This window comes from Tachypleus tridentatus, chromosome 4, assembly GCF_004210375.1.
Source record: "Tachypleus tridentatus isolate NWPU-2018 chromosome 4, ASM421037v1, whole genome shotgun sequence".
NCBI classification, from domain to species: Eukaryota; Metazoa; Arthropoda; class Merostomata; order Xiphosura; family Limulidae; genus Tachypleus; species Tachypleus tridentatus.
In genome coordinates, this window is record NC_134828.1 from 2,619,172 (window position 1) to 2,691,260 (window position 72,089).

Consider the following 72,089-nt stretch of genomic DNA (forward strand, 5'->3'; position numbering starts at 1 on the left):
TAGTGTAGATGACACAATTGTAGTAATAACTACTTGATGTTTTTAGCGTAGACGTCACTATTGTAGTAATAACTACTTGATGTTTTTAGTGTAGATGACACAATTGTAGTAATAACTACTTAATGTTTTTTAGCGTAGACGTCACCATTGTAGTAATAACTACTTGATGTTTTAGTGTAGATGACACAATTGTAGTAATAACTAGTTGATGTTTTAGTGTAGATGACACAATTGTAGTAATAACTACTTGATGTTTTTAGCGTAGACGTCACTATTGTAGTAATAACTACTTGATGTTTTTAGTGTAGATGACACAATTGTAGTAATAACTACTTTATGTTTTAGCGTAGACGACACTATTGTAGTAATAACTACTTGATGTTTTAGTGTAGATGACAGCATTGTAGTAATAACTACTTGATGTTTTAGTGTAGATGACAGTATTGTAGTAATAACTACTTGATGTTTTAGTGTAGACGACACTATTGTAGTAATAACTACCAGATGTTTTTAGTGTAGACGACACTATTGTAGTAATAACTACCAGATGTTTTTAGTGTAGACGACACTATTGTAGTAATAACTACTTGTTGTTTTTAGTGTAGACGACACTATTGTAGTAATAACTACCAGATGTTTTTAGTGTAGACGACACTATTGTAGTAATAACTACTTGATGTTTTAGTGTGGATGACACAAATTGTAGTAATAACTACTTGATGTTTTTAGCGTAGACGTCACTATTGTAGTAATAACTACTTGATGTTTTTAGTGTAGATGACAGAATTGTAGTAATAACTGCTTGATGTTTTTAGTGTAGATGACACAATTGTGGTAATAACTACTTGATGTTTTTAGTGTAGACGACACTATTGTAGTAATAACTACCAGATGTTTTAGTGTAGACGACACTATTGTAGTAATAACTACTTGATGTTTTTAGTGTAGACGACACTATTGTAGTAATAACTACTTGTTGTTTTTAGTGTAGACGACACTATTGTAGTAATAACTACCAGATGTTTTTAGTGTAGACGACACTATTGTAGTAATAACTACTTGATGTTTTTAGTGTAGATGACACAATTGTAGTAATAACTACTTGATGTTTTTAGCGTAGACGTCACTATTGTAGTAATAACTACTTGATGTTTTTAGTGTAGATGACACAATTGTAGTAATAACTACTTAATGTTTTTAGCGTAGACGTCACTATTGTAGTAATAACTACTTGATGTTTTTAGTGTAGATGACACAATTGTAGTAATAACTAGTTGATGTTTTAGTGTAGATGACACAATTGTAGTAATAACTACTTGATGTTTTTAGCGTAGACGTCACTATTGTAGTAATAACTACTTGATGTTTTTAGTGTAGATGACACAATTGTAGTAATAACTACTTTATGTTTTTAGCGTAGACGTCACTATTGTAGTAATAACTACTTTATGTTTTTAGTGTAGATGACAGTATTGTAGTAATAACTACTTGATGTTTTTAGTGTAGATGACAGTATTGTAGTAATAACTACTTGATGTTTTTAGTGTAGACGACACTATTGTAGTAATAACTACCAGATGTTTTTAGTGTAGACGACACTATTGTAGTAATAACTACTTGATGTTTTTAGTGTAGACGACACTATTGTAGTAATAACTACCAGATGTTTTTAGTGTAGACGACACTATTGTAGTAATAACTACTTGATGTTTTTAGTGTAGATGACACAATTGTAGTAATAACTACTTGATGTTTTTAGCGTAGACGTCACTATTGTAGTAATAACTACTTGATGTTTTTAGTGTAGATGACAGAATTGTAGTAATAACTACTTGATGTTTTTAGTGTAGATGACACAATTGTAGTAATAACTACTTGATGTTTTAGTGTAGATGACACTATTGTAGTAATAACTACTTGATGTTTTCAAGTATGTGATTACCACATTATTACGTTCGTGTTCTTTGAGATACAAGTAAAGTAGCTGTTTAATCAAGGGACTTTCTTTACAAACCACTCAAATATTCGATAATTCAGTCGTTCAAGTAATTTTCAGGTTTATTTATAGCTTATTTGAACACATGAACTTTAAAGTAAGATCAAACTTTATGTCAGTGTTTTATTTGTTTCTGAATTTTCCCATCTACCACGAGGCTGTTCCGGCATGACCAGGTGGTTTGGGGGCTCGACTCGCAATCTGAGGATTTCGGATTTGAATCCCTGTCGCCCAAAACATCCTCGCCCTTTGAGACATGGTGGCGTTATAACATAACGGTGAATCCCACCATACATTGGTAAAAGAGTAGCTCAAGAGCTGGTAGTAGGTAGTTATGACTAGCTGCCTGGCTTGCAGTAGGTAGTTATTACTAGCTGCCTAGCTGGCAGTAGGTAGTTATGACTTGCTGGCAGTAGGTAGTTATGACTAGCTGCCTAGCTGGTAGTAGGTAGTTATGACTAGCTGGCAGTAGGTAGTTATGCCTGGCTGGCAGTAGGTAGTTACGACTAGCTGCCTTCCTTCTTGTCTTCCACTGATAAATTATTTATGTTTAACACAGACAGCCTTCGTGTAACTTAGTACATAATTCAGAACAAACCAAAAACACATTTAACATACTGTAGTACCTTATTAAAGTTTTCATTTCTGTATTTAATGTGCATGGAATATTTTCTTATTTTATGATGTTTTATATGTAAAATATGTCAGTTCTAGACCAAAAACACAAAGTAAAAACTTAAAAAGAAAAATATATTTTTTTCCTAATATACCCTTAAATCTTGATAAAGAGAATGCCATTTATATACATTTAGCTTTCTGTATCGTAAAATGAAGTGAAACAATAGATAGATTTGTTTTATTAACAATTATGTTGAGAGACGTGCAGAATACATTCTTCATCAAATAAGTTAGGCTTAAAGTACATAGATTTCGTTATTTCTTAAAATCTTCAAAGGTGGGATGAATACATGTTATTTGTTTCGTAAATCGAAGTTTTGTTAATAAATATTTCACTGTATGTGATACTGGTCGTTCTGTGATTTTACTTACATATGTTGATGACATTATATTAAACTATGATTACACACCAATTTTAAGCAATAGAGGGATAATGTAAAAGACAAAATATCTAATGTGTGAAGTTCAAACACTATGGAAACAGATAAATTAGTTATTTGTAATTTGTAGGGTTTCTAAATAAATAAATTTTATTTGATCGTATTAGCTCGGAGTATGTCTTTTGTAGTGATTTGTTATATGTGACTAATACAAGAGTATACTACAAACTATTACATTGGACAGAAGGTTAGTATTTTATAAACTAAGATGATTATAGTTTTTATAAATAGTATATTAATGTATCTATATCTTGAAATTTTGTTAATAAATGTTTCAGTATATGTGATACTTACTACATCTATGATTTTCTTACATATATTGAGGTTTTCTGTTTAAATCATTTTGGACAATGATGAAACATGAGTTTTATATAAGAAAATTTAAATGGAGACTTGTATTAGATGTTCAAACATATTTGTTAAAGCTGATATTCATGGGTGTCATTTATCATTAAAGACTAGGCAAGATACATTTGGCCTTTAGCCTGAACATTGTTTGTTGTTGTTGTCGTTTGTTGTTTTGAATTAAGCACAAAGCTACACAAAGGGTTATCTGTGCTCTACCCACCACGGGTATCGAAACACGGTATTTTAGCGTTGTAAGTCCGCAGACATACCGCTGAGCCACTGGGGGGCTCCTGTTCATAGTATTTTAGATTTAAATTATTTTTGAAAGTGAATTATACAGACTTCCGAATTTAAACTTCACAAAAATTATTTTTGTTTTAATAACAATTTTCTATAATTCATCTTCACAGATTTCAAAAATAATATTCCTTTTTTTCTTTCACGTAAGGAGTTTTGCAAATCGGAAAGAAAAAACCTTTACTTAGATTAAATTATTATTTGGTTACATTTGTTATGTTTTGGTTCTAGAATGTTCAATAAGGCTCTCACACGGCGATTGGTCTAGAGAAATCTACAACCAGTGATTGTTAACATTTTAAGCATAACAAAAGCTGACTTGATTTACATAAAAATGATTCACTTATGTAAAAGCACATATGACATTTTGTGAAAAATTTGTACGTGGAGAACAATGAATATCATTCAGTTTACAGGAATTACTGTAAAATTTTTCTATACAATAAAAACCATCGCAGGCCTGTGTTATCAACCAAAGATAAGCATGAACCATATTTTTCGAATATTTGTAGACTAACCCTGTCTGAACTTTTCATCATTGGTGATGTCTGACAGAGGCTAACCTCACTGACCAGTGAGCATAAAGTGCATTGAACTCAGTGAAGTACGTTTATCGTATATTAGCTTTTCGCTCATAAAATTTTACTGAACTGAAATGAACAAACCGTATTATGAGTATAAGGTAGGAATGTACAGAATTTTCATTTCAACAAGACGTTTCAGCATTTTATAAACTAAGATGTTTGTAGTTTTCTTGAACAGTATATTTAATTATTACAGTTTTGTCAATAAATGTTTTAGCATGTGTGATAGTTGTTAAGTTTCTTATTTTACTTGCATGTATGATACCTGTTTCAAGCATATTGAGCTATGACGAAACTCTATTTTTATATTAAGAAACATAAATGTGTTAACAATTACTCATCATTTCATGAATTGCAAGTCTCTTAACATCTACAACAGATATTTAAAAATAATAACATCTGGAAAGTTGAGATGTAAATTCTAACATAAGTAACTTCACTTTCATTAAAACGTGTGACCATCAGATAAGGATATATGAGATGTACCACATTCCTCCTAAATCCAGACGTCTCTTTAAGAAATATACTGATACTTTTTGTTTCTAAATAAACCAGAAAGTTTATATTATAATAATAAACATTGCACAGTAAAATTGTTGAATTTATAAAATATGGAAGATGAAATATGGATTTATTGAAGGTCATATAGTGTGATAAATAGTAAACATAACAAAACTGGGATATTTTGTTAAGTTTTTTTTATTGGTAGCATCAACTACTTATATATTATTGTTTAACCTACCATGGCAGGATATATTATGATTGTTAACTCTATATAGCAAAAATTAAGACAGTATTTATTTGGTAGTTAACTCTCCAAAATACAAGAATCAGACACAGACGTTTTTGGTTTTAAGTTATATTACTTTGCGTTATGTGAAAAACCTATATGATGCTTTATTTACACTAATATGTGTAAGTGTTGTAATTCCTGAATGTTCATAAAGTTTTTAAACTTTAACAAAGGTATGAAAATAGAATTTATAAATTGTCAAGAAGTATTTAAACAAATATATGTTTCAAATATTTTAAAGTTTATTACTAATAAAATAAATTATAATCTACTGTTTTAAAGGTATGTAGAATTTGAACAATTTACATTCAAATTGTTTCAGTATAATGTATAAATACTTTGTAATTTAATTACCTTGTTCACAGTATAATGTGTAAATACTTCGTAAATACCTTGTTCACAGTATAGTATATAGATACTCTGTAATTACCTTGTTCACAGTATAATGTATAAATACTCTGTAATTACCTTGTTCACATTATAATGTATAAATACTCTGTAATTACCTTGTTCACAGTATAATGTGTAAATACTCTGTAATTACCTTGTTCACAGTATAATGTGTAAATACTTCGTAAATACCTTGTTCACAGTATACTATATAGATACTCTGTAATTACCTTGTTCACAGTATAATGTATAAATACTCTGTAATTACCTTGTTCACAGTATAATGTAGAAATACTCTGTAATTACCTTGTTCACAGTATAATGTGTAAATACTCTGTAATTACCTTGTTCACAGTATAATGTGTAAATACTTCGTAAATACCTTGTTCATAGTATAGTATATAGATACTCTGTAATTACCTTGTTCACAGTATAATGTATAAATACTCTGTAATTACCTTGTTCACAGTATAATGTGTAAATACTTCGTAAATACCTTGTTCACAGTATAATGTATAAATACTCTGTAATTACCTTGTTCACAGTATAATGTATAAACTCTGTAATTACCTTGTTCACAGTATAATGTGTAAATACTCTGTAATTACCTTGTTCACAGTATCATGTGTAAATACTTCGTAAATACCTTGTTCACAGTATACTATATAGATACTCTGTAATTACCTTGTTCACAGTATAATGTGTAAATACACTGTAATTACCTTGTTCACAGTATAGTATATAGATACTCTGTAATTACCTTGTTCACAGTATAATGTATAAATACTCTGTAATTAGCTTGTTCACAGTATAATGTATAAATACTCTGTAATTAGCTTGTTCACAGTATAATGTATAAATACTCTGTAATTACCTTGTTCACAGTATAATGTGTAAATACTCTGTAATTACCTTGTTCACAGTATAATGTGTAAATACTTCGTAAATACCTTGTTCACAGTAGAGTATATAGATACTCTGTAATTACCTTGTTCACAGTATAATGTGTAAATACTCTGTAATTACCTTGTTCACAGTATAATGTATAAATACTCTGTAATTACCTTGTTCACAGTATAATGTATAAATACTCTGTAATTACCTTGTTCACAGTATAATGTATAAATACTCTGTAATTACCTTGTTCACAGTATAATGTGTAAATACTCTGTAATTACCTTGTTCACAGTATAATGTATAAATACTCTGTAATTACCTTGTTCACAGTATAATGTATAAATACTTTGTAATTTAATTAGCTTGTTCACAGTATAATGTATAAATACTCTGTAATTACCTTGTTCACAGTATAATGTATAAATACTCTGTAATTACCTTGTTCACAGTATAATGTGTAAATACTCTGTAATTACCTTGTTCACAGTATAATGTATAAATACTCTGTAATTACCTTGTTCACAGTATAATGTATAAATACTCTGTAATTATCTTGTTCACAGTATAATGTATAAATACTATGTAATTACCTTGTTCACAGTATAGTGTATAAATACTCTGTAATTACCTTGTTCACAGTATAATGTATAAATACTCTGTAATTACCTTGTTCACAGTATAATGTGTAAATACTCTGTAATTACCTTGTTCACAGTATAATGTATAAATACTCTGTAATTAGCTTGTTCACAGTATAATGTATAAATACTCTGTAATTACCTTGTTCACAGTATAATGTATAAATACTCTGTAATTAGCTTGTTCACAGTATAATGTGTAAATACTCTGTAATTACCTTGTTCACAGTATAATGTGTAAATACTTCGTAAATACCTTGTTCACAGTATAGTATATAGATACTCTGTAATTACCTTGTTCACAGTATAATGTGTAAATGTAAATACTCTGTAATTACCTTGTTCACAGTATAATGTATAAATACTCTGTAATTACCTTGTTCACAGTATAATGTATAAATACTCTGTAATTACCTTGTTCACAGTATAATGTGTAAATACTCTGTAATTACCTTGTTCACAGTATAATGTATAAATACTCTGTAATTACCTTGTTCACAGTATAATGTATAAATACTCTGTAATTACCTTGTTCACAGTATAATGTATAAATACTCTGTAATTACCTTGTTCACAGTATAATGTATAAATACTCTGTAATTACCTTGTTCACAGTATAATGTATAAATACTTTGTAATTTAATTAGCTTGTTCACAGTATAATGTATAAATACTCTGTAATTACCTTGTTCACAGTATAATGTATAAATACTCTGTAATTACCTTGTTCACAGTATAATGTATAAATACTCTGTAATTACCTTGTTCACAGTATAATGTGTAAATACTCTGTAATTACCTTGTTCACAGTATAATGTGTAAATACTTCGTAAATACCTTGTTCACAGTATAGTATATAGATACTCTGTAATTACCTTGTTCACAGTATAATGTATAAATACTCTGTAATTACCTTGTTCACAGTATAATGTATAAATACTCTGTAATTACCTTGTTCACTGTATAATGTGTACATACTCTGTAATTACCTTGTTCACAGTATAATGTGTACATACTCTGTAATTACCTTGTTCACAGTATAGTATATAGATACTCTGTAATTACCTTGTTCACAGTATAATGTGTAAATACTCTGTAATTACCTTGTTCACAGTATAATGTGTAAATACACTGTAATTACCTTGTTCACAGTATAGTATATAGATACTCTGTAATTACCTTGTTCACAGTATAATGTATAAATACTCTGTAATTAGCTTGTTCACAGTATAATGTGTAAATACTCTGTAATTAGCTTGTTCACAGTATAATGTATAAATACTCTGTAATTACCTTGTTCACAGTATAATGTATAAATACTTTGTAATTTAATTAGCTTGTTCACAGTATAATGTATAAATACTCTGTAATTACCTTGTTCACAGTATAATGTATAAATACTCTGTAATTACCTTGTTCACAGTATAATGTATAAATACTCTGTAATTACCTTGTTCACAGTATAATGTATAAATACTCTGTAATTACCTTGTTCACAGTATAATGTGTAAATACTCTGTAATTACCTTGTTCACAGTATAATGTATAAATACTCTGTAATTACCTTGTTCACAGTATAATGTATAAATACTCTGTAATTATCTTGTTCACAATATAATGTATAAATACTCTGTAATTACCTTGTTCACAGTATAGTGTATAAATACTCTGTAATTACCTTGTTCACAGTATAATGTATAAATACTCTGTAATTACCTTGTTCACAGTATAATGTGTAAATACTCTGTAATTACCTTGTTCACAGTATAATGTATAAATACTCTGTAATTAGCTTGTTCACAGTATAATGTATAAATACTCTGTAATTACCTTGTTCACAGTATAGTATATAGATACTCTGTAATTAGCTTGTTCACAGTATAATGTCTAAATACTCTGTAATTAGCTTGTTCACAGTATAATGTGTAAATACTCTGTAATTACCTTGTTCACAGTATAATGTGTAAATACTTCGTAAATACCTTGTTCACAGTATAGTATATAGATACTTTGTAATTAACTTGTTCACAGTATAATGTGTAAATACTCTGTAATTACCTTGTTCACAGTATAATGTATAAATACTCTGTAATTACCTTGTTCACAGTATAATGTGTAAATACTCTGTAATTACCTTGTTCACAGTATAATGTATAAATACTCTGTAATTACCTTGTTCACAGTATAATGTATAAATACTTTGTAATTTAATTAGCTTGTTCACAGTATAATGTATAAATACTCTGTAATTAGCTTGTTCACAGTATGATGTATAAATACTCTGTAATTACCTTGTTCACAGTATAATGTATAAATACTCTGTAATTACCTTGTTCACAGTATAATGTGTAAATACTCTGTAATTACCTTGTTCACAGTATAATGTATAAATACTCTGTAATTACCTTGTTCACAGTATAATGTATAAATACTTTGTAATTTAATTAGCTTGTTCACAGTATAATGTATAAATACTCTGTAATTAGCTTGTTCACAGTATAATGTATAAATACTCTGTAATTACCTTGTTCACAGTATAATGTGTAAATACTCTGTAATTACCTTGTTCACAGTATAATGTATAAATACTCTGTAATTAGCTTGTTCACAGTATAATGTATAAATACTCTGTAATTATCTTCTTCACAGTATAATGTATAAATACTCTGTAATTACCTTGTTCACAGTATAGTGTATAAATACTCTGTAATTACCTTGTTCACAATATAATGTATAAATACTCTGTAATTAGCTTGTTCACAGTATAATGTGTAAATACTCTGTAATTACCTTGTTCACAGTATAATGTGTAAATACTTCGTAAATACCTTGTTCACAGTATAGTATATAGATACTCTGTAATTACCTTGTTCACAGTATAATGTGTAAATACTCTGTAATTACCTTGTTCACAGTATAATGTATAAATACTCTGTAATTACCTTGTTCACAGTATAATGTATAAATACTCTGTAATTACCTTGTTCACAGTATAATGTATAAATACTCTGTAATTACCTTGTTCACAGTATAATGTGTAAATACTTTGTAATTAGCTTGTTCACAGTATAATGTATAAATACTCTGTAATTATCTTGTTCACAGTATAATGTGTAAATACTCTGTAATTACCTTGTTCACAGTATAATGTATAAATACTCTGTAATTACCTTGTTCACAGTATAATGTATAAATACTTTGTAATTTAATTAGCTTGTTCACAGTATAATGTATAAATAATCTGTAATTAGCTTGTTCACAGTATAATGTATAAATACTCTGTAATTACCTTGTTCACAGTATAATGTATAAATACTCTGTAATTACCTTGTTCACAGTATAATGTGTAAATACTCTGTAATTACCTTGTTCACAGTATAATGTATAAATACTCTGTAATTACCTTGTTCACAGTATAATGTATAAATACTTTGTAATTTAATTAGCTTGTTCACAGTATAATGTATAAATACTCTGTAATTAGCTTGTTCACAGTATAATGTATAAATACTCTGTAATTACCTTGTTCACAGTATAATGTGTAAATACTCTGTAATTACCTTGTTCACAGTATAATGTATAAATACTCTGTAATTAGCTTGTTCACAGTATAATGTATAAATACTCTGTAATTATCTTCTTCACAGTATAATGTATAAATACTCTGTAATTACCTTGTTCACAGTATAGTGTATAAATACTCTGTAATTACCTTGTTCACAGTATAATGTATAAATACTCTGTAATTACCTTGTTCACAGTATAATGTGTAAATACTCTGTAATTACCTTGTTCACAGTATAATGTGTAAATACTTCTGTAATTACCTTGTTCACAGTATAGTATATAGATACTCTGTAATTACCTTGTTCACAGTATAATGTGTAAATACTCTGTAATTAGCTTGTTCACAGTATAATGTATAAATACTCTGTAATTACCTTGTTCACAGTATAATGTGTAAATACTCTGTAATTACCTTGTTCACAGTATAATGTATAAATACTCTGTAATTAGCTTGTTCACAGTATAATGTATAAATACTCTGTAATTACCTTGTTCACAGTATAATGTATAAATACTCTGTAATTACCTTGTTCACAGTATAGTGTATAAATACTCTGTAATTACCTTGTTCACAGTATAATGTATAAATACTCTGTAATTAGCTTGTTCACAGTATAATGTGTAAATACTCTGTAATTACCTTGTTCACAGTATAATGTGTAAATACTTCGTAAATACCTTGTTCACAGTATAGTATATAGATACTCTGTAATTACCTTGTTCACAGTATAATGTGTAAATACTCTGTAATTACCTTGTTCACAGTATAATGTATAAATACTCTGTAATTACCTTGTTCACAGTATAATGTATAAATACTCTGTAATTACCTTGTTCACAGTATAATGTGTAAATACTTTGTAATTAGCTTGTTCACAGTATAATGTATAAATACTCTGTAATTATCTTGTTCACAGTATAATGTATAAATACTCTGTAATTACCTTGTTCACAGTATAATGTATAAATATTCTGTAATTACCTTGTTCACAGTATAATGTATAATACTCTGTAATTACCTTGTTCACAGTATAATGTATAAATACTTTGTAATTTAATTAGCTTGTTCACAGTATAATGTATAAATACTCTGTAATTTAATTAGCTTGTTCACAGTATAATGTATAAATACTCTGTAATTACCTTGTTGAACTTCCGTAATGTACTTTAATCATTTGGACATTTATCTTTGTAAGCGATTAACATGGTATCAGCTGTCAACTGTAGATCGTTAGTACCTTGAAATTCGAAAAGTAACATTGATTGGGGTTTAACCTTAAGCCAAAGAATATGTCCCATATTTTTACACGTCAGTTTTGTAAACATGCTATAAGTTGTGATCCGTCGTGGCGCATCCCCGTCCCGCCAAACATGCTCGCCCTTTCAGCCGTGGGGGCGTTATAATGTTACGGTCAATCCCACTATTTTTTGGTAAAAGAGTAGCCCAAAAGTTGGCGGTGGGTGGTGATGACTAGCTGCCTTCCCTCTAGTCTTACACTGCTAAATTAGGGACGGCTAGCGCAGATAGCCCTCGAGTAGCTTTGCGCGAAATTCAAAAACAAACGTGATCCGCCATGGGGTTTAGAGTCCATAGTGTTTGAAATTTATATGTATAATCTTTCTATAGAATAGTTTCAATATTAATCTCAGATGAAAGCTGAAATGCTATTTTTTCTGTAAAGATCTGTATGCCTAAAAATTTGTGAAAATATTTATAGAAAGGTAAGTCTGCGTGTATTTTTATTATACCAAAGTCACATTAGGCAATTTGCTGTGTCCACTTAAGGGAATCGAAACCTTGATTTTGGCATTGTAAATCCAAAGAGTTATTGCTGTCATACCTGGAAACAGAAAGATAAAAATATTAGTTTTAATTTCTGTAACAGTCATGGTTAAACATGACTGTTTATGAAGGTTAAACATGACTGTTTATGAAGGTTAAGCATGACTGTTTATGAAGGTTAAACATGACTGTTTATGAAGGTTAAACATGACTGTTTATGAAGGTTAAGCATGACTGTTTATGAAGGTTAAACATAACTGTTTATGAAGGTTAAACATGACTTTTAAAATCAAACTTTAGGAAAGTAATAATATAGATTAACTTATAAAGCTAAACATAAAGTTGTTTTATAAGTTATGTAGCGAGTCAAAATAAACGTGTTTTTTAGAACAAATAGATATCGAAATATGTTGTACAATATATATCAATTATCTACAGAACAAATAAAATAACAATATATATAAGTGCTTTATTCATAAAGCGTAGATCAAAGCAAAACGTATTTCATGGAGATTAAATACAGAAGCAAAAACTACAACCATATATTACAGTACATTAATCGTGTGTACTAACTCGATTTTTAAATTGTAAAAAAACACAATCGACTATGAAATAATAAAGCAACTGTCTCGTTCAAGTAATATTTCTTATTTATAAAAACGAAACATGCGATATGATAAATATTAAAAACTTTTAAGGAAGGCTAAGTGTCAGGGCGATTTGGGCTCACAGTCTGAGGGTTGTGGATTTCAATCCCTACTTCATCAAACATATCCTATTGTATGTCCATGTAACTACTTAGCAGGGTGTGGAAGGATCTTCACCCAAACTGGTATGAAGATTCATTAGATCCATTCTGGAGTACATAAAGTTTTCAGTTTGGTGTTTTTATTGATTTTTTTGTGTTTTTATTGGTATTTTTTTTGTGTTTGTCATCACATTACTTCTCTTTCTATTGATGGATCTTCATCAAATTTTATCGTGAAGGTTTGTAAAGCCCATGCGTAGATACATGCAAATTTACGGTTTTATATTTTGTATTTTGCAGTATTTATGGGCGTTTTGCGTTTTATGCAATTACATATGAGGGAAACAACTTTTCATGAATAATGAACTTATATAACTCCCGTTCAGGGACGAATACTCCAGTTAGTTTTAAATACAGCTGTCATAAAGTAAGTTTTAGTTTAGATTTCATCCTACGGTAATGCAATTCTTGATAACACCATACGCCCTTAGCAATATGCTCTCTGGTGTCGAACTGTGCTGTCACCCTCCCCTAACAAAGCGCCCTCTGTTGAGTAATATTATGACGTGAATCCTCCTCTAGGGCGCCCGCTGGTGCCACTTTGTGGAAATATGGCGTAATTTATTACGTAATAGCTGTGTAATACTTCGTGCTCTCTCCTCCAATTACTGCTGTTTACTGTGCCCACAGCAAAGAATCAAACCACGGATCTTAGCGTTGTAAGCCCTTAAAGTTATCCTGTCCCATCTATGAAAAATATATAATGAAAAAACAAGCATTATAATATATATCCTTGGATTTCTTGTGATTTGATAAAAAGTACCCAACATTTTAAGTTAAATTAAAACAATTTGTGATTGTCATATGAATCTTCGTGATTTTAGCAGTGGTAGTTTGAAGCTCATTGTGTAAGTCCTGGCCTGGAGTTTCTGGAAATGATGTGAATTTAACATGAACCAGACAATAGTACAGATAAAGAATGAAAAAAATAAAACAACAACAAAAATAAACATTATATTGCTTTCATTATTTTCAGATAACTTCAGTAAAGAAAAATATTTTATTACTCAATGATTCACCTCACTACTACGTCAGAAACTTTTCATTACAAATTTTGAAGCATGTAAAATATTGATTATAATTTAACACAGTGCACGTGATAATAACTTAACGGAATATTAACCATGACTGTATTGTGTTATTATGTAATACGTTGTTAAACTAAGAAAACGTTCTGTTAAACAACGTTGTATATAAAATCAAGATATTTTTAAGTATGAACACAGATAAAAACATTTACCATTTAAACTTTTGCTTCTGTGTTTCCTTAAAGTTCAGTCTTTGCTTCTATTGAAGTGAGACATCTTTTCTACTAAAATTCATTATTTGATTTGCTGGTCTAAGTAATTGCATCCCTTTGCCAAACATTTTACTTTAAATAATGGATATTTCGTTTTTGGCACGAAAAGCGTCTTTAGTACAGTGTTCTGCTGTTGTAGTTCCTTCATTTAAATTCTAAATGACTTTTAGATGTTAAAATGTTTCAGAAACACGCACATAGGCGAAATGGGTAGATCACTACACGACACGAATACATAAAAAAGACATTTAACAGTAAATGATGAATTGTTTGTCGTAATGAATAATGTTTCCATCTGCGCCATTGTAAATAAACGTTTCAGCACAAAATTGACTATTATTATTTGACTTCAGTATTTAACATTGATATTTAATATTCCACTAGAAAAATATAAAGTACCTTTGTTTTACACTCGCTTGCTCTAGTACGCAATTTCTAGAACGCGCCTTAATGCAAAAACTGCGTGAAATATATTTAAAGTCCCAGTAAAAGCGTACTTCGTTTCAAAAGATAAATTTTCTAGGCAAAGAATAAAAAAAATATATTTTAGGCCGCGGTACTCAATCTGTGGTGCGTAGACCCCTATAGGTCCATAAAGGGGAGTCCATGACAGTTATGGTCCGACACGGCCAGGTGGTTAAGACACTCGACTCGTAATCTGAAGGTCGCAGATTCGAATCTCCGTCGCAAACAAACATGCTTGCCCTTTCAGCCATGGGGGCGTTATAATGTGACAGTCAATCCCACTATTCGTTGGTAAAAGAGTAGCCCAAGAGTTGGCGGTGACTGACGATAAATAGCTAGCTGCCTTCCCTCTCGTCTTACACTGTTAAATTAGGGACGGCTAGCGCAGATAGCCCTCATGTAGCTTTGTGCGAAAATCCAAAACAAACAAATCATGACAGTTAATATCGAGTCTATATACAACAGTTTTTGAAAAAAATTAAACCAAAATTATGCTCGATTAAATGTAACTAACATTTATTTTGAAAATTTCATTCACTTACTAACTTATTTATGCTAGTTCTGCTTTCATACACTTTTACAGATAAACCTGTGTTAGTGTATACGCTCGTATTGTTTTCGGCTCGCCAAAGGGTATATTAAATATGAACAAGTAATTAAGTGTTGATTGCCACCATAGCGAGGTTCTAAATATTTGGTTGTAGTTCTTGATTGTCTCCCTCCACAAAAATATATACTTTCATTACAGGTACTAATACAATGAAAACAAGACATAAATATTTTATTCTTGTTGTTGTTGTGGGGAGTAAGGAGTAAAAACAAATCAGCAAACGAACAATTTTTATCAGAAAACTTTTGCTAATATTAGAAAAAAAAAAAAGCGCATGAATATAACCTAGCGGCAGTAAACAAAAGCTCGTGTAGATCTAGCTGCACGTATAGAGCAGATAATTGACAGTTCTTAAACGAGAACGAATTTTAGTACGTTTAGTTTTGTCACAGAAGTAAGTAATTAACCTTTTTCGCTTTCTGATAGTTTTAATAAAAATGTAAAGGCATAAAAGTAAGATATAATTACGTAGAAGTTTTATTTATTTATATTATCTGAAGTTTGAATCGGGATGTTTCAAAAGCATTTTAAAAGTTAGAACATACAGGTTTCAAATTCAAGCATGTTTAATTTAGTGTCTCTCCCTTACTTAGTTAAAGTAAGAATTATGAACTATCCGTAGTTACTGTTTATTGTATCTAAAAATAAAAATATCAAGCTCACCGTAATTTAAATAACTTTATTTACATCTGACTTAACAGTATATTAATTTAATCATATGCGATGAAAGACCGAAAGAGTTAGGACTAGTTAGTCCTATTACAAGCAAGTTAAATTTTAAATTTAGTTAATGGTTTCACGTAACAAGGCATAGCCAAGTGGCTAGGGTACTCGAAAATTTAGCAACTACACAAATTTGAGCGGTAAAAATAAACTGGAATGTACGTGCAACAGGTATATTTAATTAAACACATTTATTAATGCTTATAAAATCTGGATATCGTGGACAAGTATTAAAAACTCAACAAGTTAACGGTACTCGTACTGTAAGTGTCTACAAACAAACGAAGAAATTACCATACACAGAAGGTTGGATGGGTGGGCTCAAGCCTTTGCTTTCTTATCCTTGTTCCCCCAGAATGAATTGTCAACAACTACCAAAAGGCGTCTGATTTCACACCTTGCTTGTTGGAAGATATTAGGGGATAAAAACAGCTTTAGTATGCATGTAACACAGGATTTGTAGATCTTTATAGTAAACAATTGTGAGATGCTATTTAGCGTTAGTGCGCAAAGTTTCACCGTCTAAATCTTAGGTTTTGAAAGTGTTTATAAGATCAGATAATAATGAATAAAAGTAGATCTGTTTGCTTCTTATAGCTTTTCAACAAAGTGAAAAGTAAACAAGAGGGTTACGACTATATATGTAACAGTTATAAATATTTTACTGGCGTGAAAAATTGCATAATACATTTTGTCATTTGAACAGGTGATCCAAACAATACTTCATTTTATATCTTTTTTTCGGTTGCCAGCAAATTATGTACAAATGCTTAGGCTGAAAGTTTTACTTGAATTGTTGTCTTAGCAACCAGTGTTTTCCTCTCGTATAACCTACCAATCAGCATTAGTTTATCACTGGCCAGGAATGTTACGTTTTCAGAAAACAACTGTAAAAGGTGACTCAAACGTGTAGGAACTTCCACCAAACGAAATAACTTCACTGGGCAGTGTTTATTATTTGCAACAAGAGCAAACACGAACCATCAGAATTTCCGATCTGAGAGGAACATAGACCAGTGTAGAGATAAAGGTAACTTTTGGTTCAAGTTTTTTTATCTCTCAAGTTAACTCTTGCAAATCTTTCACTAGCATTAACAAAAACTAGTGTCCACCTTCTTTCGTTCTTTGTCTGCCATTCTAAGATTCAATTTTCTGTAAAATTTGACACGTGTGTAAAGACTGAAAACCTAAAAATTAAACGATTTATAAAAATTTTTGAATATTACAAATAGGCTTGGTATGACTTGATACAGATGGTGGAACAAATTTGAATGCTTGGGGGCACTTTATTTTTGACGTGTACTTTCACAGTTGAATCCATAGTTGAAGTAATGATTATTCCTGATAAATTATACACAATCGCCTATTTCGCATTCAAGGAGAACTTCGATAACAGCTCAACTTGGGGACACGTGTCCCCGGTTTCTACGTGTCAGTCCTGCCGCCTATGCCAGATGAAACGGATTAGAAAAAATCACTGTATAGTTCAAAGAGCACTATAAAAATACGTCATTTGTGTGGCTCTTTTAGGATTTACTCTATTTTAAATTTGTTTGCAAATTAAATTTCAATACTGGCCTTTTCACACAATATTTCTAGTATATTATGTAAATTTGCTTCAATTATTAAATATATATTTCAACATAAATTTTATAAATTGGAAGATTAAAACCAATAAATGGTATTAATAGAGAAAAGTACGAGCAAGTAGTCTGTTTGTTTGTTTTGAATTTTGCACAAAGCTACACAAGGGCTATCTGCACTAGTCGTCCCTAATTTAGCAGTGTAAGACTAGAGGGAAGGCAGCTAGTCATCACCACCCACTACCAACTCTTGGGTTACTCTTTTACCAACGAATAGTGGGATTGACCGTCACATTATAACGCTCCTACGGCTGAAAGGCGAGCATGTTTAGTATGACGATTCGAGCAAGTGGTTTCTATATATTTAAAATAATTTTATAGAATTTTACAAATATATAAGGTGAGTTTATTTGCCTCGTTTTGTTACCAATACATATACAGAAAGAAGCGAAACTGTTTTATCATCTGAATCAAAATATATCAGAGAAACTTTGTGTTTATTATTAGTATTAAGATGATGGAAACATATAAGCAAAAATCAATGTTTTTTTGTCTAACACGTCCCTGATTTTATAACACTAAAATCTGAGGTTCAATTCCCGCTTTGGATAAAGCACATATAGCTCATTGTGTAATTTTGCTCCAGACAACAAAAGCGTTTAGTAATTTTACGACATCTGTTGTGAAAACATTGACCTAATGCAATGGTGTTTTAGTCTTAAATTTGATGTCTTAATATTATCAACCAATGGAATTATGACATTATCCACAAACAAAGGTTAAAATATTGAAATAAAAATGAATTTTGTGCTATAATTATTCCCATTATATGGGTATTTTTATATCATATTTAAATAAAAGGTTTTATTTACTAGTTGTTTTTTTTAAACATTAAATACACAACGTCTCAGATTAATTTTAACCATACGACAAATGCTTTAAAATATTAGATTCTCGGTGAAATTTTTAAAAAGGCGTGATTCTAAATAACATTTCCTTCCATTATAGACTTAGTTTACTGATCTTTATTTGCGTTACATTTGGTTCTATGTCAATCTTTTGTTAATGGCGGCTGGTCCAGGACTATTGTTTTTCTTAAAGGATTCTTATTAGCAGTTCGAGATTCAGTAAACTATTTTGCAGTGTCACTTTGTTTCTTTAATTTAGTTTTATTTTATATAGATTTCATGGGAGAATTTCTGATGAGTAACATTGTACCCGTCCATCCTACATGTTATGAACATGGGGTGGTTGTTATGAAAAAATAACACAAACCCTAATTTTCGTACAGTTTATTTATAACATAATGTATTCATTATCGCCTTACCAACAAACGTGTTTGACATTTAAGAACTTGTTACGTATTTAGTTAAGACATGGAAAACACTGTGGGTTGCTCAGGGTGGTTTTGTATATGTGTTTTCTTATACCAAAGCCACATCAGGCTATCTACTGAGCCCACCGAGGGGAATCGAACCACTGATTTTAGTGTTGTAAATCCATAGATTTACCGCGGTACTAGCGCGGGGGGGTGGTTTTGTATGAAGGGGTAGTAGTGGTGGTTTCTGTTACCCATTTTCAACACTCACCTCTCAATCAGTTTCCTTCCACACTGTTCATTTTACAGGATTGACCGCTGACGTGTCATACGGGCCAAAGTTGAAAGGTTACGGGTCAAAGTAAGACAACTGGTATGAGTATTAAAGTTTTAATTAAAATAAAGTACAGAACAGCGTTTCGACTTTCTTAAGTCATCTTCAGGATAACAGTATTAGCACCCGTACCAGCCGTCTATAGAATACATTTTGACTTCAAGTGGGTTTCTCATCATCATAAGTATGACACAAGAAATGACAGTGGTTGTTGTGGGAGAAAACGAAGCTGGGTTTGTGTATTATTGCTATAGTGGCGACCTCTTTTTTTCTCCTACTGCGCTCATCCACCCAGAGTGCTAGTGTACTACATAAGATATTTGTGTCCACTTAGTTTATGTTGTGTTAAAGAATATTTAATAGAGTTTATTCGTTGTCGATTTCAGGACGTAACGCGATCTATAAATGTAATTTACGTTAAATTACGTCAAATAAAATAAATAATAATAGCAATAGTGTGGACTGAAGAGGTTGCAAAACCCGTTAATATATCCCTTGTTTCATGTTACTACCCTTTAAATATATTATAAAGTCAGCTACCATACCAAGTAATAACTTAAGTTAAGTATCAAGAGCCAGCAAACAAAGTAAATTAAAAACCTGCAAATGTGGAACGTAAATAAGGTAAGGAAACAAGGCTGAAGATATTATAAACATTATATACTCAAACCACGACCCTCTGTTTTGTCTTCATGATATGGCCCGGCATGGCCAAGCGTGTTAAGGCTTTCGACTCGTAATCCGATGGTCGCGGGTTCGAAACTCGGTCGCACCAAACATGCTCGCCCTTTCAGCCGTGGGGGCGATATAATGTTACGGTCAATCCTACTATTTTTTGGTAAAAGAGTAGCCCAAGAGTTGGCGGTGGGTGGTGATGACTAACTGCCTTGCCTCTAGTCTTACACTGCAAAATTAGGGACGGCTAGCGTAGATAGCCCTCGAGTAGCTTTGTGTGAAATTCAAAAGAAACAAAGCTTCATGATGTTACCTGTAATTACATTGAGTAGTTAATGTCTACACTATCTCCTGCCTCGTTTGCTTATTTTCTTTACTATTAAATTCCTGGTTTTTATTTATCTTTTCTTTCGTTGCTTCGAAGGATCGTTTTTTTCAATCCAGAATTTCCTTGGATAACCAGAGACGTCACTTCGGGGGCAAGAAGGACGACTGCCTCATTAAGTTCGAAGAGGGCTCCAAATGACATTTCTGAAAGGAATTTTTAGTCAAACCGAGTTAACAACGTATATAAATTACTCCTTAGAGTAAGGTCCCCAATTGAATTGGGGTGGCTACGTGAGGTTAGTGTACAAACATAGTACGAAGTACTGAAATTAATTTTAACACCAAAATTTAGCTTCATAACATCAGTCACGCGACACCTGATATTATAAAATAATATAAACATGAATTAAGTCATGTTAACTACTTTCTTTATAGAAAATCAATTTTCATGACTTAAGAAACAGTAACAATCAGTTTAGTTTCAGTAGAATGTTATATAATCGTCTGCTTATTGAATGTCACAGAACAACACATATAAGAAGTCAACAACCATTGCATAAGGAAACTGTTACATGTTTTCAACATATTCAAAATGTCGTCAATAAAAACTATTGTGAAGTTCGTTTTGTCTCCATGCAAGTTTTGATAGTCATGTCTGTTTAATAGGCCGCACAACAAAAGAATTTCTACCAATCAGAATTATTCATAACAATATCATGAATAGGTGACGTTGTGAAAAAATATCAAAACGTTATGTAAACCTACATATTTTTAATGATACAATACTTCCAGTCATTACTGTTACCTAGATATTTTAGCACAAAAAGATATGTATCTCCATGACTCATTTTCATGCTTACATTTAATATTCGTTTCAGTTCTTTTAATAGTTTTTTTTAAATCATGTCAGAGCCTCAAAGTTATTAACTGACGTTTCAGGAATAACTGAAATCTAAAACTACCGGATAAAACTTTTTTTCTTGCTGGTTGTGTAACGAATGTACTAATATATATTTATTTTAATGTCGATGTTTGTTTGTGAATTGATGAAGAATCGAAACGTTGTCGCTCTTCGGTCATCGTGTCACAAAGAAAATAACACCGCCTCTACATTTCGACACACAGTTAACCTTTCAAACGAGCTTCCGGTCAGTTACCTTTTCATATAGATTTCTCAACAAGTGGGTTTCTCGACATCACTGATGTTTGTTTTAGTTAAATATTTATATTGCTAAATGTGTATTGTGAAAGTCGCACATGTTCTCTAAATTTGAAGATTCTTCAGCTTATGAATCATCAGTGTACTATGTGTAAACTATTGTTGCCAAATGAACTTTCGTGAGTCTCGCCCAAAGTTTATAAATCGACGCGCCGAGAGACAATATAATACTGTTCTTGGTTTGTTGCAGTTAATATACTATAAACCTCAGAAGATATAACTGTCATAAACGCTTATTAATCGGAAAACTACAGATAGTTAACAAGAAACGTTTATAGATTTCGAACATTACAAACTGCTTAACTTCAGTGAATTAGAGGACATTAGATATCTTTGTTGGATAAAAGTCAGCTTGTAAACGGCGTGAGGCTAACTAGCCATTAAGCGAAATATAAGAATATCAACTCAGAATTAATTCACTCATCGTGAGCCGTTGATGAAGTGTTCAGTTCCAGACCAGATAGAAAACTCAGTATTGTTTGTAACTTTGTAAAACTTTTGTATATAAATAATTATTTATAATAACCGTTATTAAAAATCGTATTTTTGTTTGTACATGAAAATGTATTTGTGTAAGGAATTAAAATTGTATGTGTATGAATTTTGTTAACAAATATAATAAATTAGCTGCATATCGACATTTAATTAACTTCTAAATTAAAATGTCCAGCTATTTGACATTGTAATACGTAACATAATAAATCGGAGACTCATCCGAGATAAATTGTAATATATAACATTGGTCAGATTAATTTCTTTCCTCGTTTCAACAACATACTTTTTTTGTTTTAAGACACTCATGGTTATTTGAATTATTGAACAAATTAACCATGTAAGAAATGTATATAACATGTATATGATCTATTAGTTTGTTCTTTGTTTAAAATTTCAAATTAACATTGGCTGATTTCTATAAAGAAAATATAAATACATTTGACTGTTTTTCTGGTCAGTTATTTAGTTAAAGAGTGCCTTATCAAAGGCCCAGCATGGCCAGGTGGGTTAAGGCATTCGACTCGTGATCTGAGGGTCGCGGGTTTGAAATCCCGTCGCACCAAACACGCCCGTTCAGCCGTTAGGGCGTTATAATGTCACGATCAATTCCGCAATTCGTTGATAAAATAGTATCCCAAGAGTTGAGGTGGCGGTGGGTGGTGATGACTAGCTGCCTTCCCTCTAGTCTTACACTGCTGAATTAGGGACGGCTAGCGCAGATAGCCCTCACGTAGCTTTGCGTGAAATTCAAAAACAAACAAAACTTCATCATAATAACAGCTAAAATTGTGTTACGAATGTTTCTGGTGCTACATCAATGCTGTTTTCATGGGAAAGATGATCAAGACAAAGAGGGATCATAGCTGTTCCCAGGTGGGACAGCAGTAAGTCTCTGGATTTACAATCAGTATTCAGTTTTTCTCAATGTTACAGCAGTAAGTCTCTGGATTTACAATCAGGGTTTCAGTTTTTCTCATTGTTACAGCAGTAAGTCTCTGGATTTACAATCAGGGTTTCAGTTTTTCTCAATGTTACAGCAGTAAGTCTCTGGATTTACAATCAGGGTTTCAGTTTTTCTCAATGTTACAGCAGTATGTCTCTGGATTTACAATCAGGGTTTCAGTTTTCTCAATGTTCAGTATGTTATCAGCAGTATGTCTGGATTTACAATCAGGGTTTCAGTTTTTCTCAATGTTACAGCAATGGATTTACAATCAGGGTTTCAGTTTTCTCAAGTTACAACAGTGTCTCTGGATTTACAATCAGGGTTTCAGTTTTTCTCAATGTTACAGCAGTAGTCTCTGGATTTACAATCAGGGTTTCAGTTTTTCTCAATGTTACAGCAGTAATTTACAATCAGGGTTTCAGTTTTTTTCAATGTTCAATTCTCTGATTTACAATCAGGGTTTCAGTTTTTCTAGATACAGCAGTGATTCTTTGATTTACAATCAAGAATGTTTACAGCGGGTAGCTAGATGTGACTTTGCTATAAGAAACAAAACACACCCACACGCTGCAGTTCCAATGTACCTTTAATATGCTTAAAATGGCCTAAATATCCGACGTTCACAATCAATGAAGGGTTTACAAAACGTCTGTCGAATTATCCATTACATAAGACTGACCTCGCCATATTTCTCATGAATTTGTTGCCATAAAAACTACAGTATCGTTCAATAATACATAATCATAGACACCAGCCTGAGAAAGATATGAAGAAGCAGTTCTATGGGGCCTCGAACATTGCTCTTACAGTCTGATTAATTGCAAGCCCAAGTTTTTCGAACTTTCCCCAGTCAGTAAAGAACCTCCAATAAAGTGACAGCTAACAACATTTCTACAATGTGTTGTATGGTGGTTTAGGATATTATTATTTTAAAACGTTAGATTTCTGTTAGTACTAACCACAAAACATTTCAGGTAGTTTTCATATCCTTAGTAATAATTCTCCTTATTCTATCAGTTTCGTACACAGCATTTAAGTGACGTTTTGTTGCAGGCATTATTTATTGGATTAATAAATCCTGGTCTATCTACTTCAAAACGTTTACATGGTGAGATAAACAAACCCACGTAGACGTAACTTTATTTAATAAAACTACACCTAATATAAACTAAAGAATAAAGTACAGTAATGATATGTATTGTAGTGTACAGAGTACAAAACGGTTGTATTGTGTATTGTTTTACCAGTTGAAACAAAGAAACTCGCAAAAATCGAAGAATTAAACACATACTAAAGAAAAATTATGTAATGTTCATAGCAGTCTATGAAACGGACCGAAGCTCAATTATTGTGAGGTAAATGTAAAGTCGTAATGAAGGAAAATTAGCTGAATATGAAGAAATCTTTAAATGGATGTTCAAATAGTGATTAAAACATTTTAAAATTGTATTTAGTGTAATATTTATATTTTAGGAAAATAGGATTAAGTATTGTTTGCGTGAAATACTTTGCGAATAGCAGTCTATGTTTGAAATCGAAGTCAGTCGATATTTTATTAGAATGACATTATGACATCGAGTGCGTTAATCGTTGCATTAAAAATGACTTAGAAAAAAATCAAGTAAGGGGATTCTGAGTTGAAAATCCAATCAGAACTCTTCAAACAAAGGCCTTCTTAAAGATATGAGGTTTGTAGCGTTTGATCGAATAATATTGGAATATTGATTACTTTAGCCCTGTATTTTCCCTTTCACATCGCTACTTAAGAGCCTAGAGTAGAAACAAACATTGTTAGAACGTGGTCAATCTTTATGTCGCTCTGTCAAAATTTTCAATACATCTTATCCATTTTGGGGAAAATGTTGATTATAATTATATAAAAAAGTTTAGAAATTTTGTTTGGATAAACCGTTAAAAATATGAAACGAAAACTGTTTTATTAGACTGTAGAAACTAAAGAATAAATCAGTCATTGTGTTATACATACGTTAGGCTTAGCTTCTCGATTAATTCGTGTGTGTTTGATATTGTTATAATGTTAATTTAATAAAGAAAAGAAAACCATGAATTGTATACATTTTCATTTATTCACAAAACTGCACTGTGAACAACACTGGGAAATTTCTCGAAGATAGAATTTTAGGCACCATTTAAAAAAAATAAATGTGTAAATGATAGAAAACAAAAAGCCTGCACACTAAGAAGAATCATTTAAAGATTTTCCTAACACAAGTCACTTACGTTAAGTAGATACTTAAATTCATTGATTCATTTAACTTTATATATCTTTGTTTCCACTAGGTGTCGGAGGTGACTTAAATCAGATTTCTAAAGATGCCAGAACAAAGTAACGATTATAGAGTTGTGGTTTTGGGTGCTGGAGGTGTAGGAAAAAGCTCTTTAGTGCTCATGTTTGTGCGAGGGACTTTTCAGAAAAGTTACATTCCTACAATTGAAGACACCTATCGGCAGGTGAGTACATTACAATCTTTTTGCTGATGCTACCGGATCATTCGGTACTACCAACATATGATTCGTTTCTTTCACCTTTCCCAAAATCTTTGTTTTTTAAACTAGTTTGTTATGGTTGAAATTTAAACTGCAAGTAAACTACACGTACCTAATCACCCATCCCTACAGAATGTACAGTTACTACAGAGAACACATGACGTCATATGGATGACGTATAAATACAGGCACCGCTCGGTACATAATTCTTACCAAGAATAAAAGGATCTTGGGAATTAACCGTATCCTCATATTTGGACAATGGAAGAGTGTTCAACGGTCAGCGAAAAGTCGCCAAAGCTGGTCAAAATGGAGAGGTTTATAATGCAATTGTAGATGATATAGGGTTTCAAACAGTTTGACTGTCCAGAAATGTGGGATAACCCCAGTCTACTGTATCCAGAATCATGAAACATCATCGGATTATAGAAAAGTATACTGATAGACGCCAAAAGCAACAGCCCGAAGTGTTTGTGTTTTTTTATCAGTCTAACATGTCAAAGTTGAAAGAAGTCTTGAAACACGTTAGGACAGGAACAGCTTGAACACATTCATTCCATGGTATCGAGAAGTACAGAATGTTGTTTCACAAGATGGGCTATGTGCAAACTGATATCAGCTAGAATTCACTGTCATCACCTTGTTACTTGGACAAGATAGCACGCCAAGTCACAGTTAGGACACTGGTGACACGTCAAATTTTCATACGAGTCTTGTTTCTGACTTATTAAAACTGATGATAGGATTTGTGCCCGTTCTTTACCTGAAGAATGAGGAAAAACTGTACTTCCCTCATGAGGGAGTGGTGCAGTACATGTTTGAGCGGCCATTCATGATGGAAACATTACTCTTCATATCCTTCAGGTAAACGTCAATGGTGCATTTTGCAGACGTCACATGACGACGATATTTCGGTCACAGATTAGAACATTATTTTTTGTATACTGAACTGATTCTGTTTTTTCGTCCTTTGGAGTTATTTTTATGCAGAAAAAAATTCGTATAAACCAAGCTTTGTGTTTCTGATGTCACTGATCTCATTGTTGGACGTGTGACTAATCAATCGTCAGTTAAAGATAGTTTCAACACCGGGATAATTTAGTAAAGAGGTTTGTGCTTTATACTTGTATACGTGAATCGAAATAATAAATAGAAAACCACAGAAGTTGTTATATTCTATCAGATACCATGACAAAACAAATTGGTGATTACTATTTATTTCATATAGTTTATATCATAGAAAATCTGAAAAATTTATATGTGAATACATTTCATCTATAAAACATTTGACAAATATTAGGGTTACCATATTTAGTTGGAACAAAGGCTTAAGAATGAAAGCAAGACTATATAGGTTGTACTAAAGTTAATGCTGGCCCATTATTTATTTTGGTGTGTGGACACAAAAGTGTTCAGAATTTGAATGCTTTAGGTTAACACAAAAACAGTTGTTTTCAGGAGTATTTGTTTATAAGATAATCTAGTGTATATATTTTTATGTATGTAAATCATAATGTCCTACATCACATTATGTATGGGTAGTTTGAATATTCTGTGTTTAAAGTGACACGAAACAGTCCGTTTGTAAGCAAAATTAATATAAGGTGATGAGCATATAGGACAAATACCTAGAGTTTGAACGTGTTTATGATAATTTTAAAACCGTTTCCTCTTTCAAAACTGTGTAGCAATTAAAGTAATTTATGTATAAATATCGAACTACACTACACATATTATAATAAAACTTAGTGAAGTAACTTACTCAGAATATGTTATGGACTTTACAGTGAGTGTCACACAACACAAGACAACACACGATTAAACTTTAGAAAACCGTTTCACAAAACCATAATATCGGTGTCACCATACTTAAATGCAACAAAATGATTTTCCATAGAGTTTAAGTACAGTGAGTTAAAGTGGGGTATGAATAAATAGTTGAAGACTGAAGACGTCAGGTTGACGTGAAAAACAGGACTACTTTTGTCGTAAATTAAACTGGTTTGTTTCTAGTCGCATGTGTCGAAACATTTCAAACAGTAAACCAAATGATAACAAAACAAAATAATGTTAACTTGACTTATTCAAACATTTTGACTGTTATTACAAATTGAATACATCATATAAAACTAGATATTGAAAGTATTTACTGTTATTACAAATTGAATACATCATATAAAACTAGATATTGAAAGTATTCTACTGTTATTACAAATCGAACACATTATATAAAACTAGATATTGAAAGTATTCTACTGTTATTACAAATCGGACACATCATATAAAACTAGATATTGAAAGTATTTACTGTTATTACAAATTGAATACATCATATAAAACTAGATATTGAAAGTATTCTACTGTTATTACAAATCGGACACATCATATAAAACTAGATATTGAAAGTATTTACTGTTATTACAAATTGAATACATCATATAAAACTAGATATTGAAAGTATTCTACTGTTATTACAAATTGAACACATCATATAAAACTAGATATTGAAAGTATTCTACTGTTATTACAAATCGGACACATCATATAAAACTAGATATTGAAAGTATTTACTGTTATTACAAATTGAATACATCATATAAAACTAGATATTGAAAGTATTCTACTGTTATTACAAATCGGACACATCATATAAAACTAGATATTGAAAGTATTTACTGTTATTACAAATTGAACACATCATATAAAACTAGATATTGAAAGTATTTACTGTTATTACAAATTGAACACATCATATAAAACTAGATATTGAAAGTATTCTACTGTTATTACAAATCGGACACATCATATAAAACTAGATATTGAAAGTATTTACTGTTATTACAAATTGAACACATCATATAAAACTAGATATTGAAAGTATTTACTGTTATTACAAATTGAATACATCATATAAAACTAGATATTGAAAGTATTCTACTGTTATTACAAATTGAATACATCATATAAAACTAGATATTGAAAGTATTCTACTGTTATTACAAATCGGACACATCATATAAAACTAGATATTGAAAGTATTTACTGTTATTACAAATTGAACACATCATATAAAACTAGATATTGAAAGTATTCTACTGTTATTACAAATTGAACACATCATATAAAACTAGATATTGAAAGTATTTACTGTTATTACAAATTGAATACATCATATAAAACTAGATATTGAAAGTATTCTACTGTTATTACAAATTGAATACATCATATAAAACTAGATATTGAAAGTATTCTGCTGTTATTACAAATCGGACACATCATATAAAACTAGATATTGAAAGTATTTACTGTTATTACAAATCGGACACATCATATAAAACTAGATATTGAAAGTATTTACTGTTATTACAAATCGGACACATCATATAAAACTAGATATTGAAAGTATTTACTGTTATTACAAATTGAACACATCATATAAAACTAGATATTGAAAGTATTCTACTGTTGTTACAAATTGAATACATCATATAAAACTAGATATTGAAAGTATTCTACTGTTATTACAAATTGAATACATCATATAAAACTAGATATTGAAAGTATTTACTGTTATTACAAATTGAATACATCATATAAAACTAGATATTGAAAGTATTCTACTGTTATTACAAATCGGACACATCATATAAAACTAGATATTGAAAGTATTCTACTGTTGTTATAAATTGAATACATCATATAAAACTAGATATTGAAAGTATTCTACTGTTATTACAAATTGAATACATCATATAAAACTAGATATTGAAAGTATTCTGCTGTTGTTAAAAATTGAATACATCATATAAAACTAGATATTGAAAGTATTCTACTGTTGTTATAAATTGAATACATCATATAAAACTAGATATTGAAAGTATTCTACTGTTGTTATAAATTGAATACATCATATAAAACTAATCAGTGATGACGAGAAAACCCACTTTTAGAGAAAAATATATATATGTAAAAACGGCTCGTTTGGGTTGAGAAAATATTTTACGTAGAGGAGCGAACAACGTTTCGACCTTCTTCGGTCATCGTCAGGTTCACAAAGAAAGAAAGAGGTAACTGACCAGAAGCTGACAACGTGTTTGTAAGGGTTTGTGTAACTGAGTGTCGGAATGTAGAGGGCGGTGTTAGATGTTTGAATATACAATTTTATATTATTTATTTTATTATTTTTAATATAGGTATAAAGGTGTTCTTTTGTATTGGTTTATTTTGGGCTTGAGTTGTTGTATAAATAAGGCTTTTTAATTTTGTGTTTGTTTCTTTATTTAGTATTTGAGTGTTTTCTATGGTTATGTTGTGTTTATTTGACTTGCAGTGTTCGAAAACGTGTGAAGGTGACTTTTTATGTTCTTTGAATCTGGTTTTCATTTTTCCACTTGTTTCTCCAATATAGAAGTCGTGGCAGTTATCACATTGTATTTTATAATAATGTTGGTGTGGTGTTTGTCAGTGTAGTTTTTACATAGTATAGGCCTTAGTTTTGTGCCGGGTTTTTGAATAAATTTGGTATTAACTGGAATGTCATATTTTGTTACTAGTTTTTGCCAAATTTTGTTATTTTTCTGCTGATGCATGGAATGTATGATATGCAGCAGTATATGGTTTCGTGATTTTTCAATTCGTGGGATGTATTTACTTTTGTTAGTTGGTTTTGCTTTCTGTCTAGGTGTGTGCGTATAATGTTTTCCACGGTTTTTGGAGGAATTTATTGATGTTGATGAAGTATTGTTTTATTTTGTCTAATTCATCGTTAGTTTTATCTGGTCAGCAGAGTTTTATGGCTGTGTTTATTTGGTTTCTTAGTATGTTGAGTTTTTGTTTTGTTTCATGTGCTGAGCCCCAAGGAATGTACAGTCCAGTATGGGTGATTTTTCGGTGGATTTCTGTTTTAAATTGTGTGTCGGTTCTTGTAGTTTTGAGGTTAAGAAATGATATTTGATTGCTTTCTTCCAGTTCACATGTGAAGTTAATTTTGGGATATATAGAGTTAAATGTGATTGAAAAATTACGTGTGTGTTCTGTAGATGTGAATCCCACAATCGTGTCATCTACATATCTGTACCAGTATAGTGGTGGATGTAATGCTGTGTTAATTGCTTTTGTTTCAACTTGTGTCATAAAAATATTGGCTAAAACTGGTGATACTGGGTTGCCCATGTTTAGGCCATTTGTTTGTATATAGTTTTGGTTGTTGAACATGAAGTTTGTCTTCATCATGGTGAATTCTATGAGGGTTGCTAATTGGTTACTGGAAATGTCTATTGTTGTGTTAGGGTCTCGGATATAGAGTTTTAAGGATATCTTGCAGACTTCAGCTGTTGGAATTTCTGTAAAGAGGGATATAACATAGGCTTTTAAGGCTTTATGATTAAGTTGATTAAGATTAGACTTGAAATTAAAAGAGTCTTTGATGAATGAGCTGGCTGATATTACATATTTGGAGAATGCCCATGCTATGTATTTACCAAGATTGTAATTAAACGATTCATTTGTGGACATTATTGGTCGTAATGGACAATCTGGTTTATGAGGTTTGGGGATGCTGTATATTTGTGGTGTGCCTGAGTCAGTTTTACGTAGGTAGGAATAAAGTGTTTGTGAAATTGTGTTGGCTTTTTTCATTTGTAGTAGTAATTTGTTCAGTTGTGTTTCATATGTCTTTGTTGGATATGTGCGTGTTGGTTTAAATTTGTTTGTTTGTGTCTGATAGGATATTCTTCGTTTTTTGGATGTATTCATTCGTGTTCGTTATGGAACGCTACTGTTTTTTCAAATTGAAAACATCGTATAAAACTAGATATTTAAAGTATTCTACTGTTATTACAAATTTAACACATTATATAAAACTAGAATTTGAAAGTATTCTACAAAGATTATAAGTGAAATTTATATATCTGTAAGGACACATATAAGTAGTTGAAGTGTAATATACGTAATATAGTTTTATGTGTTCACTATGAAAACAAAACTATATATGGTATGTTAAATATAATACGCTCTCGTTGTCTGTTCTTCTGTTTCGTGATGTACTACTTTCTGACACAAACATCTAGAGTTTGGACATTTTACGTATAAAGTGATACAGGACTATATTCAGTGTAAGTTAGCGTATGGATATGAATATTACGTTTTATATAAATATTTATAACTTAAATGTCTAGCACATAGTATATTCTATAAGTTCAAGGATAGTCGAGATAATAGAGAGAATTGTTTTAAGATAGAAGGTTGTATCCAGCAGACAGTATATTCTGTAAGTTCAAGGACAGTCGAGATAATAGAGAGAATTGTTTTAAGATAGAAGGTTGTATCCAGCAGACAGTATATTCTGTAAGTTCAAGGACAGTCGAGATAATAGAGAGAATTGTTTTAAGATAGAAGGTTGTATCCAGCAGACAGTATATTCTGTAAGTTCAAGGACAGTCGAGATAATAGAGAGAATTGTTTTAAAATAGAAGGTTCTATCCAGCAGACAGTATATTCTATAAGTTCAGGGACAGTCGAGATAATAGAGAGAATTGTTTTAAGATAGAAGGTTCTATCCAGCAGACAGTATATTCTATAAGTTCAGGGACAGTCGAGATAATAGAGAGAATTGTTTTAAGATAGAAGGTTCTATCCAGCAAACAGTATATTCTATAAGTTCAGGGACAGTCGAGATAATAGAGAGAATTGTTTTAAGATAGAAGGTTGTGTCGAGCAGACAGTACATTCTGTAAGTTCAAGGATAGTCGAGATAATAGAGAGAATTCTTTTAAGATAGAAGGTTGTGTCGAGCAGACAGTACATTCTGTAAGTTCAAGGATAGTCGAGATAATAGAGAGAATTCTTTTAAGATAGAAGGTTGTGTCTAGCAGACAGTATATTCTGTGAGTTCAAGGACAGTCGAGATAATAGAGAGAATTGTTGTAAGATAGAAGGTTGTGTCTAGCAGACAGTATATTCTGTAAGTTCAAGGATAGTCGAGATAATAGAGAGAATTGTTTTAAGATAGAAGGTTGTGTCTAGCAGACAGTATATTCTGTAAGTTCAAGGACAGTCGAGATAATATAGAGAATTGTTTTAAGATAGAAGGTTGTGTCTAGCAGACAGTATATTATGTGAGTTCAAGGATAGTCGAGATAATATAGAGAATTGTTTTAAGATAGAAGGTTGTGTCTAGCAGACAGTATATTATGTAAGTTCAAGGATAGTCGAGATAATAGAGAGAATTGTTGTAAGATAGAAGGTTGTGTCTAGCAGACAGTATATTATGTGAGTTCAAGGATAGTCGAGATAATAGAGAGAATTGTTTTAAGATAGAAGGTTGTGTCTAGCAGACAGTATATTATGTGAGTTCAAGGATAGTCGAGATAATATAGAGAATTGTTTTAAGATAGAAGGTTGTGTCTAGCAGACAGTATATTATGCGAGTTCAAGGATAGTCGAGATGAGAGAGAGAATTGTTTTAAGATAGAAGGTTGTGTCTAGCAGACAGTATATTCTGTAAGTTCAAGGATAGTCGAGATAATATAGAGAATTGTTTTAAGATAGAAGGTTGTGTCGAGCAGACAGTATATTCTGTAAGTTCAAGGATAGTCGAGATAATAGAGAGAATTCTTTTAAGATAGAAGGTTGTGTCTAGCAGACAGTATATTATGTGAGTTCAAGGACAGTCGAGATAATAGAGAGAATTGTTGTAAGATAGAAGGTTGTGTCTAGCAGACAGTATATTCTGTAAGTTCAAGGACAGTCGAGATAATAGAGAGAATTGTTTTAAGATAGAAGGTTGTGTCTAGCAGACAGTATATTATGTGAGTTCAAGGACAGTCGAGATAATATAGAGAATTGTTTTAAGATAGAAGGTTGTGTCTAGCAGACAGTATATTATGTGAGTTCAAGGATAGTCGAGATAATAGAGAGAATTGTTTTAAGATAGAAGGTTGTGTCTAGCAGACAGTATATTATGTGAGTTCAAGGATAGTCGAGATAATAGAGAGAATTGTTTTAAGATAGAAGGTTGTGTCTAGCAGACAGTATATTATGTGAGTTCAAGGATAGTCGAGATAATAGAGAGAATTGTTTTAAGATAGAAGGTTGTGTCTAGCAGACAGTATATTATGTAAGTTCAAGGATAGTCGAGATAATAGAGAGAATTGTTTTAAGATAGAAGGTTGTGTCTAGCAGACAGTATATTATGTAAGTTCAAGGATAGTCGAGATAATAGAGAGAATTGTTTTAAGATAGAAGGTTGTGTCTAGCAGACAGTATATTATGTGAGTTCAAGGATAGTCGAGATAATAGAGAGAATTGTTTTAAGATAGAAGGTTGTGTCTAGCAGACAGTATATTATGTGAGTTCAAGGATAGTCGAGATAATAGAGAGAATTGTTTTAAGATAGAAGGTTGTGTCTAGCAGACAGTATATTCTGTAAGTTCAAGGATAGTCGAGATAATAGAGAGAATTGTTTTAAGATAGAAGGTTGTGTCTAGCAGACAGTATATTATGTGAGTTCAAGGACAGTCGAGATAATAGAGAGAATTGTTGTAAGATAGAAGGTTGTGTCTAGCAGACAGTATATTATGTGAGTTCAAGGACAGTCGAGATAATATAGAGAATTGTTGTAAGATAGAAGGTTGTGTCTAGCAGACAGTATATTCTGTTAGTTCAAGGACAGTCGAGATAATAGAGAGAATTGTTTTAAGATAGGAGGTTGTGTCTAGCAAACAGTATATTATGTGAGTTCAAGGATAGTCGAGATAATATAGAGAATTGTTGTAAGATAGAAGGTTGTGTCTAGCAGACAGTATATTATGTGAGTTCAAGGATAGTCGAGATAATAGAGAGAATTGTTTTAAGATAGAAGGTTGTGTCTAGCAGACAGTATATTATGTAAGTTCAAGGATAGTCGAGATAATAGAGAGAATTGTTGTAAGATAGAAGGTTGTGTTTAGCAGACAGTATATTCTGTAAGTTCAAGAATAGTCGAGATAATAGAGAGAATTGTTGTAAGATAGAAGGTTGTGTCTAGCAGACAGTATATTATGTGAGTTCAAGGACAGTCGAGATAATATAGAGAATTGTTTTAAGATAGAAGGTTGTGTCTAGCAGACAGTATATTATGTGAGTTCAAGGACAGTCGAGATAATATAGAGAATTGTTGTAAGATAGAAGGTTGTGTCTAGCAGACAGTATATTCTGTTAGTTCAAGGACAGTCGAGATAATAGAGAGAATTGTTTTAAGATAGGAGGTTGTGTCTAGCAGACAGTATATTATGTGAGTTCAAGGATAGTCGAGATAATATAGAGAATTGTTGTAAGATAGAAGGTTGTGTCTAGCAGACAGTATATTATGTGAGTTCAAGGATAGTCGAGATAATAGAGAGAATTGTTTTAAGATAGAAGGTTGTGTCTAGCAGACAGTATATTATGTGAGTTCAAGGATAGTCGAGATAATAGAGAGAATTGTTTTAAGATAGAAGGTTGTGTCTAGCAGACAGTATATTCTGTAAGTTCAAGGATAGTCGAGATAATATAGAGAATTGTTTTAAGATAGAAGGTTGTGTCTAACAGACAGTATATTCTGTAAGTTCAAGGATAGTCGAGATAATATAGCGAATTCTTTTAAGATAGAAGGTTGTGTCTAGCAGACAGTATATTATGTGAGTTCAAGGACAGTCGAAATAATAGAGAGAATTATTGTAAGATAGAAGGTTGTGTCTAGCAGACAGTATATTCTGTGAGTTCAAGGACAGTCGAGATAATAGAGAGAATTGTTTTAAGATAGAAGGTTGTGTCTAGCAGACAGTATATTATGTGAGTTCAAGGATAGTCGAGATAATAGAGAGAATTGTTTTAAGATAGAAGGTTGTGTCTAGCAGACAGTATATTATGTGAGTTCAAGGACAGTCGAGATAATATAGAGAATTGTTGTAAGATAGAAGGTTGTGTCTAGCAGACAGTATATTATGTGAGTTCAAGGATAGTCGAGATAATAGAGAGAATTGTTTTAAGATAGAAGGTTGTGTCTAGCAGACAGTATATTATGTGAGTTCAAGGATAGTCGAGATAATAGAGAGAATTGTTTTAAGATAGAAGGTTGTGTCTAGCAGACAGTATATTATGTGAGTTCAAGGACAGTCGAGATAATATAGAGAATTGTTTTAAGATAGAAGGTTGTGTCTAGCAGACAGTATATTATGTGAGTTCAAGGATAGTCGAGATAATAGAGAGAATTGTTTTAAGATAGAAGGTTGTGTCTAGCAGACAGTATATTATGTGAGTTCAAGGATAGTCGAGATAATAGAGAGAATTGTTGTAAGATAGAAGGTTGTGTCTAGCAGACAGTATATTATGTGAGTTCAAGGATAGTCGAGATAATAGAGAGAATTGTTTTAAGATAGAAGGTTGTGTCTAGCAGACAGTATATTCTGTAAGTTCAAGGATAGTCGAGATAATAGAGAGAATTGTTTTAAGATAGAAGGTTGTGTCTAGCAGACAGTATATTATGTGAGTTCAAGGACAGTCGAGATAATATAGAGAATTGTTGTAAGATAGAAGGTTGTGTCTAGCAGACAGTATATTCTGTTAGTTCAAGGACAGTCGAGATAATAGAGAGAATAGTTTTAAGATAGGAGGTTGTGTCTAGCAGACAGTATATTATGTGAGTTCAAGGACAGTCGAGATAATATAGAGAATTGTTGTAAGATAGAAGGTTGTGTCTAGCAGACAGTATATTATGTGAGTTCAAGGATAGTCGAGATAATAGAGAGAATTGTTTTAAGATAGAAGGTTGTGTCTAGCAGACAGTATATTATGTGAGTTCAAGGATAGTCGAGATAATAGAGAGAATTGTTTTAAGATAGAAGGTTGTGTCTAGCAGACAGTATATTATGTGAGTTCAAGGATAGTCGAGATAATAGAGAGAATTGTTTTAAGATAGAAGGTTGTGTCTAGCAGACAGTATATTATGTGAGTTCAAGGATAGTCGAGATAATAGAGAGAATTGTTGTAAGATAGGAGGTTGTGTCTAGCAGACAGTATATTATGTGAGTTCAAGGATAGTCGAGATAATAGAGAGAATTGTTTTAAGATAGAAGGTTGTGTCTAGCAGACAGTATATTATGTGAGTTCAAGGATAGTCGAGATAATAGAGAGAATTGTTTTAAGATAGAAGGTTGTGTCTAGCAGACAGTATATTATGTGAGTTCAAGGATAGTCGAGATAATAGAGAGAATTGTTTTAAGATAGAAGGTTGTGTCTAGCAGACAGTATATTCTGTAAGTTCAAGGATAGTCGAGATAATAGAGAGAATTGTTGTAAGATAGGAGGTTGTGTCTAGCAGACAGTATATTATGTAAGTTCAATGATAGTCGATATAATATAGAGAATTGTTTTAAGATAGAAGGTTGTGTCTAGCAGACAGTATATTATGTGAGTTCAAGGACAGTCGAGATAATAGAGAGAATTGTTTTAAGATAGAAGGTTGTGTCTAGCAGACAGTATATTATGTGAGTTCAAGGATAGTCGAGATAATAGAGAGAATTGTTGTAAGATAGGAGGTTGTGTCTAGCAGACAGTATATTATGTGAGTTCAAGGATAGTCGAGATAATATAGCGAATTCTTTTAAGATAGAAGGTTGTGTCTAGCAGACAGTATATTATGTAAGTTCAAGGATAGTCGAGATAATAGAGAGAATTGTTGTAAGATAGAAGGTTGTGTCTAGCAGACAGTATATTATGTGAGTTCAAGGACAGTCGAGATAATATAGAGAATTGTTTTAAGATAGAAGGTTGTGTCTAGCAGACAGTATGTTATGCGAGTTCAAGGATAGTCGAGATGAGAGAGAGAATTGTTTTAAGATAGAAGGTTGTGTCTAGCAGACAGTATATTCTGTAAGTTCAAGGACAGTCGAGATAATAGAGAGAATTGTTGCAAGATAGAAGGTTGTGTCTAGCAGACAGAATATTATGTGAGTTCAAGGACAGTCGAGATAATATAGAGAATTGTTTTAAGATAGAAGGTTGTGTCTAGCAGACAGTATATTATGTGAGTTCAAGGATAGTCGAGATAATAGAGAGAATTGTTTTAAGATAGAAGGTTGTGTCTAGCAGACAGTATATTATGTGAGTTCAAGGACAGTCGAGATAATATAGAGAATTGTTTTAAGATAGAAGGTTGTGTCTAGCAGACAGTATATTATGTGAGTTCAAGGATAGTCGAGATAATAGAGAGAATTGTTTTAAGATAGAAGGTTGTGTCTAGCAGACAGTATATTATGTGAGTTCAAGGATAGTCGAGATAATAGAGAGAATTGTTGTAAGATAGGAGGTTGTGTCTAGCAGACAGTATGTTATGTGAGTTCAAGGATAGTCGAGATAATAGAGAGAATTGTTTTAAGATAGAAGGTTGTGTCTAGCAGACAGTATATTATGTGAGTTCAAGGATAGTCGAGATAATAGAGAGAATTGTTTTAAGATAGAAGGTTGTGTCTAGCAGACAGTATATTATGTGAGTTCAAGGATAGTCGAGATAATAGAGAGAATTGTTTTAAGATAGAAGGTTGTGTCTAGCAGACAGTATATTCTGTGAGTTCAAGGATAGTCGAGATAATAGAGAGAATTGTTTTAAGATAGAAGGTTGTGTCTAGCAGACAGTATATTCTGTAAGTTCAAGGATAGTCGAGATAATAGAGAGAATTGTTTTAAGATAGAAGGTTGTGTCTAGCAGACAGTATATTCTGTAAGTTCAAGGATAGTCGAGATAATAGAGAGAATTGTTTTAAGATAGAAGGTTGTGTCTAGCAGACAGTATATTCTGTGAGTTCAAGGACAGTCGAGATAATAGAGAGAATTGTTGTAAGATAGAAGGTTGTGTCTAGCAGACAGTATATTCTGTAAGTTCAAGGATAGTCGAGATAATAGAGAGAATTGTTGTAAGATAGAAGGTTGTGTCTAGCAGACAGTATATTATGTGAGTTCAAGGACAGTCGAGATAATATAGAGAATTGTTTTAAGATAGAAGGTTGTGTCTAGCAGACAGTATATTATGTGAGTTCAAGGATAGTCGAGATAATAGAGAGAATTGTTTTAAGATAGAAGGTTGTGTCTAGCAGACAGTATATTATGTGAGTTCAAGGATAGTCGAGATAATAGAGAGAATTGTTTTAAGATAGAAGGTTGTGTCTAGCAGACAGTATATTATGTGAGTTCAAGGATAGTCGAGATAATAGAGAGAATTGTTTTAAGATAGAAGGTTGTGTCTAGCAGACAGTATATTATGTGAGTTCAAGGATAGTCGAGATAATAGAGAGAATTGTTTTAAGATAGAAGGTTGTGTCTAGCAGACAGTATATTATGTGAGTTCAAGGATAGTCGAGATAATAGAGAGAATTGTTTTAAGATAGAAGGTTGTGTCTAGCAGACAGTATATTATGTGAGTTCAAGGATAGTCGAGATAATAGAGAGAATTGTTTTAAGATAGAAGGTTGTGTCTAGCAGACAGTATATTATGTGAGTTCAAGGATAGTCGAGATAATAGAGAGAATTGTTTTAAGATAGAAGGTTGTGTCTAGCAGACAGTATATTATGTGAGTTCAAGGATAGTCGAGATAATAGAGAGAATTGTTTTAAGATAGAAGGTTGTGTCTAGCAGACAGTATATTATGTAAGTTCAAGGACAGTCGAGATAATATAGAGAATTGTTTTAAGATAGAAGGTTGTGTCTAGCAGACAGAGTTCAAGGATAGTCGAGATAATAGAGAGAATTGTTTTAAGATAGAAGGTTGTGTCTAGCAGACAGTATATTCTGTAAGTTCAAGGATAGTCGAGATAATATAGAGAATTGTTTTAAGATAGAAGGTTGTGTCTAGCAGACAGTATATTATGTGAGTTCAAGGATAGTCGAGATAATATAGAGAATTGTTTTAAGATAGAAGGTTGTGTCTAGCAGACAGTATATTATGTGAGTTCAAGGACAGTCGAGATAATATAGAGAATTGTTTTAAGATAGAAGGTTGTGTCTAGCAGACAGTATATTATGTGAGTTCAAGGATAGTCGAGATAATAGAGAGAATTGTTTTAAGATAGAAGGTTGTGTCTAGCAGACAGTATATTATGTGAGTTCAAGGATAGTCGAGATAATAGAGAGAATTGTTTTAAGATAGAAGGTTGTGTCTAGCAGACAGTATATTATGTGAGTTCAAGGATAGTCGAGATAATAGAGAGAATTGTTTTAAGATAGAAGGTTGTGTCTAGCAGACAGTATATTATGTGAGTTCAAGGATAGTCGAGATAATAGAGAGAATTGTTTTAAGATAGAAGGTTGTGTCTAGCAGACAGTATATTATGTGAGTTCAAGGATAGTCGAGATAATAGAGAGAATTGTTTTAAGATAGAAGGTTGTGTCTAGCAGACAGTATATTATGTGAGTTCAAGGATAGTCGAGATAATAGAGAGAATTGTTTTAAGATAGAAGGTTGTGTCTAGCAGACAGTATATTATGTGAGTTCAAGGATAGTCGAGATAATAGAGAGAATTGTTTTAAGATAGAAGGTTGTGTCTAGCAGACAGTATATTATGTGAGTTCAAGGATAGTCGAGATAATAGAGAGAATTGTTTTAAGATAGAAGGTTGTGTCTAGCAGACAGTATATTATGTGAGTTCAAGGATAGTCGAGATAATATAGAGAATTGTTTTAAGATAGAAGGTTGTGTCTAGCAGACAGTATATTATGTGAGTTCAAGGACAGTCGAAATAATAGAGAGAATTATTTTAAGATAGAAGGTTGTGTCTAGCAGACAGTATATTATGTAAGTTCAAGGATAGTCGAGATAATAGAGAGAATTGTTTTAAGATAGAAGGTTGTGTCTAGCAGACAGTATATTCTGTAAGTTCAAGGATAGTCGAGATAATAGAGAGAATTGTTGTAAGATAGAAGGTTGTGTCTAGCAGACAGTATATTATGTGAGTTCAAGGACAGTCGAGATAATATAGAGAATTGTTTTAAGATAGAAGGTTGTGTCTAGCAGACAGTATATTATGTGAGTTCAAGGACAGTCGAGATAATATAGAGAATTGTTTGTAAGATAGAAGGTTGTGTCTAGCAGACAGTATATTCTGTAAGTTCAAGGACAGTCGAGATAATAGAGAGAATTGTTTTAAGATAGAAGGTTGTGTCTAGCAGACAGTATATTATGTGAGTTCAAGGATAGTCGAGATAATAGAGAGAATTGTTTTAAGATAGAAGGTTGTGTCTAGCAGACAGTATATTATGTGAGTTCAAGGATAGTCGAGATAATAGAGAGAATTGTTTTAAGATAGAAGGTTGTGTCTAGCAGACAGTATATTATGTGAGTTCAAGGATAGTCGAGATAATAGAGAGAATTGTTTTAAGATAGAAGGTTGTGTCTAGCAGACAGTATATTATGTGAGTTCAAGGATAGTCGAGATAATAGAGAGAATTGTTTTAAGATAGAAGGTTGTGTCTAGCAGACAGTATATTATGTGAGTTCAAGGATAGTCGAGATAATAGAGAGAATTGTTTTAAGATAGAAGGTTGTGTCTAGCAGACAGTATATTATGTGAGTTCAAGGATAGTCGAGATAATAGAGAGAATTGTTTTAAGATAGAAGGTTGTGTCTAGCAGACAGTATATTATGTGAGTTCAAGGATAGTCGAGATAATAGAGAGAATTGTTTTAAGATAGAAGGTTGTGTCTAGCAGACAGTATATTATGTGAGTTCAAGGATAGTCGAGATAATAGAGAGAATTGTTTTAAGATAGAAGGTTGTGTCTAGCAGACAGTATATTATGTGAGTTCAAGGATAGTCGAGATAATAGAGAGAATTGTTTTAAGATAGAAGGTTGTGTCTAGCAGACAGTATATTATGTGAGTTCAAGGATAGTCGAGATAATAGAGAGAATTGTTTTAAGATAGAAGGTTGTGTCTAGCAGACAGTATATTATGTGAGTTCAAGGATAGTCGAGATAATAGAGAGAATTGTTTTAAGATAGAAGGTTGTGTCTAGCAGACAGTATATTATGTGAGTTCAAGGATAGTCGAGATAATAGAGAGAATTGTTTTAAGATAGAAGGTTGTGTCTAGCAGACAGTATATTATGTGAGTTCAAGGATAGTCGAGATAATAGAGAGAATTGTTTTAATATAGAAGGTTGTGTCTAGCAGACAGTATATTATGTGAGTTCAAGGATAGTCGAGATAATAGAGAGAATTGTTTTAAGATAGAAGGTTGTGTCTAGCAGACAGTATATTATGTAAGTTCAAGGATAGTCGAGATAATAGAGAGAATTGTTGTAAGATAGAAGGTTGTGTCTAGCAGACAGTATATTATGTGAGTTCAAGAGACAGTATAGTCGAGATAATAGAGAGAATTGTTGTAAGATAGAAGGTTGTGTCTAGCAGACAGTATATTATGTGAGTTCAAGGATAGTCGAGATAATAGAGAGAATTGTTTTAAGATAGAAGGTTGTGTCTAGCAGACAGTATATTATGTGAGTTCAAGGATAGTCGAGATAATAGAGAGAATTGTTTTAAGATAGAAGGTTGTGTCTAGCAGACAGTATATTATGTGAGTTCAAGGATAGTCGAGATAATAGAGAGAATTGTTTTAAGATAGAAGGTTGTGTCTAGCAGACAGTATATTATGTGAGTTCAAGGATAGTCGAGATAATAGAGAGAATTGTTGTAAGATAGGAGGTTGTGTCTAGCAGACAGTATATTATGTGAGTTCAAGGATAGTCGAGATAATATAGAGAATTGTTTTAAGATAGAAGGTTGTGTCTAGCAGACAGTATATTATGTGAGTTCAAGGATAGTCGAGATAATAGAGAGAATTGTTTTAAGATAGAAGGTTGTGTCTAGCAGACAGTATATTATGTGAGTTCAAGGATAGTCGAGATAATAGAGAGAATTGTTTTAAGATAGAAGGTTGTGTCTAGCAGACAGTATATTATGTGAGTTCAAGGATAGTCGAGATAATAGAGAGAATTGTTGTAAGATAGAAGGTTGTGTCTAGCAGACAGTATATTATGTGAGTTCAAGGATAGTCGAGATAATAGAGAGAATTGTTTTAAGATAGAAGGTTGTGTCTAGCAGACAGTATATTATGTGAGTTCAAGGATAGTCGAGATAATAGAGAGAATTGTTTTAAGATAGAAGGTTGTGTCTAGCAGACAGTATATTATGTAAGTTCAAGGATAGTCGAGATAATATAGAGAATTGTTTTAAGATAGAAGGTTGTGTCTAGCAGACAGTATATTATGTGAGTTCAAGGACAGTCGAAATAATAGAGAGAATTATTTTTAAGATAGAAGGTTGTGTCTAGCAGACAGTATATTATGTGAGTTCAAGGATAGTCGAGATAATAGAGAAAATTGTTTTAAGATAGAAGTTTGTGTCTAGCAGACAGTATATTCTGTAAGTTCAAGGATAGTCGAGATAATAGAGAGAATTGTTGTAAGATAGAAGGTTGTGTCTAGCAGACAGTATATTATGTGAGTTCAAGGATAGTCGAGATAATATAGAGAATTGTTTTAAGATAGAAGGTTGTGTCTAGCAGACAGTATATTATGTGAGTTCAAGGACAGTCGAGATAATAGAGAGAATTGTTTTAAGATAGAAGGTTGTGTCTAGCAGACAGTATATTATGTGAGTTCAAGGATAGTCGAGATAATAGAGAGAATTGTTTTAAGATAGAAGGTTGTGTCTAGCAGACAGTATATTATGTGAGTTCAAGGATAGTCGAGATAATAGAGAGAATTGTTTTAAGATAGAAGGTTGTGTCTAGCAGACAGTATATTATGTAAGTTCAAGGATAGTCGAGATAATATAGAGAATTGTTTTAAGATAGAAGGTTGTGTCTAGCAGACAGTATATTATGTAAGTTCAAGGATAGTCGAGATAATATAGAGAATTGTTTTAAGATAGAAGGTTGTGTCTAGCAGACAGTATATTATGTGAGTTCAAGGACAGTCGAGATAATAGAGAGAATTGTTTTAAGATAGAAGGTTGTGTCTAGCAGACAGTATATTATGTGAGTTCAAGGATAGTCGAGATAATAGAGAGAATTGTTGTAAGATAGAAGGTTGTGTCTAGCAGACAGTATATTATGTAAGTTCAAGGATAGTCGAGATAATAGAGAGAATTGTTTTAAGATAGAAGGTTGTGTCTAGCAGACAGTATATTATGTGAGTTCAAGGATAGTCGAGATAATAGAGAGAATTGTTTTAAGATAGAAGGTTGTGTCTAGCAGACAGTATATTATGTGAGTTCAAGGATAGTCGAGATAATAGAGAGAATTGTTGTAAGATAGAAGGTTGTGTCTAGCAGACAGTATATTATGTAAGTTCAAGGATAGTCGAGATAATAGAGAGAATTGTTTTAAGATAGGAGGTTGTGTCTAGCAGACAGTATATTATGTGAGTTCAAGGACAGTCGAGATAATAGAGAGAATAGTTTTAAGATAGGAGGTTGTGTCTAGCAGACAGTATATTATGTGAGTTCAAGGATAGTCGAGATAATAGAGAGAATTGTTTTAAGATAGGAGGTTGTGTCTAGCAGACAGTATATTATGTGAGTTCAAGGACAGTCGAGATAATAGAGAGAATTGTTGTAAGATAGAAGGTTGTGTCTAGCAGACAGTATATTATGTAAGTTCAAGGATAGTCGAGATAATAGAGAGAATTGTTTTAAGATAGGAGGTTGTGTCTAGCAGACAGTATATTATGTGAGTTCAAGGATAGTCGAGATAATAGAGAGAATTGTTTTAAGATAGAAGGTTGTGTCTAGCAGACAGTATATTCTGTAAGTTCAAGGATAGTCGAGATAATAGAGAGAATTGTTTTAAGATAGAAGGTTGTGTCTAGCAGACAGTATATTATGTGAGTTCAAGGATAGTCGAGATAATAGAGAGAATTGTTGTAAGATAGAAGGTTGTGTCTAGCAGACAGTATATTATGTGAGTTCAAGGATAGTCGAGATAATATAGAGAATTGTTTTAAGATAGAAGGTTGTGTCTAGCAGACAGTATATTATGTGAGTTCAAGGATAGTCGAGATAATAGAGAGAATTGTTGTAAGATAGAAGGTTGTGTCTAGCAGACAGTATATTATGTGAGTTCAAGGACAGTCGAGATAATAGAGAGAATTGTTTTAAGATAGAAGGTTGTGTCTAGCAGACAGTATATTATGTGAGTTCAAGGATAGTCGAGATAATAGAGAGAATTGTTTTAAGATAGAAGGTTGTGTCTAGCAGACAGTATATTATGTGAGTTCAAGGACAGTCGAGATAATAGAGAGAATTGTTTTAAGATAGAAGGTTGTGTCTAGCAGACAGTATATTATGTGAGTTCAAGGACAGTCGAGATAATAGAGAGAATTGTTTTAAGATAGAAGGTTGTGTCTAGCAGACAGTATATTATGTGAGTTCAAGGATAGTCGAGATAATAGAGAGAATTGTTTTAAGATAGAAGGTTGTGTCTAGCAGACAGTATATTATGTGAGTTCAAGGACAGTCGAGATAATAGAGAGAATTGTTTTAAGATAGAAGGTTGTGTCTAGCAGACAGTATATTATGTGAGTTCAAGGATAGTCGAGATAATAGAGAGAATTGTTTTAAGATAGAAGGTTGTGTCTAGCAGACAGTATATTATGTGAGTTCAAGGATAGTCGAGATAATATAGAGAATTGTTTTAAGATAGAAGGTTGTGTCTAGCAGACAGTATATTATGTGAGTTCAAGGATAGTCGAGATAATAGAGAGAATTGTTTTAAGATAGGAGGTTGTGTCTAGCAGACAGTATATTATGTAAGTTCAATGATAGTCGATATAATATAGAGAATTGTTTTAAGATAGGAGGTTGTGTCTAGCAGACAGTATATTATGTGAGTTCAAGGACAGTCGAGATAATAGAGAGAATAGTTTTAAGATAGGAGGTTGTGTCTAGCAGACAGTATATTATGTGAGTTCAAGGACAGTCGAGATAATATAGAGAATTGTTTTAAGATAGAAGGTTGTGTCTAGCAGACAGTATATTATGTAAGTTCAATGATAGTCGAGATAATAGAGAGAATTGTTTTAAGATAGAAGGCTGTTTCTAGCAGACAGTATATTATGTGAGTTCAAGGACAGTCGAGATAATAGAGAGAATTGTTTTAAGATAGAAGGCTGTTTCTAGCAGACAGTATATTCTGTTCAGTGTAAGCTATTACGTTTGTTAAGGTACTGTGTAGAAATTAGTTTTACATTGATATAGTATTGTTAAAAAGGTTTGAATGTCGTTTCTGACGTAGCGCTGTATCGATTTAAGTCAGTGTGCACGTGATTGAGCTCGTGGAGAAATAGACTAACTTGTGTTTGTTTTGTGGACTGGACGTTTAATAATCTTCATCGGGTAATTTAAAACGTCAACAAAAGAGTAACGTTAAAACTTATTACCACATATGCAGTGTCTTAGACCATCCTATAATACTTCGTTAGTTTAGAAGCATGTTTATTCTGGTTAAGAGCATTTCAGTTCTCCTTGTTTGTTTTAGCATTTGTCGCAACGTTTGTGAATATATTTCATCGGAATCAAACAGATTTTGGTGTTATTTCAATACCTTCAAAACGTCAAATGTTGTCAAAATGTCGGTACATTCCTTTTCACCACAGTATGAAAACAGTTGTGGTTGTCAGATGACTTACTGACTTGTATATTAAAGATCAGTTTAATGTAACTTGCTCAAATGTCTCTAAGAAAAACAAAACTATTTTCAAGATAATTTACCCAAAAAAACCTAATTAATGAATATATATATATGTACATGTTTTGTAAGCATGTCATACGTTTTCTGCTGTCTCATTTCAATGTACCAATTATCACAATGTTTTTGTTTAACAGTAATTTGTGAAATTTTGTATAAGACATGGTTAAGAAAACAGTTTATCTTATTTAATTGTAGCTGCTTTTGTTTCTTTGTTATTCTCTATACATTAACCTTGTTTTTGAAAACATGTTCGTTATACAAGAATGTAAATGACAACAGTGCCTTTCCACGGTAGACCACACAATACCTTAATATTGTTCTTCCTTTGTGTTGAATGAGCATGGCCAGTCACATGTTTAGCTCTAGTCGCTATGGGCAAATCTGATATTTTGCATTGAGTAAAGAAATCTTATATTTAAACAATAACACACTGTATCTCAAGTGACGGGAAGACATCTTGACGGATGAAAGTCTTATGATGAATTCACGAGTCCAGTGAAGAATTGTCTTCACTTTGTATTACGCGTCGTATTTAGTGTCTTTATTCCTTTGTCTAAACTCGGTATATTTAATCAAATTCGACATATTTCTAAACTGCCAAATCATGGTTATGCATTACCACCAGGCTTATTGAATTTTAACACTATATTGTTTGTTAACTTCCTTACGGTTTTTCAGTAAGAAGAATGTCTAATGATTAATTAATTTCACTATGTCCGCCATATCTATTCTTGTGGAGGTATCACGGCCGTGGCAGCCACTTCCACTGTCCAGTTAAGAGTAGGAACATGGATGGGCAATGGTTAATACTAGCAGGTGTCTTGCCTCTGATTGAATACTCTAAGTTAAAAACGACTATTCGTGAATTTTTAGGGGTCACTGACCTGGCCTTTTACGTTGAAAATACCTATACACAATGACATTTAAATGTATTAAACACTAAAAACATATATTATTTATATTTGTGCTTATAAATTATGTTAAAAATATCATAATTTGGGAAATATCCGCTAGGGTAATAGAATAAAAATCGTTTATATGTTTCGTTGAAAATATTTTTATGAAGCAGTTTTTTTTTCAGGTTATCAGCCGTAATAAACACATATGTACACTTCAAATAACGGACACCACAGGAAGTCACCAGTTCCCAGCCATGCAGAGGTTGAACATCTCTAAAGGTCATGCGTTTGTTCTTGTATACTCAATAACAAACAAACAGAGTCTGGAGGAGCTTAAGCCTATTTTTGATGTAATTAAGGAAGTCAAAGGGACCACTGATGGAATCCCCATAATGTTGGTAGGAAACAAATGTGACGAGACCGAAAAAAGGGAAGTGGACAAGGGGTATGGGTCAGGCCAGGCCCACCTCTGGAGCTGTGGGTTCATGGAAACGTCAGCCAAAACCAATATTAATGTTCAGGATCTCTTTCAAGAACTTCTCAACATGGAGAAAAACAGACCCGTGAACTTTCAACTGGACTCCAAAAAACCGAAAACGCAGTTGAAAAAAGATAAACTTAAGGGAAAATGTGTGGTAATGTAATCTAACAGCTAAAGCACAAAATAGGTTCGGGTCACCTTCAGAACATTTAACATTGACATTTGTTGGCCTTCTTTTTCGCACGGCTTATGTGTAATTGTATTACCTATGGCACATGTTTTAACAAAAAGGAGAAATTTATTGCCGTATAAATCCACCTTTTGCTATTTTAATATCAAGCTATCATTTACTACAAAAGAAAACCTGGTTACTGTTTCTTGTCGTTTATGCTATTATACAAAGGATTTGTCACAATAGGAATGTTACATACCGAAATAATTACGTAAAGTAACTGAACTTGAATTCTTTAAGTACACGGACGTAATTTGGCGACAAGCTTTACCTGAGACACCAGAAGCTGACCTTACAAAGAAAATATAGTGAAAAATAAAGTTTTAATTTACTGGACCATTTGCCATGAAACTTTCACGACAGAGACTCAACATCTGTTAAAAATTAAACCAATGACACTGATCACCTAATCGTCTGTGTCAGTGGACGATTGTTTAGATTCGATGGAATGATATAACACCAATAAAGTTGTTATTTGATATTGAATTTCACAATGTGTTATACCTAGGAAGGAAGGATATAACATATTTATGTAGTTTTTTATTGAATGGACTCTTTAAGAGTTATTACTGATAAACAAATACATTACTACCAAATTTATTCGTGTGTTCATATTTTGTAAAGAACCCGTTTATTAGAAGGGGAGACAAGAATTTGGTTGCGTTTAAACACAAAGATATACAATTGGCTGTCTGAGCTCTGCCCACCACGAGTATCGAAACCCACAAACTTATTGCCTCGTCAGTTTGGGATATTATGTTGTTACTATTGTTCATGCTATTGTGTATTTCTTATTCATTTTATTTCCGACTTAATCCGTAATGACGAGAAAACCCACTTGAAGAGAAAATTATAAACACTGCTGGCCAAAATCTTAAGGCCAATGAATATGAGGGAAAAAAATGCGTTTTGCGTTGTTAGACTCAACCACTTATTTGAGTAGAGCTTCGAAAGATGAAAATAAAAAAAGGAAAATAAAAATAAACGTTTTAGCATTTAATAGGGAAAATGTGAACACTATGAAATTAGGCTAAATACTAGCTGTCAAAAGTTTAAGACCATACCAAAACGAATTTCTAAACAAGAGGTCTCAGTAGTGAGTTGCACGGCCGTCATTGCAAATAACTTCAAACATTCGCCTTGGCATGGTCGATATAAGCGTTTCCATAAGGCTGGCTGGAATGTTATTTCAAATGGTGAAGATGGCTTCACGAAGATCATGCAACGTTTGGAATTGACGTTCATTTCCATAGACTTCCCTTGCCATCCACCCACAAACATTTTCAATGGGGTTCAGCTCGTGTGAACACGCTGGATGGTCCAAAGGAATCACGTTATTCACCATGAAAAAGTCCTTTGTCCTGCGGGCATTGTGGATTGCAGCATTGTCCTGCTGAAAGATCCAGTCATTTCCACACAAGCGAGGGCCTTCACTCAAAAAGGATGCTCTCTCCAATATACCAACGTAGCCAGCTGCTGTTTGACGCCCCTGTATAACCTGAAGCTTCATTGTCCCATGGAAGGAGAAAGCACCCCAGATCATGATGGAACCTCCTCCACTGTGTCTTGTAGAAAATGTCTCCGGTGGGATATCCTTATCGCGTCAGTAACGTTGGAAGTCATCTGGACCATCCAGGCTAATTTTTTCTCATCAGAGAACAAAACCTTCGTCCACTTTTCTACGTCCCATGTTTGGTGCTTCTCAGCAAAGTTTAACCAAGCTGTTTTGTGGTGTGGAAGGACGGTTTTTAAAACCTTTCTCTCGTAGATGTCATCTTATCGTTCTTGAGCTGCATTCTGCGTCCGTAAGGACCTTAATCTGGTTCGACGATCGTCTGGTATCTCGCCAGACAACCCGTCGAATCCTCCTGCTTAACGCCGGCGAAATTTTTTGGGCCGACCACTTGAAATTCTCGTTCCGTATCCCTCAGGGTCTTTTAAGAAATTTGTAACAGCAGTTTTACTACATCCAATCTCTCCAGTGATGACATGAGAGAGACTTTGCTTTTGCAGCTCGACAATTCTGCCACGTTCAAACTCTGTCAACTTTTTAGTCTTTGCCATGTTTTCACCCAATGTAACACAGGAGATGTCAGCGGGAGATGTTGACACGCTAATGCTTCAACACAAATGACTAGATTTCGTTACGTGTTTACCGATTAACGCTTCGTTTCAGTATGGTCTTAAACTTTTGACCAGTTAGTATTTAGGCTAATTTCATAGTGTTCACATTTTCCCTGTTAAATGCTAAAAAAGTTTTTTATTTTTATTTTCCCTTTCCCTATTTTCTTCTTTCAAAGCTCTACAGTCGTAAGTGGTTGAGTTTAAAAACGCAAATTGCATATTTTTCTTTATGTTCATTGGCCTTAATATTTTGGACAGCAGTGTATTTAAAAACGGGCTGGTATGGGTAGAGAAAGCACTATGTGGAACAGCGAACGACGTTTTGACCTTCTTCGGTCATCGTCAGGTTCACAAAGAAGGAAAGAGGTAACTGACCACATGTTTGTAATTACACAACTATCTTCAAACATGTGGTCAGCTATCTGTCAGTTACCTCTTTCCTTCTTTGTGAACCTGACGATGACCAAAGAAGGTCGAAACGTTGTTCGCTCCTCTACATAGTGTTTTCTCTACCCATACCAGCCGTTGTTACATTTTAGATTTATTCACATAAGAACACTGTTTTGTTAAGTATGTCTATGCAACATGCTAATTGCACTCACACATCAAATCTTACAAAAATTAAGTTTTTCCCGTGAATTCGGATTCATTTAAGATGTTAGTTTGAAATGAATACATCTAGAAACCAGTTACGAAACTCTGAAGTTGAGATCATAAAAATTAAAACAATCCTTTGTCCCAAATTGGCTAACCACTTGCCCCGATAAGAAAACTCTGGTTAAGTTAAAAGAAGTTGAAATTAGGTTACATTGTGGTCATCAGTGAAGCAAAACTAATCTGTTTTCCGGTTTTTAATAGTGTTGGTCCGGCATGGTCAGGTGGGTTAAGGCGTGCGACTCGTAACCTGAGGGTCGCGGGTTTGCATTCCCGTCGCGCCAAACATGCTCACCCTTTCAGCCGTGGGGGCGTTATTATGTAACGGTCAAGAGTTGGCGGTGGGTGGTGATGACTGGCTGCTTTCCCTCTAGTCTAACACTGATAAATTAGGATCGGCTAGCGCAGATAGCCCTCGAGTAGCTTTGCGCGAAATTCAAAACATTTTACAGTGTTTATATAGCTGTGTTAAAAACGCAAATAAACAACATTAGAAATCACATCAGAACACAAATAAAACAACAAAAACAAGATAAATCGGACAACTACTGCTCAAAACTAAATGATAAAACTGACCCGAAAAAATTCTGGTCACATCTTAAAAGACTCACCAATGAAAATACAGACACAAAGAAATATTCTTCAACATAATAATGCTATAGCACACACAAATAAAGAAATAGCCGAAGCCTTCAAGGATTAACTTCAAAATACTTTTAAAACTCACACTGATCAAGATATGGATACACATTTCTACAATAAAGTCACTAATCACATATTAAACAATAAACATCAATTTGAACCAATTTTTCCAATAAGCATAACTGATACAAATACAAGTTCCGACACAGATTATGCAAGCACGTCACTAACAAATAAAATATCCCTTCAAGAACTACGCGAAGCATTAAAAAACAAAGCACCAAGTGAAGATGAAATGCAAGCTTTCCTTCTAAAAATGGGCACTCCGAAATTGTTTGACCACCTAAATTCACTTTTTAACCTATCTCTATTCTCAGGATACATCCTAGTTTCTTGGAAGCTTGCAAATATATTAATGTACCATAAGGAAGGAAAGCCAGCAAATAAACCTAATAGCTACCGACCAATCAGCCTGACCAGCTGTGTAGGCAAAATTCTTGAAAGAATAATCAGTAATATAGACTCCACATTCTTGGAGATAACATCAAAATTGCCAAAAGAACAAAATGGATTCAGGAAATTTAGACAAACGACAGACCACCTAATCAGATTAACCGAAACCATAATAAACAGCTTCAATAAAAAAGAATGTACTGTCGCTTGCTTCCTTGATATCGAGAAAGCATTCGACACTGTTTGGCACGATGGTCTAAGGTTCCGAATGAATGAAATGGAACTACCGCGAGGAATTATTCGCTGGTTATCTAACTTTTTGGAAAATAAAAATTGTAGAGTGAATGTAGAGGAAACATTTTGTGAGTACGTTACTCCAGAAGCTGGTGTCCCTCAGGGAGGGGTGGTTAGCCCTATACTATTCATTACGTATGTAAACAATATGCCATTGAAGGATCCATGTCATGGATTCTCTTCACAGTTCGTAGATGATGTGGCAGTCTGGAAAAGTGCCGCAACACCAACGATAGCAGCCACTAACATACAACCGTAACTAAACAGAATAAGTGAATACTGTCAAAAATATAGAATAAAAATAAACACAGCAAAAACACAACTCGTAGTCTTTACGAAATTGACAAAACACAAAAAACAACAGCCAGAATTATATATGAATGGCACACTACTCCAGATTGCCCCATCGGCAAAATTTTTAGGTCTGACCTATGATTCAAAACTAACTTGGATCAATCATGCGAACGAAATTAAAAATAAAGTTTGGCGAAGAACTAACTATGCTAGGAGTCTAACTGGTAACAGTGGAGCATCTACAGATAACATACTAAAAATCTATGAAACATATATTAGACCAGCAATAGATTATGCAGCTCCAGCATGGATAACTGTAAGCAATAAAATAATTACAACCAAACTACAAACAATCCAAAACACACTCCTCACAACTGCATACAGAGTTCCAAGAACTATATCATCTCAGTTCATTCACAAATACTCGAACATACCAACCATACCAGATATGGACTCCTACATAGTACAATAATGTACTTTAATAAGAATTGGATGAAAAACGAATTACTATGCGAACTAGACAAGTACCTCATACATGATGAAGCTGGTCCTAAATATCTCTCCCCAGTTAACTTATATTTTAAATATAAAAATAAATAAATAAAAATATATATTAAATAATAATAATAATAGTAATAATAAAAAATAATAAAATATATATACATACATATATATATATGTATTAAATAATAATAATAAAAAATGCCATCAACAAACTTGACATTCTGCTGACAGAATAAAATAATCATTATAAATGAGCCACAATACATGGACATTGCCCTGAAAAGGATCAAAATAATATTCAGTTCTACAATTATAAATACCAATCCGGTAAAAACATTAAGTACGGGGAGGAGGAAGAGGTCACAGAGAACCTGACCCTCCAGGGTATGAACTTTTCTTACCCAAACACCGACAGAGATTCGAACAATGATCATAACTGTGTTGGTAAGCAAACCTTCAGATTGAAACTAACGAATTTCTCGCGCCATCTATACAATTTTTAAAGACGTTTTTGACATTTAATTATTATTATTATGTTAAGTTTTTATTACTCTGTAGATGGCGAGATCTGTTTTAAACTATTTTTCATGAACGTCACAAAACGCGCATGTCTAAGGAGTCCTAATATAAATCGATGGACTACAGGATTTTGTCGCTTTAAGCTATATAAATATCGGAAGATTTGAATGAAACTAGCTATTTTAACGTATGAAAATATAACATATATATTGTAACTTAAGAGTTCAGTGAATATATATTTGTTTCTCTCTTTGGTGGTGGTGTTTTCTTCTATATATATTTCATATATCACTATATATCAAACAGTTGCACTACGTTCCATTTCCAGAATGAGCCACAGCCACAAAAAACAATTGTTCAATAAACCTCAGCTAGTTCAAATTCTTGAAAAGAAAAATTTGACGCCAACACCTCATAAACAAACATAATTTTCTTTTGTTGGTATTAATAAATTTCTGAAGTTTGGTTGTGCGTATATCAAACATTTCTTGATCGATTAAAGGAAACAAACGAACTTCCCTTGGTAGTGCTTTTCTGCTGTTATTATTTGTGGCACAAAAAGGTTATGTTGTCGGTTAAATGGCTTTCTCGGGGTAAACCGATTTCCTTACACGGATAAGTCTACTTAATAAGAGTGGGATCGAACAGGAACTGTGAAAGCGCGACTGACTTTTAAGCTCTGTGAGAATTAAACAGACAAGACACGTCTAAAGAAAAGTGAAAACAATCATTATTAAACAAAGAATAAAAAACTGTGTGTTTATTTGTGAAAAACTGATCGATCTTCTCCATTGGATGTCCCCCGCTGGTACAGCGGTAAGTCTACATGTTTACAACACTAAAATCAGAGGTTCGATTCCCCTCGGTGGACGCAGCTCCATGTGGCTTTGCTATAAGAATACACACACTACAGATTGAACGATTCATGTTGATAATCCGGTAGAATTCTAATATAAGAAACCTCGTTTCCTGTGCGACAGTGTCACCATGCGAGTGATCATTCTTCCGAAGCATTGACCAGCTGCAGTGTACAAACATATCTACTCAGCCAGAAGAGCGTTATGTCACTGACCTTTTCAATATGGATGTGTGACGTCACTACAACATTCTCTTGGCCACAGAATATATTATCTCTGAGAGTTAACAAATTCACGCATGCAATTAGAACGAAAAGATTTTAACGGTTTTCTAGATCGAGCTTTTGCTAACATAGAAATGAAACATTACAAAAGTTATTATATTACTAAATATTGTGAAAATGTATGACATACTCGCATATCATCATGCTAATTAATTTACTGCGTGACTGGATGCTTCGAATTTACATATCACACTAAAAGCTATTTTTTGTGGGTTTCTTTTCTCAAGCTTTATATGATCTGATGGTTAGAATGCTCGACTCGCAATATGTGGGTTCAAAGAACATTACCGAACATACTATATCAGCCATGTGGGCGTTATAATGTCACAGCCAATCTCAATTTTCGGATGGAAAATAACAGCCCAGTAACTGGTGATGGGTGGCGTTTACCACCTGCCTTCTATCATTTTAAATCAGGGACGTCTATCGCAGATAGCCCTCAAGCAGCTCTACATAGAATTCAAAAAACATATTTTCTAAAATAAATTATGTAAATAAAACTGCCACAACTTCGAAAAAATTACTGTCAGATTTCGAGAAATAGTGTATACAGAGACCACAGTTTTACGGACATTGGATCTACTTTTAAAAGTTGTCTGAGAATAATTTGAAGAAAACCTAAATATATCGATTAATATCGTTCTGACACCAGCTTCAAGATGTAGAATAAAACATTTCAAATCACTAAACTTCGAAATAATGTTACGTAATGCGATTAACTTGTGTATTAAACATTTTGTAAAAATAAAACCTGAACGATGAGAGGAAAGTGAAAGGTGTGTTTTTGGCCAACCTAAAAACCCCGTGTTTATAAAACAAATTGTGATACTTACCCTCTTGTTAAACCTTGTGTTTATAAAACAAACTGTGATACTTACCCTCTTGTTAAACTTTGTGTTTATAAAACAAACTGTGATACTTACCTTCTTGTTAAACTTTGTGTTTATAAAACAAACTGTGATACTTACCCTCTTGTTAAACCTTGTGTTTATAAAACAAACTGTGATACTTACCTTCTTGTTAAACTTTGTGTTTATAAAACAAACTGTGATACTTACCTTCTTGTTAAACTTTGTGTTTATAAAACAAATTGTGATACTTACCCTCTTGTTGAACCTTGTGTTTATAAAACAAACTGTGATACTTACCCTCTTGTTAAACTTTGTGTTTATAAAACAAACTGTGATACTTACCTTCTTGTTAAACTTTGTGTTTATAAAACAAACTGTGATACTTACCCTCTTGTTAAACCCTGTGTTTACAAAACAAACTGTGATACTTACCCTCTTGTTAAACTCTGTGTTTATAAAACAAACTGTGATACTTACCCTCTTGTTAAACCTTGTGTTTATAAAACAAACTGTGGTACTTACCCTCTTGTTAAACTCTGTGTTTATAAAACAAACTGTGATACTTACCCTCTTGTTAAACTTTGTGTTTATAAAACAAACTGTGATACTTACCCTCTTGTTAAACTCTGTGTTTATAAAACAAACTGTGATACTTACCCTCTTGTTAAACCTTGTGTTTATAAAACAAACTGTGATACTTACCCTCTTGTTGAACCTTGTGTTTATAAAACAAACTGTGATACTTACCCTCTTGTTAAACTTTGTGTTTATAAAACAAACTGTGATACTTACCTTCTTGTTAAACTTTGTGTTTATAAAACAAACTGTGATACTTACCTTCTTGTTAAACTTTGTGTTTATAAAACAAATTGTGATACTTACCCTCTTGTTGAACCTTGTGTTTATAAAACAAACTGTGATACTTACCCTCTTGTTAAACTTTGTGTTTATAAAACAAACTGTGATACTTACCTTCTTGTTAAACTTTGTGTTTATAAAACAAACTGTGATACTTACCCTCTTGTTAAACCCTGTGTTTACAAAACAAACTGTGATACTTACCCTCTTGTTAAACTCTGTGTTTATAAAACAAACTGTGATACTTACCCTCTTGTTAAACCTTGTGTTTATAAAACAAACTGTGATACTTACCCTCTTGTTAAACTTTGTGTTTATAAAACAAACTGTGATACTTACCCTCTTGTTAAACCCTGTGTTTACAAAACAAACTGTGATACTTACCCTCTTGTTAAACTCTGTGTTTATAAAACAAACTGTGATACTTACCCTCTTGTTAAACCTTGTGTTTATAAAACAAACTGTGGTACTTACCCTCATGTTAAACCTTGTGTTGATAAAACAAACTGTGATACTTACCCTCTTGGTTTTGCAGTAAAATCATAATTTTAGATAATAAAATACAATAATTTATATTATTGTATCATATAGTTTCAGTTTCATGTACATAATAATTCGTTGTTGTTGTTTTATTAAGTATCCAAAATCTAAACCCAGTGTTTAGAACTGACGTTTATTAAATAATAAATGTGATCTATTCAAACTTGAAATCAGAATAACAAACCGACTTCTACTTTCCATCTAAAACAAGTTAATATTTCGATGACTTAACGGATAGCTCTCTCTCATTTTTTGGGTATATATGTGTATACCCAGGAGAGTCAGGTGCACTTGACTTCTACCTCCTTCGTTTTCTTTGTTTGTGTGAACTATTTAACGTATTAATAATTACTACATGAAGGCCAGAGTAACCCGACATTTACTATCAGTCCATGTATCTGTCACCAACAGTTCCTCACTAATATCTAGCTCATGGGGGTGGTTTGTTTTATTACTTAATAATTGTTATTATAATATATATATATTACTTTTTTATAGTTTTGTTAACTGTTTAATAAATTCTTATTAATGATCTAATGTATAAGTTAATCGGGTAGAGGTGTTTAAGACTATTATCATGATGTATGCAATACGTGTCGAGTTCGCATGTTACTTCAATGTTTTCTCCAATTTTTATCAAAATATATTATTGTGCTATGTAGGAGTCTATCTGTTATTGTTGGTGCGTTTGAATATTTATGTATAAACTTTGAAGAGGTAATTCTCGGTACTCTATATGCTGTTGTAAGTAATGTATTTTGTAATGTCTGTAATTTGGTTTTGAATTGTTTACTTACATTCATCCCTGCTGGAGCTGCATAGTCTATTACAGGTCTTATATATGGTTTGTATATTTTGAAGATGTTTTCGACTGTTGTTCCACTGTTTTTACAAGTTAAACTCCTAACATAATTTGTTCTTTTCCAAACTTTAGTTGTTATATTATTTACATGGTTTGTCCATATAAGTTTTGAATCGTACCTTAGTCATAGAAATTTTGCAGATATAGCAGTCTGGAGATGCTTTCATATAAATCTCTGGTTCTACTTTTTTGTGTTTCGTTAACTTTGTTAATATCACTAGTTGGGTTTTTGCTGGTTTTATTTTAATTCTATATTTTTGACAATATTCGTTTATTCTGTTTGACTGTGATTGTGGCTGCTATTGCTGGTGTTGGGGCACTTTTCCAGACTGCTACATCATTGGCGAACTGTGATGAATATCCATGATTAGGATCTTTGTTCACATACATGATGAAGGGTACAGGGCTAACCACCCCTCCCTGAGGGACCCCAGCTTCTGATATGAAGAACTCCGAGAATGTTCCCTCAACGTTCACTCTACATTTCCTGTTTTCCAGAAAGTTTGAAAATCAGCAAATAATTCCACGCGATAGTCCCATTTCATTCATACGGAACCGGAGACCATTGTGCCATACGGAGCTGAATGCCTTATCTATGTCGAGGAAGCAAGTGCCAGTACATTCTCTTTTGTTAAAGCGTGGCCCGGCATGGCCAAGTGTGTCAAGGCGTTCGACTCGTAATCCGAGGGTCGCGGGTTCGAATCCCGGTCGCACCAAACATGCTCGCCCTTTCAGCCGTGGAGGCGTTATAACGTGACGGTCAATCCTACTATTCGTCGGTAAAAGAGTAGCCCAAGAGTTGACGGTTGGTGGTGATGACTAGCTGCCTTCCCTCTAGTCTTACACTGCTAAATTAGGGACGGCTAGCACAGATAGCCCTCGAGTAGCTTTGCGCGAAATTAAAAAAAAAACAAAAAACAATTTGTTAAAGCTGACTACTATTGTTTCAGTTAGTCTAAGTAGGTGATCTGTTGTTTGTCTAAATTTTCTGAATTCGTTTTGTTTCTCTGGTAATTTTGATGTTATCTCCAGGAATGTGGACAGTCTATTATCGATTATAGGTTCAAGAATTTTGCCTACACAACTGGTCAGGCTGATTGGTCAATAACAGTTTGGCTTATTGGCTGGCTTTCCTTCTTTGTGGAACAGAAGTGTATTTGCATGCTTCCAAGAAATTGGAAGTGGCCAGAGTCAAGTGATAAATTATAGATTTCCTTTTTTGATGAGGATAGCTTCTCTGCTGTCATTTCCTGGTGACTTGTGTTTTTAGTTCTTTACTGCTTGTTTGAGTTGTGTTATTGTGATATTTGTGGTTAGCAGTATATTATTATATTCATTTGTGTTAATAGTGTTGTTGATATTGACTGGGAAAAGTGGTTTGCGTATTTCTGTGTTATTTGTCACATGATTGTTTACTTTGTTTTAAAAAATAAATGTTCATATCTGAGTCATTAAGTATTTTGGAAGTGTTCTGTAGTTGTTGTTTGAAGGTTTCGGCTTTTTTTTGTTTGTATGTGCCAAGGTGTTATACTCTAGTGTTAAGTATTTTCTTGTAATTTCTTCATATAAATTTCTTTATAGATGTGACCCAAACATTCTTGGGTCTGTTTTTTCATTTAGTTGGAAGTAGAAGTTATCACATTTTTATTGTTTTAACAATGTAATTTCTCCTCTGATTTTGTTTATTAATTTATGTTTTTAATTCTATATCTCTTGTTGCCATGAATTGTCTTCAGTATTTGTTTGGTTTCCATGTACTGTTTTTAGTTTTATGTTGTTGCTTTGGTATTGTATCATTGGCTGTTTTTTGAAGGTATTTCTGATTGATTGTTGACTGTATGCATAATATTGTTTGTGAACACGTTGTCTAATTCTTTTTGGTATATTTGCCAATTTGCTTTTCTATAGTCAACTTTATCTTTTTTGTAGATTATATCTTTATGGAGGTTGAGATGAAAGACACACCATATCAGTAGATGCTCACTGTCAACATCTTTTCCCTCATTAAATTTCGCTAACTTCTAACTTATGTTGAAAGAGGTGATGCAGATGTCCAGGATGTCACTTGTATTTGTGGCACACGTTGCATGTGTAGGCGTACCGTCGTTCTTATTAGGACTATATTATAATATTATTTTCATCAAGTGGTATATATTAGTTATTGCTGCTCATTTTTATTTCTGTAACTGATAAGTTGTTTTTGTTTAACAACATAATTCTTCTGTTTATGTCGATTTGTTTTATTTATCTTTCCTGATTGTTGTGTAGTTGTGCATCTTAATTCTGTTGTTGCTATGTATCAGGATTGCACATGGGATAAATATATCAGGGTTGATATCTTCTATTATATCTTCGATCTCGTGTTTCTTGGAAACTAGTGCATATTCGATGTTGATACTTACAACTGTGAATTTATATTTTTAGTAGGTATCCACTGACTGTTGTTTTTAATTGCGGTATGTATGGTATTATGTATTTTTGGGGTTGTTGTTGTTGTTTTTGCAGTGCTTATAATGAGATCAGTACAGTTTTTGGTTTGAGATGGTTTTGTGTATTCTACAATGAAATCTGTAAAGATGTTTTTAATTATATTTACTATTAAATAGTTTTGTCATTTGTGCTTTCTTTTACTGTATGAGTGTTGTTTCCTTGGGGATTTGTTGTGTGTGTATTTTTGTTAAGTTCTTGTGTATTTCTGTTTACTGTATTGGTTGGTTTTTTCGTTCTTTTTTGTTTGTCATTTTTGTTGTGTGTTGTTTTCTTTCAGCTTTTGTGCATATACCACTGTATCTGATGTTGTAGCAGTGTCTGTTTGTTGTGTAGTTGTATTAGTTGAATCTTTTGCAGTCTGTTTTGCTGTTTTTATTTCATAAAAACGTTGTCTTATTTTTTTGTATTTGTCGCAACTTTTGTAGTTCGCTGTGTGTGTTTCTCCACAGTTGCAACATTTAGATTGTTTTTTTAACACATAGATATGTGGTGCTCACCACCACATCCGCAGCACCTCGGTGTTCCTAGACATGCCACTGATACATGACAATATCTTTGTGTAACTACAGTTGTTTGTCTTTTCAATTGCTCCACTTTAAATATTTGATTACATAAGTGACACCGTTATTCATCAGATATCTTGTTTATTATAGTTTTGTTCTGTGTAAACTCTTCTTACGATTTGTTGGTTTGTTTGTTACTTTTGAAATTATTCTTTCAACTCTGATGTAAGGCATTATTTGTTCTTTAAATGCTTGCTGTATGTTGTCTATGGTTATTGAATAACGTGCCCCACGAATTACGATAACCTTGGGCTGTGGTTTGCTACTTAGTAGGTGGATATTAATGTTTCCTGGTGTGAAAGCGTCTTTCGACCATTCTTTTAGGAATATGTTGAGTTCAGCGATCTCTTGTCCTCGGACAAGGACACCGCCCGTGAGTGGACGCTTGACACTGGCTATTGTAACACCTGGTTTGGATCGTTTGATTTCTGCCGCAAGTTGCGGTTGGCTGTAAATGCCTGGAATACCTTCGATTATAATAGAATATTTGGGTTCTTTAGATTTTAGTGTTATGTTTTTATTTTGTGAACTATCATTTTGTGTTGAATTTCGTCTTCCTTTTGATACAACTAGAGAAAATTCTTTTTGTTTTTCAGTGTCTTGTTCATTATCTTGTTCGTGGTTTGTGGCTACCTCATTAGTTGTTGTGTCATCAACATCCAAGGTGTTCTTTGGATTAGTAAGTTCGTCCTTGTTATGTACTAGCGGTAGAGAAAACTATCTCTACCACAGTATGGAAAATTTCTTCCACTTCTTAATTTTCCGAGTTTTCTCTAGAGTTAGATAACTTTATAATTATTCTTCTAGATTTGCGTTTTTCTCTTAAATTACTGTCCTTTTCTTTATCAAATGTTGTTACTTGTTTTTTTTTTTGGTCACATTGCATAAGGCCATTGCTTCGTTTGAATCTAAGTCTAATTTCTGGCCACTGGACGTCACATCGCTGCTGCCCTTTGCAGTTGTCAACATCGCTCTTTGTATGGTGACCCGCGCATTCACTGACCAGGTGAAGTCTCACGCTGCCTCTCAGTTTCTCTTTCTTTCTTCTGTAAATAGTTCCTAGTGCTATTTCGCCCAGATAAATGAAGATACTCACTCAAAAGGAAGAAGTCTTGCTTATAAGGTTTCTGTATTTTCAGAAGCTCACAAACAACTCGCCCCTCTTTAAGCTCACTCTCACCAAAAAATCAGCTTGGGTCTCGCTTTTTGTGTATGTTTAATTTTTAAATACCCAGGAGGGTCAGGTGCACAAGACCTTTTCCTCCATCCCTAGCTTTCATGTCGGCTACTATTACGTAGTTGTTGTAGTGCTTTTGAGCCAGAGTATCCCACAGTACTTCGGCCCTTTTCAGGACAATGTCCATGTATTGTCTTAATTTGTCCCCTCTTTGTTTTCCTTTATCTATTTATTATTTGTTCCCGTCTTTTATTGAATTTTTTTTATTTTTTTTACTTTTATTCCATTTTTATTTTTTCACATTTATTCGTATATTATATATATATATATATATATATTTCTTTTTCCACTTATATATATATCCCTTTTTACATATATATTTATCAGAAAAATAAAATAATAAAATAAATAAAATAAAACTAGTTTTAAGTGTCTAGTGCATGGTAACCAGCTTGATTTATATTTATAGGAGAGAGGTATTTAGGACTATGTTCATCATGTACGTAGTATATGTCGAGATCACACATTAAATCATTTTTATGCCAATTTTTATTAAAATACTTTAGTGCATTATGCATGTCTTTCAGATATTATCTCTATGTTTACATACTTGTACATGAATGTGGATGAAGTGCTACATGGTACTTTATATGCTGAAGTTAGAATTAAATAGTATTACTTGGGTTTTCGGAATATGTATTTTTATTCTATATTTCTTACAGTATTCTTCTAAATTATTCAGGACTGGCTGTTGCTGCAATTGAAGGAGTAGGGGTACTTTTCCAGACCGCTACATCGTCAGAAAACTGTGATGCTAAACCTAATTTTAGGTTCGACAGTGGCGTATTACTCACATACATGATAAATAAGATAGGGCCAACTACTCCTCCATGCGGGACTCCTGCCTCAGGTGAAAAGGACCCTGAGTAGGCCCCATTCACATCCACTTTACGTGTTCTATTGTCCAGAAAGTTAGAATAATTCCCTGGGGAAAATCGATTTTCGTTAACCAGTGGCGTTATCCGTTATGCCACACCGTGTCAAATGCTTTCTCAACGTCGAGAAAGCAAGCTAAAGTACATTCGTTTTTGTTAAAGCTGTCTATAATTGTTTCTGTTAATCTGATTAGGTGGTCTGTAGTTTGTCTGTATTTTCTATATCCGTTTTGAATTTCTGGTAATTTTGCATTTACTTCTAAGTATATAGACAGTCGGTTACTAATTATTCTTTCTAAAATTTTACCGATACAACTGGTTAGGTTAATTGGGCGGTAGTTGTGTGGTTTATTTGCTGGCTTTCCTTCTTTCTGGAATATTAATATTAATGCTTCCTTCCAAGAAACAGAGATATATCCGGTTAATAATGAAAAGTTAAATAAGGCTGTTAGGAGTTCATATAATTTCTGAGTACCATGTTTTAGCTTGTATACCATCTTCTCCAATAGCTTTGTTTTTTGTGTTTTTGACAGCTGTTTGTACTTCCGTTACTGTTACATCTTTTATTAGTTGATGAGTGCTCCAGTCTATTGTTTTCTCTGGATTTATTAATAGCTTGGGTCTCATAACTGTAAAGTCAAACATTTGATTTCCCGCCACGGACAGAGCGCTTAACCACAAGCAATTTAATTCAATAACAATAACATCTTCTCTCTCTAGCGGTGTGAAATAAAATTAGTATCAACGAATCGTTCAGTAATCGTATAGGGAGACATTGATCCGCATCTAGGAACGAAGAAACATTAGAATTAGTTTGCAAATAGTTTGAACACTTTCTCTTTGTAAATTACAATGCGCTCTTCACCAAATCAAAGGCTACGTCGACAACGATCTATAAACTTTGATATAGTTTAGTTTACCGTTGTAGATATCACTTATTTAAGCTAAAAAAGTCTCATTTACGATTATCTTGACCCATGAAATACGACTGAAATACATTATCTTTATGTACTTCAAAAACAAACAACACGCAAACACATTATAACACATGGTGGTGTTCGTTTATTATTAGGAGCAAGGCTATCTGAGCGGCGCATACAGCGGGTATCGAAATATGATTTTTAGAGTTACAGGCCTTCAGACTTACTGCTAAGCTACCAGATGACACCTCAAACGTTTTGTTTCTTTTTGAATTTCGCGCAAAACTATACGAGAGTTATCTGCGCTAGCCCTCCCTAGTTTAGCAGTGTAAAACTAGAAGGAAGGCAGCTAGTCATCACCACCCACTGCCAACTCTTGGGCTACTCTTTTACCAACGAATAGTGGAATTGATTGTAACACTATAACCACTCCACGGGTGAAAGGGCGAGTATGTTTGATGTGACAGGGATTTTCAAAATGGAAGAATAGCTGAGTATATACAGAGAATATGTCACGGCCTTATTCTTTTAAAAAACCTAAAAAGTGAAGAGAAAATCATATTATGAACGATGCACAATAGACCGAAAGACGTTTAAGATGATAATCGCTTTTATAATTATATATCGCTTAGGCTTATTTATACACATAGTTGAGGTAATTGTACACGTATCAGAAAATACGGTAAGTTAATTATACAATAGTGTGGGAGTTACGTGAAAGCGTATGTGTATGTGATTTATTATAGCAAAGCCACATCGGGTTATCTGCTGAGCCCACCCAGGGGAATCGAACCCCTGATTTTAGCGTTGTTAATCCGTAGACTTACCGCTGTATTAGCGGAGGCACGTGAAAGCTTTTTTTTTTTTTTAGAATTCTGCGCAAAGCTACTCGAGGGCTATCATAATTTATCAGTGTAAGACTAGAGGAAGGCAGCTAGTCAATACCACCCACCGCCAACTCTTGGGCTACTCTTTTACCAACGAATAGTGGGATTGGCCGTAATATTATAACGTTCCCACGACTGAAAGGGCGAGCATATTTGGTGCGACTGGGATTCGAACCCGCGACCCTCAGATTACGAGTCGAATGTCTTAACCCACCTGACGGGCATTATACCTTCTAACCTTCAACAGATGATAACGGTACAACCGTTTGCATCATCACATGATTTCGTTTATTTCGTCAAATATTTTAACCCAGAAGTGAGTGAAATAGCCCTCAAACCTTAAAATTTGAGAGTGTGTAACTTGAAATAATAAATTCACCCAGGGCATAACTGCAAATACGTTGTAAAGTATATGTTTGTTTGTTTGTTTTTAATTTCACGCAAATCTACATGAGGGTTATCTGTGCTAAAAATTTCTAATTTAGCAGTGTAAAACTAGAGAGAAGGTAGCTAGTCACCACCACCCACTTGGGCTACTCTGTTATCAATGAATGAACCTGATGATGACCGAAGAAGGTCGAAAGGCTGTTCACTCCTCTACGTAAAAAATTTTCTCAACCCAAACGAGCCGTTTGAACATATAGATTACAAGAACTTTTCTTGTACTTAAGTTGAATTACTGAGCCGTATTTATGACGTGAAATTTATTACTTTGTTTTAACAATTTTTTTTTTACCAACCAATGAAGTCAAAAGTGAATTTAATCACAAAAACAAAGCTGTAATCCATTTGTATTTATGGTAAAGTTATTAAGGCTTCTTGCCGATGTTCCTAATTTTGATCACGTGGAAAGCAGCTAGTGGGAGATTTACTGCTATCTTGTAATGCACTGACATCTTAAAGTGTAGGGAATATTTTGTGTTAACATAAGGATTTAAATCCGGCACGCAATCTTTGGAATCCAGACCTCAACAACGATCTAAGTGAGAGTAAGAAAATTAGTTTTATTAATGATGTTCTGATATATCTGTTGAAATCCTGGACTCAAATTCACGCAATGATACAAATTTAACACTACTGTGACTTCATGTTAGGCCTAATAGTTAGTTTTTACTGAAGTCTTACAAACTGTGAGACACAGAGCTTTGACTGATATAACGTCCCAGTCCAACTATGATAAAGTGATTTGTCCATTCTTCAAAACTCGCCTAATCAAATGAAATGGGACATAAAACCTTTAAGGAAACTTTTAAATTACAAAAATTAACTATTTATTTCCGTAAGTTTATTCATAGACATCTGATTTTACATACTTTTATTTTAAAAACAAGTGTTTAATAGTTGTGGAGACAAATGATTTAGGTAGCAAACTTTCTGCAACAGAACAGTAATGCATACATATATAGAGACGTTTCATTATCAGGTTAGAAATTAGGTTTGAAAAGGAAGTTGTCAGTGCAAGATCGCATATCGTGACCTGAGGATAAGAATTATATAATGTAGTCAACGTGAAGATGGTGACTACAGAACATCCTACATGAAATTAATGTAATCAATACGTGATACATTGATTTGATGAAACGAAGCGTACCAGGAGTTACATAACATTGTCTAGGCCTAGTGAAAGGTCGTTAGTACAAGTACAGTCCTTTAGTATTGGTTTAAATTTGATGTCTGGTTTGGACTCTTGAACTAGCCTTCTGGTTTTCGTTTAATTACGTGAGTTCTATATTTAGAATGACGTGATTTTCTATAGATATGCATTTCTCTGTGTAAATCTATTAAACTTGGATTTCGTTTAACAATTTGCTTCTCTAATGAAAAATTCGTGAAGGCTGCCCCATTTTACTTTATAACTGACGTTGGTATTGTGTTTGCCCGACTAGTTTTTATTTATATTGGTACCTGAGTTTGGATGAATTTAGTGCTTAGAATAATTTTGTGTTTGATTGCAAACTTTCTGAAAATGTTAATTTTGTTACTTGTTTCTGAGATATACAATATGGAACAGTTTATTGTTCTAATGTTTCATTGGATTTGAATAGTGAAGGAAAGTGTTGGTTAAGATTTCTGTGTATAATTCATGTACAGTTTTTGAGAAAATTTGATTAAGTCAGTGTTGTTATAATTGGTAAACTTAGTTCTATAGGTTGGTTAATTTAAAGTTATGTATTTGTACTAATTAAAGTTTTCAACATCGCAAGTTTTTATTTCGTTTTATATGTAGAATTTCGGGGATAAGACGTGGAGATTAGATTGAACGAGTTCGAGTTTGACTGTGTGGGTATTTGGGTATTGATGTTGTTAAATACCCAGGAGGGTCAGGTACATTTGACCTCTTCCTCCCTCCCGAACGATTATAGCGTCTGTCTTTAGGGTTTGTTTGTTTTTTTTTGTTTTTTTTTTAAAGCTTTGGGCCAGAGTAAAAGTATAACATCATACTCAGGTCCATTTCAGGGCTCGGTCCATGCATGGACGAACAAGAAGTTTTTTTTTTGTTGTTTTTTTTCCATTTAATTTTTTTTTTTTGTAATTTCATATATATATATATTTTTTTTTGTATTTTTTCTCCTTTTTCTCGATTGAGAGAATGCTACTACTACTTGTAGTAACATAAACACTCACACAGAAAAGAAAGTAATAATAATTATTATTATTCAATACTTGAATAATAATTCAAAAAAGAGAAGAAAATAAAAATAATAATAATGATTAAAAAAAGAAAATAATAATTATAAAAATAAAAAGAAACAAGGACTAAGTGTCTAGTGCATAGTGGCCAGCTTGTGTTACATTTCTTAAATATATGTTAAAAGGGGAGAGGTATTTAGTACCATTTACATCATGTACGTGATATCTGTCGAGATCACACATTAAGTCATTTTTGTGCCAATTCTTATTGAAATATTTTAGAGAATTATGCAAGAGTCTTTCAGCTATTGTATCTATGTTTGCATACTTGTGCATGAATGTGGTTGAGGTGCTACGTGGTACTTTGTATGCTGAAGTTAGTACAGAATTTTGTATACGTTGAAGTTTCTGTACATGTGTGGGTGCTATGTTAATCCAGGCAGGTGATGCATATTCTATTGTTGGTCTAATGTACGTTTTGTAGATTTTAAGTATGTTGTCTGGTGATGTTCCTTGGATTTTACCTGAAAGACTTCTTGCATAGTTTGCTCTTTCCAGATTCGTATCAGTACATTTTAATATGTGGTAGCCACGTTAATTTTGAGTCATAGGTTAGACCTAGAAATTTAGCAGAAGTAGCAGTCAGTAAGTGATCCATTCATATAGAGTTTTGGTGGATCTTTTTTCAGCTTATTCAGTCTGCTGAATACTATGACTTGGGTTTTTGGAATATTAATTTTGATTCTGTATTTCTGGCAGTATTCTTCGATGTTATTTAGGACTGGTTGTAGGTTCGTTGCTGCTATTGACGGAGTGGGGGCACTTTTCCAGACTGCTACATCGTCAGCGAACTGTGATGCATAACCTAAATTTAGGTCCGACAGAGGCATATTACTCACGTACATGATAAATAATATAGGGCTAACAACCCCTCCTGCGGGACTCCTGCTTCGGGTGAAAAGGACCCTGAGTGGGCCCCATTTACATTTACTTTACACATTCTGTTATCCAGGAAGTTGGACAGCCAGCGAATAGTTTCCTGGGGTAATGCCATTTCAAGCAATCTATGTCTTAAGCCGTTATGCCACACTGTGTCAAATGCTTTCTCAATGTCGAGAAAGCAAGCTACAGTGCATTCTTTTTGTTGAAGCTGTCGGTAATTGATTCTGTAAGTCGAATCAGGTGGTCTGTAGTTTGGCGGTTTTTCGAAATCCGTTTTGAATTTCTGGTAATTTTGAATTTTCTTCTAAGTAAACTGACAGACGATTACTAATTATCCTCTCTAATACTTTGCCAATACAACTGGTTAAGCTAATCGGGCGGTAGTTGTTTGGTTTATTCGCTGACTTTCCTTCTTTCTGGAACATTAATACTATTGCTTCCTTCCAAGAAACGGGGATATATCCAGCTGATAGTGAGAGATTAAATAACGCTGTTAGGTGTTCATATAATCTCTGAGTGCCTTGTTTTAGGAGGATAGCTTGAATACCATCTTCTCCAGGAGCTTTGTTTTTTGTGTTTTAATAGCAGTTACTACTTCTGTAACAGTGATATGTTTTACCAGTTGATGAGTGCTCCAGTCTTTTGTTTTTTCTTGGTGTGTAATATTGTTGACTGGAAATTTAGGTGTAAAAATGCTTCTGTTTTGGTCAATAAAGTTTGTGACTGTATTATAAAAGTTTGCAGAGAAAACGTTCAATCTAATCATGAACCAGACTAGATTGAACGTTTTCTCTGCAAACTTGGATTTTGAAATACGTGGGTGTTCTTGTGACGTGGAGCATGAGCATTGCTGATTGGCTGTTTTGTTCATGTTCGATGTTGAACTTCGTATTGCGTTTTATATAGTTGAAAAAGTCCAGTGTTTGTTCTGGAAACAAATATGTAGCCTTATAACTAACTATAATAATGAAATGCGTTCACAACGAAACAATTGTTGCTGTAACAAAAGATCTACATAAACAGTATTTCGACTGCTATTGTTTTTATTGTACCCAGTTGGTCTCATGAGCTCTGGATTGAACGAAACACGTTGTCGAACATTACGAACAGGGTATGGTTGAAATATTATTATTATACATTACTCTATTTTTTGAAAAACAATTAATGAACTTTACATGCAGTATGAAAAAAATCGTAAAATAACTTATCAAAAACTGTCAAACATTTTAATATTTCCATAAAAAAGATTAATTTTAACCTTTCAAACAGATACTAAACGTATCGATAATATAAACAACATTAAATTACGATAAGCTGATAAAGGCGATACTACTGCAATCATTGATACAAAAAGTGGACTGAACAGATAGCCTAATGTGACTTTGATGTAAGGAAACACACACACGTACTAAAATATATCGAATATATGGTTTTTCTTTTTTTTTTTACTCAAGAACAAAGCTATGCAATGGACTCTCTATGCTCTGCCCACTATCGAAATACGGTTTCTAGCAGTATATGTCTGCAGCCATACCTCTTTGCCTCTTGGTGGCTGCAAAAACAATGAATGCCATCTTACTACATGATATAATTCAAACCAATCTCTCACAAAACTAACGAAAACAAAGTATACAGAATTATACTACTATTGAAAACAAAATATTTCCATTTTACTTAGAGTATTGTGTGGCTTCGCACTTTCCTCTCATCAGATGGTTGCGACTTTGAGGCTTGCTGGTGACATACTGTTTTGTTCTCAAGCAAGGGACTTTATCCCACTTGTTCTAGATCATCTAGATGGATACTAGTTTTTTGCTGGGAATTAACCTGCGATAGGTTGGCATCCATTTTCATCCGTTCAAACAGGTTTTCGTAAACATTTGCAAAGGCACAGCAAGAATTTAACTTATGAAAACTTAATCACAATGAGCTCATTAACTTAATCAATCGCACACACAACAACTGTGAAGCTTTGATGAATTATAAGTGTGTTAGCTTGTGTTAACACCCAGTGGTGGCGAAGGGTAAATAAATACAGGAGACACCAGACATACACTGCTGGCCAAAATCTTAAGGCCAATGAACATAAGGAAAAAATATGCATTTTGCGTTGTTAGACTCAACCACTTACTACAGTAAAGCTTCGAAAGATGAAAATAAGAAAAGGGAAAATAAAAATAAAAACCTTTTAGCATTTAATAGGGAAAATGTGAACACTATGAAATTAGCCTAAATACTAGCTGGTCGAATGTTTAAGACCATACCAAAAAGAAGTCCTAACCAGGTTGGAAATACCCAACAAGAGATCTCAGTAGTGAATTGCATGGCCATCATTGCGAATAACTTCAAACATTCGCTTTGGCATGGTCGATATAAGCGTTTGCAAAATGCTGGCTGGAATGTTATTCCAAGTGGTGAAGATGGCTTCACGAAGATCATGCACTGTTTGGAATTGACGTCCATTTCTATAGACTTCCCTTGCCATCCACTTCCAAACATTTTCAATAGGGTTCAGTTCGTGTGAACATGCTGGATGGTCCAAAAGAATCACGTTATTCGCCATGAAAAAGTCCTTTGTCCTGCGGGCATCGTGGATTGCAGCGTTGTCCTGTTGAAAGATCCAGTCATTTTCACACAAGTGAGGACCTTCAGTCAATAAGAATGCTCTCTCCCACATTCCAACAAAGCCAGCTGCTGTTTGGCACCCCTGTATAACCTGAAGCTCCATTGTTCCATGGAAGGAGAAAGCACCCCAGATCACGATGGAACCTCTTCCACTGTGTTTTGTAGAAAATGTCTCCGGTGGGATATCCTTATCGTGCCAGTAACGTTGGAAGCCATCTGGACCATTCCGGTTAAATTTTTTCTCATCAGAGAACAAAACCTTCGTCCACTTTTCTATGTCCCATGTTTGGTGCTTCTCAGCAAAGTTTAATCGAGCTGTTTCGTGGTGTGGAAGGACGGTTTTTAAAGCCTTTCTCTCGTAGATGCCATCTTATTGATCTTGAGCTGCATTCTGCGTCCATAAGGGATTAATCTGGTTCAACAATCGGCTGATGTCTTGCCAGACAACCCGTCGAATCCTCCTGCTCAACGCCGGCGAAATTTTCTTGAGCCGACCACTTGAAATTCCCGTTCTGCATCCCTCAGGGTCTTTTAAGAAATTTGCAACAATAGTTTTACTACATCCAATCTCACCAGCGATGGCAAGTTGAGAGAGAAATTACTTTCACAGCTCGACAATTCTGTCACGTTTAAACTCTGTCAACGTTTTAGCTTGTCCTATGTTTTTACCCAATGTAACACAGGAGATGTCAGTGGAGATGTTGTCAACGCTTATGCTTGAACACAAATGACTAAATTTCGTTACGTGTTTACTGCTTGACGCTTCGTTTCAGCATGGTTTTAAACTTTTGACCAGCTGGTATTTAGGCTAATTTCATCGTGTTCACATTTTCCCTATTAAATGCTAAAAACGTTTTTTATTTTTATTTTCCCTTTTCTTATTTTTATCTTTCGAAGCTCTACTCTAGTAAGTGGTTGAGTCTAACAACGAAAAATGCATATTTTTTCTTTATGTTCATTGGACTTAAGATTTTTGCCAACAGAGTATGAATGCTACTTCCCCTCCCAAAATCTAAATGGATGAACTTTACACAATATATATTATGGTAGACACGTATTCATTTGATCCTTTTATTATTTTGTGTATACAC

At 33.1% G+C, this 72,089-nt stretch overlaps 1 protein-coding gene across 1 annotated transcript; it reads left to right on the forward strand.

Moving 5' to 3' along the window:
- Positions 1-17,191: 17,191 nt before the first annotated feature.
- On the forward strand, positions 17,192-48,573 carry LOC143248445 (GTP-binding protein Di-Ras2-like). Its single transcript, XM_076496806.1, has 3 exons — positions 17,192-17,347; positions 25,516-25,686; positions 47,562-48,573. The coding sequence occupies exons 2-3, from the start codon at positions 25,549-25,551 to the stop codon at positions 48,021-48,023; spliced, it is 600 nt and encodes a 199-aa protein (XP_076352921.1). The 5' UTR covers positions 17,192-17,347; positions 25,516-25,548; the 3' UTR covers positions 48,024-48,573.
- The last annotated feature ends 23,516 nt before the right edge of the window (positions 48,574-72,089 follow it).

Bases quoted from the DNA above. Each gene is read 5' to 3' on its own strand.
- LOC143248445 (XM_076496806.1), top strand. From the start codon at position 25,549: ATGCCAGAACAAAGTAACGATTATAGAGTTGTGGTTTTGGGTGCTGGA. The intron at 25,687-47,561 runs GTGAGTACATTA...TTTTTTTTTCAG, and splicing joins TTGAAGACACCTATCGGCAG to GTTATCAGCCGTAATAAACA.